This window comes from Artemia sp. Qi Xiang Cuo, chromosome 3 (genome assembly GCF_049724085.1).
Source record: "Artemia sp. Qi Xiang Cuo chromosome 3, ASM4972408v1, whole genome shotgun sequence".
NCBI classification, from domain to species: Eukaryota; Metazoa; Arthropoda; class Branchiopoda; order Anostraca; family Artemiidae; genus Artemia; species Artemia sp. Qi Xiang Cuo.
This window is the reverse complement of record NC_142796.1, coordinates 50,306,984-50,379,072: the sequence shown is the minus strand read 5'-3', so window position 1 is coordinate 50,379,072 and position 72,089 is coordinate 50,306,984. Positions and strand designations below refer to the sequence as shown.

At 34.5% G+C, this 72,089-nt stretch overlaps 2 protein-coding genes and 1 pseudogene across 5 annotated transcripts; 2 read left to right on the top strand and 1 right to left on the bottom strand.

Moving 5' to 3' along the window:
- Positions 1 to 12,206: 12,206 nt before the first annotated feature.
- On the bottom strand, positions 12,207 to 17,272 carry LOC148954235 (uncharacterized). Of its 2 annotated transcripts, none has more exons than XM_089086994.1 (2): positions 17,198 to 17,272; positions 12,207 to 12,972 (listed from the first exon to the last, which is right to left on the bottom strand). In XM_089086994.1, exon 2 carries the CDS (start codon positions 12,924 to 12,926, stop codon positions 12,294 to 12,296), a length of 633 nt encoding a protein of 210 aa, XP_088943120.1. In that variant the 5' UTR covers positions 12,927 to 12,972; positions 17,198 to 17,272; the 3' UTR covers positions 12,207 to 12,293. The 2 variants fall into 2 exon arrangements, with proteins under 2 accessions (XP_088943120.1, XP_088943121.1); XM_089086995.1 differs by lacking the exon at positions 17,198 to 17,272 and adding an exon at positions 17,021 to 17,171.
- A 90-nt stretch (positions 17,273 to 17,362) lies between these two features.
- LOC148954233 (uncharacterized) lies at positions 17,363 to 68,692 on the top strand. 3 transcript variants are annotated; one of them, XM_089086085.1, is made up of 13 exons: positions 17,363 to 17,387; positions 26,039 to 26,286; positions 31,506 to 31,658; positions 35,302 to 35,507; positions 37,806 to 38,000; positions 39,352 to 39,481; positions 44,518 to 44,678; positions 52,387 to 52,605; positions 54,656 to 54,904; positions 59,354 to 59,573; positions 60,986 to 61,140; positions 64,602 to 64,709; positions 68,477 to 68,692. In XM_089086085.1, the coding sequence occupies exons 2-13, from the start codon at positions 26,046 to 26,048 to the stop codon at positions 68,597 to 68,599; spliced, it is 2,160 nt and encodes a 719-aa protein (XP_088942211.1). In that variant the 5' UTR covers positions 17,363 to 17,387; positions 26,039 to 26,045; the 3' UTR covers positions 68,600 to 68,692. The 3 variants fall into 3 exon arrangements, with proteins under 3 accessions (XP_088942211.1, XP_088942213.1, XP_088942212.1); XM_089086087.1 differs by lacking the exon at positions 17,363 to 17,387 and adding an exon at positions 17,405 to 17,425; XM_089086086.1 differs by lacking the exon at positions 17,363 to 17,387 and adding an exon at positions 17,737 to 17,753.
- On the top strand, positions 55,662 to 56,716 carry LOC148954234 (uncharacterized; annotated as a pseudogene).
- Positions 68,693 to 72,089: the final 3,397 nt, after the last annotated feature.

The following is a 72,089-nucleotide window of genomic DNA, read 5'->3' as shown; positions in this document are numbered from 1 at the left end:
TACCTACGCATGGGGGGGGGGGGTATAAGGACTTCAGACAAACTAAGACGACAAAAGCATGTCACAGAAGTGCAAAACCTACCCGTTAGGAATATGGTTTTCAATGGTACCTGCATTTTGGGGTTTGAAGCACTATAAATAAGCAAGAAATAATTTTTTTTATGCTTGGAAAATTTTTAATGTTTTTAAGAAAAATCAGCTTTTTTTATTTAAACTTCCATCCTACTAGAAATATTTTTTAAATCCCCCTTCCCATGAAAAATATACTGGTGCCTTGCAGCTGTTCCAAGCTGACATCTTTTCTATTTACAAGAAAAATAACGTCTTCAGTTTTCGCTCTGATTGATCAACGACAAAATTTAAGTTATTTTTTATAGCCCAACTTACCAACTTTAACCGTATCTTTATTATGTTTTTTTCAGACGAGGTTGTACGCGGTTTTGAATTTTTTCTGGTAGCTCCCACTTTCGATTGGTACCGTTTAATGCTAAATAAGGCGCATTTGAAGTAGTTTTTTTTTCGGGAAAAGCCAAATCCAGTGAAGGAAAAGCTGTGCACTTGACCAATTTGGCCTGGAAAAGCAAGAATGAAGATTGTAATTTACACACGTGGTATATTATTGGCGCTGCAGTCGCCGAGATTTATATTTATCATCAAGTATGACTATTGTGCAGCTCACGGACTAGGAAGATTAAATGAAGTAGCCACAAATTAGTGGAATAATGGACTCTTTGAGAGTTAATTTAGCAATAAAGCTCGTCCCACAGAACTAGAGAATAAGGCTAAACTGAAGAAATTTCAAATTAATGCTGGTAAATTGCAACAAAAACCACATTGCCAGCAGGGGTTGAGCTAAGGGGGAGGGTAGCGAGGGGGAGAATTTGGTCCTAGGTCAGGCAGAAAATGTAGAAGGGGGCGAAGTCTTTTTTCAATTTCCTTAAATGAATATACCCAAAAAAATATTTTAAATCTAGAGCAGGTTTTTTATTTATTTTTTCCATTTTTAAAATACTAAAAGATGCTTTTCGAAATCTTGGAAAAAATGCCCCTTCCGCCCTGCTGCAGGAGCAGTATCCATTAGGGTAATACTTAACACATTATACATAACATATAATAATAAATGGTACACTCACTTACACTGTTAAAAGAAGGGGGGCTGACGCTATCTCCGGGTGCTGACAAACGTGCCTAGACCTCTTGCTGCCAGTCCGTCATGGCCTAAGTGAATCCTAAGCAGATGTTTCGCCGGTCACATATTCAACAGTCGTCATCAGCGAAGAATAATATTAAAAAAAAACTAAGAATAACCAACACTCAAAAATTCATTTTAGAGGTAAAGTTCAGCCCAAAATAAAAACTAGCATAAGGCCATAAGTCTTATTCCACATTTCTTCGTTTTGCCCTAGTAGCCTACTATTACTACTACGGTACATGGAATGAAAAACCCCCTCCCGCTCAAGTTGTTCATTCATTGTTTGAATGAACAACTTGAGCGGTAGCGGAACCGTTTTTGTTGTTTTTTTTCGTTAGTTTCTTTCAGCTTAGCGTGAGACGAGACAAAAAGAAGTGACAGAATAGATGGAAAATATGTAATTTGGGTTATATATTCGCACATTAGGGGGGGGGGGGTAAAGCATTTGGGTTCATAGGCGTTTACCCTCCCCCCCCCCTCCCGAGGAAATTAAGGCTTTATAAATTTGAGGATTTTATTTCAGATTTGTTTTTTTATTTTCCGTAGGGGGAAGGAATTTGGTAATTGTGTATTATTCACCCCTCACTCCAGTTTACGTTGTGTAATACTCGAGAACAAACCTGTTTATTCAGTCTTTTCTTTCAGGTTAGCGCAAGACAAGTGACAGAATAGATGGAAAATATATATAATTTAGGTTATATATTTGCACATAAGGGGGGGGGGGGGTAAAGTATTTGGAGTTTGAACTCAGAAAACAAGTCTTACTTCATAGAATAATTGTACCTAACCCATTTTGCATGCAGACCCGCTATACTTTACCTTCCACAAGACCTTGCTCTTTACGCTAAAGTTTTGACTTTTCGTCGTAATTCTTTAATAACGATTCCTGAAACAATGCGTAAAGAGCAAGGTCTTGTGAAGGTTTGATGTTGCTCATTACTTTCAGTTGAAAAACTTGCTGTTTTTTATTTAATTAGATAGTATTTGTTAATGGGATACGGAACGAGTTTTTTAAAGAAAAGTAAAGAGCCTCATTAAAGAAAAATGAGCAGAAATAAAGTCAAATAATCTTCAAAGTAAAAACTATGAAGTCTAATAGAAAACAAAAGATATGAAATGTTTTTTTCTTTAAAAAAGACAATGTCAATAAAAAATGAACAGAAATTAATTAAAAAAAGAATCCACAAAACAAGTTTGTCAAAGAATAGTAGAGCCCCATTAAGCCAAAAAGGAATAGAAATAAATTCAAATAATTTTCCAAGCGTAAAACTACCACAAATCACCATCAGTAAATGAATAAAAACTAAAACAAACAGAAATTACAATAACTAACCGATTCAAACTCCAAACGAGCAAAAATCAACATGAAAGTTTTATAGAAAAAAAAAAAAAACAGCGCAAAGAGCGAGGTCTTGAGAAGGAGGAAACCCCTTTCATATACGTAATAATTTCTGTTCGTTTTAAGGTTTAAGTTTGCTCCTTACTTTCAGTTGAAATACTCTTATAGCGGGTCTGCATGCAAAATGGGTTAGGTACAATTATTCTATGATATGAAGTAAGACTTTTTTTTCTGACTTCAAACTCCAAATACTTTACCCCCCCCCCCTCTCCCCCTTATGTGCAAATATATAGCCTAAATTATATATTTCCCATCTATTCTATCACTTGTTTTGTCTCGCGCTTGGCTGAAAGAAACGACCGAAGAAACCGGTTTGTTCACGAGTATTACGCAGCGTAAATTGGAATGAGTAGCATATAACACACAAGCACCAAAACTCCTTCTCCCTATGGAAAATAAAAAAAACAAAACTCAAATGAAATTCCCAAATTTATAAAGCCTTATTTTCTACGAGGGGGGGGGGTATTTTCCGGAGAGGTTTTCCACGGGGGAAATTAACTCCCCTAATGTGCAAATATATAGCCCAAATTTGTTTCTCAAGTATTATATTTTATCTTACTTTGGTATATTTCATTAGGATTGAGCGTCAGAGAAACATATTAGAAGAATATTAGGTAGCGGGTATATCATACAAGTACCATTTAACGTTATTAATTTACTTAAATTTAACTAAATTAATTTTATTTACATAATTTTACGGTTCAACGTGGCAACACTGACGAAAACAGGTAACTGTCCTACAAGAACTACTCCTTCACATTTTATGGAACATATTTTTGAAAAACTCTTTCAAGTGAACTGGCTGGTGACATTTCTCTATATTTTTAGAATTCCAAAAAATAGTGCTTTACTGGAAACTAAGATGGCTTGAGTTTTTAAGAGAAGCAAAAACGTGAAGCATAATTTATAGATTTAATGGCCAGTCAAAGACTATTAAAAGCTTTTAAAATCAGTCTTTTATTTTCTGGAGCCCACTTAAGGATTTTTTCTGTTTCTAATCCTGTTTTGTCGCGTCAGTTTTGTGTTTTCAGTCAAGCGCTAGTTTTTCAGAATTCTACAAATATAAGTAAATAGTACGAGCCAAATTATTTGAAGCTGTTTTTCAAAAACAAGTTGCATAAACTGCGAAGCAGTAATTTCTGTTCGTTTTAAATTTCAACTTCACTCTTTACTTTCAGCAGAAGGATCTCTCTTTTTTTATTTAGTCTCATTTTAGATTAAATAAAAAAAAACAAGTTTTTTAACTGAAAGTAAGGAACGACGTTAAAACTTAAAACGAACAGAAATTATTCCGTAAATGAAAGGGGCTGTCCCCTCCTCAACGCCGCTCTTTACGCTGAAGTTTTTTATTGTTTTAAAAAAATAGAGTTGTGAGAAAGTCAAACTTTAGCGTAAAGAGCGAGGCGTTGAGGAGGGGACAGCCCCTTTCATATACGGAATAATTTCTGTTCGTTATAACGTCCTTCCTTACTTTCAGTTAAAAAAACTCGTTTTTTATTTAATTTTTGAACATTTTTGCATTAATGCAGGCTTTGATTTTGGTGCATCGTACATGAATAATTAAAACAAAATTTGCATATTAATTTTACTTTTATTTGGTTAAATGGCTTTCTTGAAACTTGTTTAATTTTATTTACGAACATTTTTATTAGTAATAAATATACGTAACTTACGAATTAACTTACGTAACGAACTTCTATATTCGTATATTTTTAATACGTCTATTAGGGGGTTCACCTCCTAGTCAATACCTCGCTCTTTACGCTAAAGTTCGAATTTTGTTCCAATTCTTCCAAAATGACCCCTTAATCACAAAGGCATTTTAAAAGTAATTTTACTTTTATTTGGTTAAATGGCTTTCTCAAAACTTGTTTAATTTTATTTACGAACGTTTTTATTAGTAATAAATATACTTAACTTACGAATTAACTTACGTAACAACCTTCTATATTCATATATTTTTAATAAGTATATTATGGAGTTCACCCCCTATTCAATACATCGCTCTTTACGCTAAAGTTCGAATTTTGTTCCAATTCTTTAAAAATGACCCCTTAATCAGAAATGCCGTTAATTAGAACAAATAGCTCTTATGAAAGTACTAACAAATCTTTGGCTTAAATAGCGAGGTATTGACTAGGTGGTGAACCCAAACATATACGTAATATTTTCTGTTCGTTTTAAGTTTTGATGTTGCTCCTTAATTTCAGTTGAAAAACTTGTTTTTTTTTATATAATTTCTGATCTTTTTTTAAATAATGCTGGGAAATCCGGCGCCCCTTCATAGCAATGTCCCTTCCCCCAGGAAAACTTCCTTCATGGAAAGCTCCTCCCACATAACCTCCGAACCACCCACACCCCCACTACCAGAAAAAATCCCCCCCTGAAAACGTCTGTATACTTCCCAATAACCAATACTATATGTTAACATTGGGTAAAGTTCATAACTTTAAGCCCTCCCTCCCGGGACGTCGGGGGATTAAGTCATCCTAAAAGACATAGTTATCGTATTTTCGACCATGCTGAACAAAATCGCTATCTCAAATTTTGATCGGGTGACTTTGGGAAAAAAATGAGCGTGGGAGGGGGACTAGTTGCCCTCCATTTTTTTGGTCACTGAAAAAGAGCAGTAGAAATTTTAATTTCCATTCCAATGAACCCTCCCGCGATATTCTAGGACCACTGGGTCGATACGATCACCCCTGGGAAAAATAAAAAAATAAACACGTTCAAATAAACAGGTTCTATAACTTTTAGGGGGTCTTTCCCCTTTTTTTCAAAAATCTGCCAAATTTTCTCAGGCGCGTAACTTTTGATGGGTAGAACTAACCTTGATGAAACTGATATGTTTAAAATCAGCATTAAAATATTATTCTTTTGATGTATCTATTGGTATCAAAATCCCGTTTTCTAGAGTTTCGGTTACCATTGAGCCGGGTTGCTCCTTACTTACAGTTCGTTACCACGAACTGTTTGATCATGTTTGCTGCATATAAAAGTCTTGTTGCGCTCAGTTGTATCCAAATTGATTCTTTTGGGGCATGTATTTTAACTTTCATCTATATTAGAAACGTATATGGAATCTGATTTCAGAGAAATTAAACTTAGAATGGAGGCGGGGGACAAAAAAGCAGGTGAATTATAGGAAAACTTTTAGGGTGTAGTATTTCTTATATTTAGGCGGGTATTTCTTATATTTTTCTTATATATGAGGCCCAAGACAATGTATGCACTTTCTTGATCAGGTATGAGAGGAGAAAGATTCTCAGGGATGCAACATTTTTTTTTAGGGTGGTGGATACAACTATGATTAAAACGAGAAATAGGCGAGTTATTTTGGAAAATATAATAAGAAAAGCAAAAAACACGAGATTTGTGGAGAAATAAATTCACAGTATATACGAATAAATGTTGCAAAAAGTTGACAATACCTAACAAAAGTTTGGCCTCTCTCGATCCAAGGTGAAATTTGAAATCACTAAGTTTTGTAATGAAAACCCGTTAAAAAAAAGACCATCAATGAAATACATGGATTATCAGTTAGGCCTACTTATACTCAGGTACGTAAACAGGAATTGGCTGCGGGGGAGACTGAACAAAGGATGAATTATGTTGAAAAAATAATACATTATCTGGACCATGTTCCGGAAGGGATCTGGACCCCCTGATTGAGTACCTACCTGTTTAGACGAGAAACAAATTACTCCTATTTCGAATTTACTTTACAGTACTTGATTATGGATTATACATAATTTTACTTGGTGACAAAATTAAAATGTTAATGATTAAAAAATAATGTAAAAAATCAAGAGCTGGAGGCTCTTTAGTGTCAAATCATAGATCACGTAAAGATAAATCGTATTTTACCCCTTTTGGGCCATGTCACAAAAACATCTTGTGGCATCAATTTTTGCCAACGCTCTCATTATTAAATAAATATTTTAAAACTACTATGTGCAACATGCATGTGTTGAGGAATTTGTTCTAGAGGGCTTACATTTGGAAAAAGGTGGCTGAAACGATAAAGAGACTGACTTTACAGAAGAAAAAATCGAAATTCTTAGGAATTGTGGTATTTAAAAGTCAAGAGATTCAGTTTGGACGGCGGACTCAAGGTTTGCTCTAGCTGAATAACTGGCTGGACCATTTCTGTGTTAATTGCTCAAATTTTATTTCTAATATTAGTGTACTTTTCTTTTTAATATAACTTAGTGTGCAATTTAATAATTTGTGCAGCTCTGGCTGGCAATTCCCAGTCTTCTTGATTTTGGTGCAGTTTTACTTATTTTCACTAGTATGTTAAGAATTTCTTAGAATATAATCTCCAGTCATCAACAGCATTGCTAATTCTTTGCAAAACCGAGACGAAAAAAAAAATAATAAGTCGTATCTTCGAATCCAGTTTTGATGTTCTGAAAATGTAAAAGTTCATTACATCAGTCTATGAATTTTCAATCTCGACAGTCTTAAGAGTTCAGAATAGCATGAAGCAAACACCCTAGCCCTAAAAGTCCATTCTTGGTTCGCACATCAAGACAAAGAAGAAGAATTTGTTTAAATTGAACAAGTTGCCGTCTTTTCAAATAGCTTGGTTCTTGGGTAACTTGAGTTCTGGATTCCAGCTATATGTTTGCTTTAAACAGGTTTATATCAACATAATTACTTATTTTGGTGCTACGGCGGCTAGGAAGCACGGCCAGCTGGAACACCTCTTTCTGTCTTTCAGTACCGAATCCCTGCCTTCTCAAATTCCTTCAGCCAATCATAGGTAGAAGTCTTCAACACAACCAAAAAATTCTTTAATTTGGCCTTACCAATACGGCGTAAAGAACGATGCGACCAGGCCCCTCTAGGTTGACTCAGGCTCGCACAATCCCATGTAGAGGTAAACATAAAATGTTTTCCTGAGATGGAAGCTGCGACTCCTTAGAATCTAATTTTAAACAATTGATAAAATGTGGGTATTTATTAATTGGACATCTGATGTACAGTAGTGAGTCTTCAGTAAAGAACAAGAAACCAATTGAACGTTATAAGTCGGAGGTTGGAGTGGGGGGGGGGGGCAAAATACTTTTCACGTTCAGGTAGTTTTTAGATATTTTAAATCCAAACACCACCCTAATTTTATTTGAAAAAGCTTATTCTTTTTTATTCAATTTCTTTTTAGTTTTTCATGTAAACAGGACTTTTCTTCACACGTTAAAGCGAGGGCAATTTTTTTTAACTAGGGCAATTTTTTAGTGCTAATTTGTCATTTCTGTTATGTCACAAATATCCAGCCCCTCTGGATCTGCCTCTCCCACAGGCCTTTTAAAATTCCTGAATCTAAATCCTTTATTTAGGCTACTCCTGCTCTGATGACTGTTTTAGAATTTTTGCATGATAGACTACTGCCCCTAGTCAGACTAACATATTTATTTTCAAGCACAAAATAAACAAACCAATCAATGTCACTAAAACCAAAAATTGCTGTTTGAACGGGCTGTCTCACAGTACTGACGAATATTTCGAAGAAGTCACCTCTGAAAAGACAGATCTCAAGTTCGTTGAATTTGATACTGTGCTTTTCATCAATATTGTACCTATTTTTTTTGCTAAAACGACACAGCATTATCTATGCTTATCTGTAAAAACCCCTTTGTGTAGCTGGTTTTGTAATTTCCCTTAGTTTATAGTATATAATATTATATTAGTTACGGTTGCTTCATGATTTTTTTTTATCTCAGTTATTACTGGTCTCTACAACCGCCTATGAAGGAACTATACCTCTACAGATGCACCAGTGTATAAAACCATAAAAGAATGTTCGCTAAGTTTCTAAGACTTGTCTACCAAAAAGCCAGAAGGGCTAGACAAACGTTGCGTCTTATTCACACATTTTAAGAGCGCACTCGTGTGAACAATAAGCTAGCTGGCTTTTTCGCAGAAACGGTAACGTACTCTTGGCAGGATATTTTAGATTCTTAAACCATGCTCACTCAGCAAAGACAATTGGCTTGGCTAAGTCATCAAGTACCATATAAAGTGAGCTAGTGGGTCACCACAGAAATCTCAAATTGAAAATATTCGAACACAGCAAGGAAATCTTTCCAAATAAAAGTCAGCCTAAAAAAACGTTCAGAATTAGAGCTAAACTAAAAAAAAAATCTTAATCCAAAAGCTAGCAAATAAATACGCCCATATTCAATCTATACAGCCTTTTTTAGCATGAAAAACGCTTTTTCTAGTCCTTGAGATATGCACTTTCGTTTTGGGCTTTGCAATATGCTGAAACTGAACAGTCAAGAGACTATAAGAAGCTGATAAGAGAAAATTTTTTAGTACATAGTTTTAACAGGAACAAAAAAAAACTACTAGTACTACTCAAAGTGAAGAACTAGACACCCGAATAATAAAAAAATGATCAAGATCTCTCTTAAATCTCTTAAAATTTGGGTCATGGTCAAACAGTTCGTGGTAACAAACTGTAAGTAAGGAGCAACCTGGCTCAATGGTAACCGACTCTAGAAAACGGTATTTTGATACAAATAGATGCATCAAAAGAATCAGATTTTAATGCTGATTTCAAATATATAAGTTTCATCAAGTTTAATCCAACCAATCAAAAGTTACGCGCCTGAGAAAATTTGGCTGATTTTCTAAAAAAAGGGGAAAGACCCCCTAAAAGTTATAGAACCTTAATGAAAATCACACCATCATATTCCGCGTATCAGAGAACCCTACTGTAGAGGTTTCAAGCTCCTATCTACAAAAACGTGGAATTTTGCATTTTTTGCCAGAAGAAAGATCACGGGTGCGTGTTTATTTGTTTTTTTCCCAGGGGTGATCGTATCGACTCAGTGGTCCTAGAATGTCATGGGAGGGCTCATTGGACTGGAAATTGAAAGTTCTACTGCACTATTTAAGTGCCCAAAAAAATGGAAGGCAACTAGACCCCCTCTCACGCTCATTTTTTTCCCAAAGTAACCCGATAAAAATTTGGAGATAACAATTTTGTTCAGCATGTTCCAAAATATTATATGTATGTCCTTCAGGATGAATAAATCCCCCAAATTCCCCGGGGGGGGGGGGCTGAAAGTTATGAACCTTACCCAATGTTAACATATAGTATTGGTTATTGGGAAGTATACAGACGTTTTCAGGGGAGATTTTTCCTGGTAGTGGGGGGGGGGTGGTCTGTTGTTATGTGAGAGGAGCTTTCCATGTAGGAAGCTTTCATGGGGGAAGGGACATTGCTATGAAGGGGACGCCGGACTTCCCAGGGTTATTTAAAAAAAGATCAGAAATTAAATATAAAAAAAGAAGTTTTTCAGCTGCAACAGCCGCAACAACAAAACTATAAACGAACAGAAAATATTACATATATGATTGGGTTCACCCCCTAGTCAATACCTCGCTCTTTAAGCCAAAGATGTTTTAGTAATTTCATAAGAGCTATTTATTCTAATTAACGGCCTTTGTGATTAAGCGGTCATTTTTACAGAATTGGAACAAAATTCAAACTTTCACTTAAAGAGCAAGGTATTGACTAGGGGGCGAACCCGCTAATATACGTATTAAAAATATATGAATATAGAAGTTCGTTACGTAAGTTAATTCGTAAGTTAGTACTAATAAAAATGTTCGTAAATAAAATTGAACAAGTTTCGAGAAAGCCATTTAACCAAATAAAAGTAAATTAATATGAAAATTTTGTTTTAATTATTCATGTACGGTGAGCCAAGATCAAAACCTGCATTTATTCAAAAACGTTCAAAAATTAAATAAAAAAAGCAAGTTTTTTTAACTGAAAGTAAGGAGTAACATCAAAACTTAAAACAAACAAAAATTTTTCCGTATATGAAAGAGGCTGTCCCCTCCTCAACGCCTCTCTTTATATGCTAAAGTTTTTTATTGTTTTCAAAAATAAAGTTGTGAGAAAGAGTCAAACTTTAGCGTAAAGAGCGAGGCGTTGAGGAGGGGACAGTCCCTTTCATATACGGAATAATTTCTGTTCGTTTTAAGTTTTAATGTTGCTCCTTACTTTCAGTTAAAAAAACTTATTTTTTTAAGTTAATTTACAATTAAAGGTTTAAGCTTATTTGGGTCCAACCTAAGATTTTCTGACAGCACACGTGTTCTTTCGTATTTAAACTATTTTGTGACTCTGAAATAGGCAAGGCTATTATGTAAAACATTTAAGAAAAACTGGTTCTTCTATCTTTGACAAAATGTACAACATAAACAAACAAAAAAACTAAAATGTTTCTATTCAGGTTTTAATAATTGACATTATAATTTTGCTGGACAACACTACATATTGTTTGGTGTTTTTTTTTTCTCAGACATGAGCTTATATTCGCTCTTATCAGGTTCCCTTACTCTTTTAAACAGCTTTCGAAAGGTTAAGGCATATATACACTTTTGTTATTCCAAAAAATCATCACTTGAAGCTTACATCAGTTTCAGATGATTTGTGGCTTGGATCAGGCAGTGAAATTTGACACTTGGTGATTAATCTAATAAACTTTCAAATACTCTAGCTATATTTTTCATTCTTAATACTGAATATGAATAATCCAAGATTTTAACTGAAGAACAATAGAATGAGGTTAATTATAGAAGAAGAAATAGAGCATATTTCAAACCAATTTTCGTGGTCTGTCCTAAACTATGAAAACTGAAGGTGAAAAAAAAGCAAGAGCAACAACATAGACAACAAAGATCAAAAACACACAAAGCTTAAAAAAAAACAAAAAAAAAAACGCAGACACAAAAGTCAATCAGAAAAAAAAATGATAGCTTACAAATACCCAATTTCACAATTGAGGTTATATATAAACATTCCACATCCTCAAAATATTAAATTCTAAAACTAAACAACATCCATTTTTTGGTAGGCCCCCAACTGAACTTTGTTTTGCTTAGGCCAGAGGTTCTGAAACTTATTTAGACACTTTATCCCTTTTATCCACAAACATTTTAGGTACCCCTTCTCAGTTACTGGTACTACGTAAATTATAGCTAAAATATAAACAAAATGGCTAGTCTAGAGTTAAAGAATTGTTTTAATTTTTTGTTGGCCGGCCGCGTACCCCCTAAAAATTTAAACATACCCTGAGATAAAATCCCCCCTGATTGTTTAGTCAAATAAGCTGCCAAATTCCCACCCCCAAACTAAAAGTGTTCTAGCTAACCATTGCACCCTTTTTTTTTAGAAATTGATATTATAGTAATTACAATAAGTCTCAAATGAAAATCGCCCCCCCTCCAGATTATGAAAAAAAAATTCTGGTATTTTTACGGAAATATTGACCCGTCTCCATCCCCTAGGTTTTAAAATATATCTTTAAGCTTAAGTTTACAAAATTGAAAAATCTGAGCCCCCTCCCAAGATTCATGTGAATTGGAGCCCCAGCCTACTCCTCTATCAGCCCACCTCAAAATATCATCCATTATATATTTAAAGCTGAATTAAAGCTGAAATCTACAGCATCTTTACTTTTTTTTTCTAATGCAGTTTGGTATTTGGTGCCAATATTGCCTTCCCCTGACTAGGCCAATGGACTAGATAGCAGTTTTTAGAGTCTTTTCTATTAGATAAATTCCTAATTTAATAAAATAGAGGTTTATACATAGGGATAAGTATATTGTTTTAATCTTTATAATTTCTGAATCTCTGCACATTTAAAAAAAATGAAACTATGCAATTTCACTTCTGGTTCATTTGCTAGTTCTACTCTTTTCAGGAACTGTGTCATAATCAGTCAGTGAATAAAAGGTATATACCACAACAGCTATAAAGATAAATTTGGCTAAATAACGCATATCACTAGCATCATTTTTTACTGCACTATATTCTTGTTCTTTTGTCCACCTTGCCTTTGCTTTTTCACGTCTAATGAATGTTTCACCATAATGACTTTTTGACCATGCATCAAAATCATATATGGCAGTCCGTCCAGCCATTGGTGTTTTATGTACTTTATCTCTAGACTTGTAGAATTTTGACTGCCTTTTTAATTCATCCTCTTGTTCTCTAGGTGTAAAACCTCCTAATTTTGAGCTAATAACTCCTTTGTCATACATTTTTCTTGATTGTATATTTCCTAAAATTTCATAAGCTTCTGTAATTTCACGAAAACGTGCAGCAGATTCTGAGGAGCTGTTTACATCAGGATGATAAATCTTTGAAAGTTTATAATAAGCAGCTTTAACTTGTCTCTGATGGGCTTTGGGAGAGACTTGGAGCACATCATAATAAGACTGAGCAGTTGACTTCAGTCTGATTATTTCAGTTTGGTAGCAAAAACAACTACAAACTTTTAATGTAGTTAGTTGTAGGTGTCTTTGCATACTGAAAACCCAAAAAACATACCATGTCCAGAGAAATTTTCTGAAGCTAAAAAGAAAAAGACATAAATATTCATGTTTATATTCAGTATTCATTCTTACGAACCTTAGCATAATAGATACATGTCCATAAACAGTAAATTCCAACAATGAGCACTTCAAAAAATTCATCTAACATACTCACTTATTTATGTGAGACCTACTTGGATGCCTCTTAGCTTTTATACCTACAGTTCAAGCTAGCAAGAAATAATTGTAATATAGTGGCATGAGCAAAACAATTGAGCTGAAATAAGGTTTTTCTTTGGTGAAGGTGTTTTCACCAGTCTTTTGTTGAACATTAAAATTTTTGGAAACAGTCTGTCCAAGTGCTGAACACAGTCCCAATGACAGAAGCTATTGAAGTTACAAACAAACCCCATTAGTGATCATTCAAATTTTTTCTTTATCCCAAATGCAATTATTATCAAATTAGCTCTCAGATATATATCTAACCCATCTACGTACAGAGAACAGAAATATGACTGGGAAAGTCCCTAAGAATGATCAGAAGGACCTCCTGCTCAAAAAAGGAACATGGATACATATTTTTTATACCTCCCCACAATGTATGCTGAATGCAGTAATTCAAAATGTATTAGGCAACACTTTTTGAAAAACTGACATTCACAGGCTACATGATTAAATGCAGCATACTCTATTGATTGGTGCAATTGCTTTTCCTCTATCTTCTTTGGTTCTAAAAATGATCAAGAAACTTCTTCTTTTTTTTCCAAAATGAGTTATATACTGTTTTTCAACTTATAAAAAATAGCAAGAAAAACTGACATTCACAGGCTACTTGATTAAAAGCAGCATACTCTACTGATTGGTTCAATTGCTTTTCCTCTATCTTCTTTAGTTCTAAAAATGATCAAGCAACTTCTTCTTTTTTTCCAAAATGAGTTATATACTGCTTTTCCCCTTATAGCAAGAAAATTGACCTTTACAATCAAAATAATTTTTTTAGTATCTTTAAATGTGTTTAAAACCTTCTTTGTAGAAATAATTGATAGTTAATAAGAGTCAGGAAACTCAAAACACATTATCAGAAGTTATTTTCCTCCTGCAAATTTATGTCTTCTAACACAATATACTTATTTATTCACAGCAAACATGTTATGTCTAATAACAGTTTAAATATGAACACATATAGACTAGTTAGCACACAAAATTGCTATTGGACCAGATAAGCTTTATGATCAATAGTAATAACAGGTTTACTTCCAAATATAGCCTACTAGTTACACTCTTTAATGGTTCTCCTGAATTTGCAATTTTTGTTTTTCACAGTGATATAGTGATTTTCTTGAGTTTTTTTTTTTTTTAGAATTTCCTCATTTATTAGGCAAATATTTTAATTAAAGGATAGTCATGCACTTGCTCATGCCCTTTTTTCCAAGTCAGACAAATTTTCTTAGGCTCATAGCTTTTGATAGGTAACTAATTATTATCAAAGTCCGTTTCTTAGAGTTTTGGTTACCACAGTCACCAATTGCTCTTTACCATTGTTTTTCCCTATGTTGATCAACTTCTAATTCCAGATCATGAAGATGCCTCAACAAAAGTTTCAGAACCAAGGAAATCTAAGCTGAAAGCAAATTAGATTTTATTAACTCTTGGACTCATATCTTTTTTTTTACAGCAAATCAAAAATATTCTTAATAAATGAGCACAAATTGGATCTATTTAAAAAAAAAATTAATATTCTTATAATGAAATGTTGATTGACATTTGTCTGTATTCAATGTTTAACATGACAGGGGTCAGTATGGCTTCAGCCCTACAGAGAGCCAAAAATCATGCATATTTTCAATCCATTTTGTTGAATAGTATACACCAGAAGTATGTAATAGTATATACTGGTAGGGGGAATACTATTCAACAAAATGAATTGTAAATATACATGCATTTTGGCTCTCTGTATGACTGAAGCCATACTGACCCCTATCATTTTACAACCTTGAATACAGACAAATATCAATCAACTATTTGATTATAAGAATATTATAGGTTACATTTCTTTGCTATCCTGGATATGACTTTGCTGGAGCCTGTAGTAATAATATGCTGTTTTTTTTTCAAGTTAAATCTACATCTTGGAAATATTTGAGGGAAGGGGATTCAATAAAGCTTCCAATAAAAGTGCCTCTGAAAATCTGATAGAAAAGCTGTTATATTTTGAGAATGTAATGAAGCAAGAATTCTGCTGTTACTATGTTTTTTTTAAGATTAGGATATAATCTAGACTTTGTCTCTACCATTTGTCTTATTTATTGGTAGCCTAAAAAGGTGCAGCTAAACATTAAGACATGTTTCCTCTTAATTTCAACTTGTTTAATGCTTGACATAATTGATAGATGATTGCCATGAATTTGTTTATTGATGACAGATTGACAGACATATGTCCAAAAATTATTTCAACAATAAAAGCAGATACATCATCATATACCCCATGTAAGGCTCCATTGCTGAGAATACTGAAAGAAGAAGAAAAACACACACTAAAAGAGGAAAATGACAGAGCCATCCAAGACAGGCTATCCACAAAATGCCAGAGTGCCATGTGAAATAACCAAATCAAATGCATATTTTGGTATTTACCTAGAGAAGGAAACATGTTAATAAGCAATTCATACTTCATAGTCTAACATGCAGAATAATTGTAGCTAACACATTTTGTATGCAGCCCTACTATACTTTTCCCCTAACCCCCTAATGTGAAAATATAAGCCTATAGCTAAAATTATGTTTTTCATTGATTCTCCTAATGCATCTTTCTTGTTTCCAGCAGGTAAATACATAAGTTAGCAGGTAATATACATAATTTAGGATCTTCAGAATCTAGTCAAACTAAAAAAAGGGTTATTGGCTGTTTGGTGAGTGCAACTTCCTAACAACCACAGATGTTTGATACCAGCTTGTAGTGCATTGAAAATTGCCTGTAATTTTGACCAAGTACCATGGTCCAGTCTTTCAAAAGTAGTTTAGCCTCTACAGATTTCTATACTGGGTCCTATCACAATCCATTTTGAGAATATTTTTACTTTTGTATTAGCTGATTTGTGACAGTATGACAGTTATTTTGTAGGCTTACTTTCAGGTAGGTTTCAATTATCAACAGATATATTTCAGTTAAGTTGGTATGCTATTGTATGTTTCAGTAATATTGTTTCCTATGTTTTCAGTTACTGTATGTTTTTGTTATGTCATTGACATTGTTATAGACTTTTTTATAGGCTAATTGTTTTGTGTGACAAGCTTGTTAAGCTTACCATATCTTGGTATTAATAAATAAATATTTTCCTTGATTATCAAAGACCAGTACCCTTTAGAGGAGGAAAGAATGGTAAATTTTTTGTTGTTCATATTATTAGGGCTGTCTTTTTAGCACTAAGATCTTACATTTAAGATCTTTCATCTTTCTGCAAAGATTATTGTCTTTTCAACTCATCTTTGTTCTAAGATCTTACAGCTCACTGATGTTAACAAAAAACATGAAAGATGCCATCTTTCTGCCATATAAAACAATGATGTTACTCATCATTGTTCTCAGACTGCTGATCAGAGCAGAATGATGAAAGACGTTTGTATAAAGACTACAAAAGATGTGAGATCTTTGTTCAAAGATTTCACTTTTAAGCATTTTCTGACAAAAAGGTGTAAGATCTTAGCACATTGATGAGTGAAAAAACAGCCCAAGACCTATTGACTTATGAATAACCACTCCATGCCTTTTTTTATGCTCTTTCCAAATATAATAATCATTTTTGTCAGAAATGAATTTTAACCACACCCCTATAGCCTATATATACCAATTCAGGGTATATATTTGAACATTAGGGGGGGAGTTTAAAATTACCTCTCATCAGTAATAAAATTTACCCCTACCCCCCTTAATATACAAATATATACCCTGAATTGGTATATATAGGGGTGGGGGTAAAATTCATTTCCAAACAAAAATTATTATTATATTTGAAAAGAGCATAAAAATGGTATTGAATGGTATGTTTACTTTATTCATAAGTCAATAATACGAGCAACGAAAATCTTACCAACAAATAGATACCAGGGCACCACTGAGGTGCTGGATCCATTCCTGGGTGTCATTCTTGTAACCCTATCTCCAAGATAGTTGAAAACCACTCTTAAGAAATTTTATAGGAAAATTTTAGGCATAGCTATACGCAAGGATTGATTTTTATATTATTTGCATTAAAACATGGCAATACCTTTAAAGTAGAAGCCAATTACATAAATAGCCTAAATAAAATTTTCCCAAATTGCAAATTTTGCCTACAATTTTCTACATGAATAGGTGACACGACCACTAGCATTAATCGATAGAGCGCAGAGTTATCTGAAAGCAGCCATATCGCAACCGTTTTCTTCGACTTTCCAAACACATATTTTAAAAGTGAAGTAAGCAGTTTTTTCCCTCCAATATTTTTTCATTGGATGTTTGTTGTCATTTCTTATATTTTTTGCCACTAAAACTCCTTAGAAATGAATGAAAGATTTAAATTTTTTCGTGAACTAAGACTTTGATTCATGTCCTTTGGTGTTATTAAAAATGTTGCCCTTCCTTTGTTAGACCCAGTAGGGGGAAGGTGCCCAATTGATATTCTTAAAAAAATTACATTCTGTAGAATGTAAAAGACTCTTACACCTTTACCTGCCTTGCTGAATATTTGACTGTATGCAATATACAGAATATCTACCTAGTTGGATAATAACATAGCCTAGTTTAGTGTTTTGGATATAGGCTATATCCAAATAGGCAGATAGGTAAGAAGGTTCTCTAAGCAGTTTGGGGTTAATATCCAACTAGCCAGATATATTGTTTTTCTTAGGCACTGAGAGAATATCTACATAGTTGGATAATAATCTAGCTTAGTGTTTCTGATATAGGCCTATATCCAACTAGGCAGATAAGCAGTTTGGGGTTAATATCCAACTAGCCAGACAATTCATTTCTCTTAGGCACAGCATGAACATCTAACTAGGTGGATAATAGCCTACCAAGTCTTAACACTTCTGATAGCCTATATGTCCAACTAGGAAGATAAATAAATTCCATTAGGCTATGCAGTTTTGGGATAATATCCAACTAGCCAGATAAATTGTTTCTCTTAGGCACAGCAAGAATATCTAACTAGGTGGATAATGCTGAGTCTTAAATCTTTTGATATATGTTTAACTAAGCAGGAAGTTACTTAACTACCTAGTTGGATTAATATCAGAAGGGCTAGGACAAAATGTTATCCTCCAAGTTAGATGTTCATGCTATGTTTAAGAGCAAAAATTGTCTGACTAGTGGGATATTATCATTAGTTTGCATGAAGAATTTACTTATCTGTCTAGTTAGATATATATGAGAAGCATTAAGTTAAAGTATTATCCACCTAGTTAGAGATACTAAGTTGGCTCTTATGCTTTATTGTATTTGGCTAGCAAGGTAAAACTGTCTTTCTTTTAAATTTTAATTATTGTCCTTGTTGGATAATTTCTTATTTGCTTAAAAGGATTTTTCAGATAGCTAACTAGTTGGATAATTTTGGCAATAACTAAGTATGGTTGGATATTATTTTTACATTCTATAGAATAGGCCTAGACATTTTTAGATATTATCCATTGGGTATACTCCCCCCAATAGGTTAGGCTATTTCATGGGTCTAATTACTTAGATAATTTTGGAGAACACGCTGCCTTTCCATGACAATAAATGAAATTTCAAATAGGGATAAAATCCTTTTAATAGACAGTGTTTCACCAACAGTGATAGAAATTCACATACAAATGTGATTAGCTCAAACGTTTCAACCATAGACAGCACTGATGGTTTCAAATATACTTTAACTAACAGTGGAGCCCAATCTTGGAAAATGCTGTTCAATCTTGGGCAATTATTAGACCTATATCTAAGTAGAATAGGCCTAGGCTGTAGTGATAAGTTTTGGGTATAATTAAAGGTTAAAAAAACTTGAGTTTTCTAGGATTAAAGGCAGTCAATGCCAATTACCCTTATCCTAATTATCTAAACATGTACATATCATTTCCAAGAATAGGAAGCTGTTATCCATATTTAAGGAAACTGTTATCCATATTTAAGGAAGTTACATTTTGTTTAGTATTTTGTCTGAGATTAGGCATGATCCAAGTGCTTGGGGTCTTACCCTATCCTGTAATGTAGTCTACTTGGGTGGGGGACAAGTTCAACCTAATTAGGTTATTACCTTAAATCACACTTGCCAGCAATAAGGACAAATCCTGTAGATGCCAGTCAATGATGATGGTGACTCAGCTCATTGGGTGCATCCCAAATAGGACAAAGTAATGCTGTTTTTTTATTTTCCTAGTATTCTCAAGGTCCAGTCTATGCCTAGGGGTGCTTTCACATTGCTACATAAGGCTTAAACCTTTTGTGCTATGTTTTACAACAAATTAATGTTGTTCTGTTCTTTTTTCCTAATAATAAGAAAGCCTAGGCATAATAATGTATCTTGTTGCTACATTAGGCCTAAAACCTTTCATGTGCCTTTCAGCTAGCCACCAAAATTGAAAACCAGTTTGGTAATGTTGAAAGCCAATTGAAAACCCCTGGAGAGTGTCCCTTGTTTGACAAGGATGCAGTTCAGAATTTGGCTGAGTCAGAGATTCAGGCATTGAAAAAAGATCTTGAGATGCAGCTTGAAACCAAAGCTAAACATATGGTTGCAGATGATAGAGACTGTCAGTGTTGAAAGCTAAATATCATTGTTTTTTATCCCCCCTCAGATGAGGGATGAACTTTACATAAAAAAAATACCTTGCAAGTGATTATGAGCTCCCAAACATAAGCGTCTCTAATGTCTGTTGTCTGAGCAGTCAGCAAAGTCAAGTTGCAACCACCAATGCCAAAAAATGCCTGTTCCCATATTATTCTCAGTCCTAGATTTCAAGACTAAGAAACATATTAATATATTAAGATTGATAAGAAATGATCTTACAAAAGAAAAGGGTTAAGTACAATTCAGTTCCAAAATGATGTCTTCAAGACTGCTCATGAGAAAAGAGCAAAGTTATATGAGGAGTTGCAGGTCAGGTGTGCATAGGGTAAAGCTGATTTGGCTATCTATGAGAACTCTAAAGTTCCAAAACAGTCAGATTTGTTCAGTCCATCTGGCTGCAATGGAACATTAAATGATATACCCTGCAATGTAACCAGTGTAAATAGACTGTTAGATGATATTGTTTTTCAAAGTAACATTAGGGACAAGCTGCCCCCTCAAGGCAGGAAATGGAAGAATAATCTTTCTGTGTTGTATACAAATGCAGACACACTTTCAAACAAACTTGATGAACTGTATTCTTTGGTAAATTTACGGAAAACTGATATAGTTATCATGACTGAGGTACTTCTAAAGTACTGCCTCAATCCCAAAGCACATTTCTGTCAACTGAATTTTAGTTCTAGAGAGGGCTTATTTGATTGGAAATTGAAAGTTCAAGCATAATTTTTAATAGTAAAAAAAAAATCCAAGGGCAGTTAGCCCCCCCCCATGGCTTCTTTTTCTAAACCCATTTGATGAAAATTTTGAGATAGACATTTTGTTAAAAATAGTTCAAAGGTTGGATAAGAAAAACTCTGGTGTCAATACAACCCCCCAGGGCCCAGGGGAAGGCGTTCTAAGTTATGCCCTAAGGGCATGTATGGTTCTTATGAAAGGGATGCTTATATAAACTTCATAGAGGGCTCATTTGATTGGAAATTGAAAGTTCTAGTTCACTTTTTAAGATTCAAAAGAGATCCAAGGGTAACTAGCCCCCCCTTCCCCACGCATACCCTTTTTTCCCCAAGCCCATCTAATAAAATTTTTATAATAGCCATTTCATTAAAAATAGTTCAAAGGTCAGATAAGAAAAATTCCTCTGTCAACGCAATCCCCAGGGCCCAGAGGCAGGCGTTTGAGTAATGCTCTAGGGGTATATATAGTTCTTATGAAAGGGATGCTCATATAAACTTTGGAAGGCTCATTTGATTGGAAATTGAAAGTTGTAATTCACTTTTTAAGAGTCAGAAGTGATTGGAGGGCAGCTAGCCTCCCCCCCACAGTCCATTTATTTTTTTTCACAGAGGCACTTCATACAGAAGGGGTCATTGTATAAACTTCAAAAGGGGCTCATTCAATTGGAAATTGAGAGTTCTAGTGCCCTTTTTAAGAGTCAAAAGTGATCAGAGGGCAGCTAGCCCCCCCCCCCCAACCCCTTTTTCCCAAATACATCTGATAAAAAATTTGAGGTAGCCATTTTGTTAAAAATAGTTCAAAGATCATATAGCAAAAAACTCTTTTATGTATGGCCATTTTGTTAAAAATAGTTTAAAGGTCAGATAAGAAAAACGCCTGTGTCAGCACAACCCCCCTGGGCCCAGTGCAGGCATTGTAAGTACTGCTTTGGGGGCATATATGGTTCTTATGGAAGGGATGCTCGTATAAACTTCGGAGAGGGCTCATATGATTGGAAATTGAAAGCTCTTGTTAAACTTTTAAGAGTCAAAAGAGATCAGAGGGCAACTAGCCCTCCCTCTCCACGCCCTATTTTCCTTCAACCCATCCGATAAGAACTTTGAGAGAGCCATTTTTTCAAAATAGTTCAAAGGTCAGATAACAAAACTCCAGTGTTGACACATCCACCTGGGGACTGGGGGGCAGGCATTGTAAGCTATGTCCTGGGGTTGTATGTGGTTCTTATGAAAGGGGTGCTCGTATAAAATTCAGAGAGTGTTCATTTGAATGGAAATTCAAAGTTGTAGTTCATTTGCTCAGAGCGAAAAAAGATTGGAGGGCAATTAGCCCCTCCCACCCTCCACAGCTTTGGGTTATTGGATGGACAAACCCATCTGATAAAAATTTGAGATGACCTTTTTGTTAAAAAAAAGTTCAACCATCAGATATTAAAACTCCAGGGTCCACACAACCCCCCAGGGCCCAGGGACTGGCATTGTAAGTTATACTCTGGAGATATAAATGGTTCTTATAGAAGGGATGCTTGTATAAACTTCAGAGAGGGCTCATTTGATTGAAAATAGAAAGTTCTAGTTCATTTTTAAAGATTCAAAAGAGACAGAAGGCTAATTACCCCCCCCCCCCCACGCCCTTTTCCCCCAAACCAATCCAATAAAAATTTTGAGATGACCATTTTCTTAAAAACAGTTCAAACATCAGATAATAAAAACTCCAAGGTTGACACAAACCCATTTTCTCACTTTGATACTTTGATGAACATTTGATTTTTTTTTTTTTTTGTGATTTTGAAATAAGGAATTTTTAAAAACTTGAAACTTTTTGTAATCAAATACAAACAAAAATTACTTAAAAAAAAACTTTCTGAAAAACATGTTTTTCAAAGAAAATTAAAGGCCATTTTAAACTTAAGCTCAGTAGATACAATTCAAAAATTCAAACTCAAAACGACCAGAAACTACTATCAAAGAATAAATGAACCCAAAACAAACAGAAATTAAATAAACAATCATAGCAAAAAACATACAACATTTAATAATATAAATGAATAAATAGATATTAAAGCAAGTAATGCTTAGATTGAATATGAAAATCAATCTTAAAAAAAAAAAAAAATCCTATTGAAGTATAAATGAAACTTAAAATAAACAGAATTTAAATAAACAATCAATGCAAACAAACATAGAATAGATATTAATGTAAATTAATGAATAAATATTAAAACGAGCGAAACTTAAATTGAATATGCAAATCAAGCTTGAAACAAACAAAAATCACTACAAACAAAAGTTTGAGTATCACCTCCTTCTCTCACTGTAAAAGTCTAAAACCTACTGCGTCATGTGTGCTTTACTGAAAACTATGTGTCTTGAACAGTCTTGGAAAGATAAACAACATCAAATTGAACATTTGAAGTATATTGACATTAATTCTTGAAAGATCCGTGAGTTCAAGAATTTATTTCACTCTAATTTTATTTTATTTTCAATGCTGTAAGAACTGGAAAAGAAAATATTTGTAATATAATTCGTTTTCAGTTAAGCACCAATGACGCAGTAGGCTTTTGGTTTTTATTTACAGTTAAGGAAGGAGACAGTATCCAAACACTTGTTTGTAGTGAAACTATATTTGTCTTGAACAACTTAAAAAAGAACTAATAAATTAAACTGAATATTTGATGTATAATAATATTAATTGCTGAAAGCTCATCAGTTCAAAATTTTACTATGATTTTAGTGTTTATTTTCGATATTAAGTACAAAAGAAAATATTTGTCATAAAATTGGTTTTCAGTAAAGCATCAATGACGCAGTAGGCTTTAGACTTTTACAGTAAGAGAAGGAGGTGATACCCAAACTCTTGTTTGTAGTGATTTTTGTTTGTTTCAAGCTTGATTTGCATATTCAATTTAAGTTTCACTCGTTTTAAGATTTATTTGTTAATTCACATTAATATCTATTGTATGTTTGTTTGCCTTGATCATTTATTTAATTTCTGTTTGTTTGAAGTTTCATTTATACTTCAATAGGAATTTTTTTTTTTTCAGCTTGATTTTCATATTCATTCTAAGCATTACTTGCTTTAAGATCTATTTATTCATTTATATTATTACTTGTTGTATGCTTTTTGCTATGATTGTTTATTCTGTTCGTTTTGGGTTTCATTTATTCTTTAATAGTTTTTTCTGGTCGTTTTGAGTTTTAATTTTAAAAGGTTTTTATATCTGCGGAGCTCAAGTTTAAAAGGGCCTTTACTTCTCTTCGAGAAACTTATTTTTTGGAGTTTTTTTTTTAATTAATTAAGATGAAACATTCAGGGATCTTTGATGGGAGTGTTGGACTAAATCATGGCATGCTATTTGTATGCAGGTTGTCAAAAGGGTGTATCAGCAATATCTTAGAAACACCTTAAAGTATTAAGTTAAAACTGTCAGCGGATATTGAACTAAATCAGGACATACTATGTACATGTGGATTATCAAAGGGGCAGACCAGCCATACCTTAGGATATTAAGCTAAAACTTGCAGGGCTACTTATATTCCTGCTTCTTTTGCTACTACTTTACTGCTTCTATTGAAACAAATCAAAATAGTTTAAGTGCATCCACAATGTCAAAGTGGCATAGGTGGGATATATTAGGACTAGAGTAGTCTATAAAATAGAAACTTACAGGGAAAGTTTATGTTGCTATAAAACTAAATCAAAAGGCACTATGTCCATGATGGTTGTCAGTAGGGTGTATCAGCAATATTTCAAGAACATCTGTGGGTATTAGAGGGCCCTGTCCTATGTAGGTTTGTAGGTCAGGATCAAAAACAAATCATTAAGAATATTTAAGATCACAGCATGACTGTGTGGTTCAGTTTAGTTAGTTCATTAAATAAAAAAAAACAAGTTTCTTTAACTGAAAGTAAGGAGCGACATTAAAACTTAAAACAAACAGAAATTATTCCATATATGAAAGGGGCTGTCCCCTCCTCAACTTCTCGCTCTTTACGCTAAATTTTTTATTGTTCTAAATAATAGAGTTGTGAGAAAGAGTCAAACTTTAGTGTAAAGGGCAAGGTGTTGAGGAGGGGACAGCTCCTTTCATATACAGAATAATTTCTGTTCGTTTTCAATTTTAATGTTGCTCCTTACTTTCAGTTAAAAAACTTTTTTTATTTAATTTCTGAAGGTTTTTAAATTAATGCAGGTTTTGATTATGGCTCAGCGTACATGAATCATTAAAACGAAATTTGCATATTAATTTTTTTTTTTTTGTTTGGCTAAATGGCTTTCTCGACAATTGTTTAATTTTATTTACGAACGTTTCTATTAGTAATAAATATACATAACTTACGAATTAACTTACGTAACGAATTCCTGTATCCGTATATTGTTGTTACAGATATTATGAGGGTTTGCCCCCCCCCTAGTCAATACTATGCTCTTTACTATAGGGTTCGATTTTTTTTTCAGTTTTTTAAAGATGAATCCTTAATCGCGAATACCGTTAATTAGAATAGATTTCTCTTCTGAAAGTAAAAAAAACTTTAGTGTAAACAGCGAGGTATTGACTAGGGGGCGAATTCAATCATATACGTAATAGTTACTGTTCACTTTAAGTTTTGATGTTTAAAAGTTCTCAGTTGAAAATTTTTTCAGTTGAAAACTTGTTTTTTTTTTATCTAATTTCTGATCGTTTTTTTAAATAATGCTGGGAAATCTGGCACCCCCTTCACAGCAATGTCCCTTCCCCCATGGAAAGATCCTCCCACGTAACCCCTCCCCCCTCACTACCAGAAAAAATTCCCCCTGAAAAATATAGTATTGGTTCTCAATAACCAATACTATATGTAAACAATGGGCAAAGTTCATAACTTGCAGCCCTTCCCCCGGGGACTGTGGGGGATTAAATCATCCTCAGACATAGTTATTACATTTTTCAACCATGCTGAACAAAATGGCTATCTCAAAATTTTGATCAGGTGACTTTGGGAAAAAAGGAGTGTGGGAGGGGGCCTAGTTGCCCTTTATATTTTTATTTACTTAAAAGGGGCACTAGAACTTTTAATTTCCGTTTGAATGAGCTTTCTTGCGATATTCTAGGACCACTGGGTCAAAATGATCACCCCTGAAAAAAAAACAAATAAACACACATCCATGATCTTTCTTCTGGCAAAAATACAAAATTCCACATTCTTGCAGATAGGAGCTTGATACCTCTACAGTAGGGCTCTCTGATATATTGAATCTGATGGTGTGATTTTCATCAAAGTTTTATGACTTTTAGGGGGTGTTTTCCCCTTTTTTCGTAAATAAGGCAAATTTTCTCAGGCGCAAAACTTTTGATGGGTAAGACTAAACTTGATGAAACTTATATATTTGAAATCAGCATAAAAATCTGATTCTTTTGATGTATCTATTGGTATCAAAATTATATTTTTTAGAGTTTTGTTTACTATTGAGCTGGGTTGCTCCTTACTTACAGTTCATTACCACAAACTGTTTGATCAATAATGATGACTGCTAAATACGTAGAATACTTGTTTAGTAATTATGCACTAATAACAAAATTTATTTCAGTCTAGTAATGGCAGATTCAGATCAACCTGTGATGTATATGTGTAGCAAATGCTCACAACTATACTCAGATCTTGAAGAGTTCAAATCACATCAATGCTTAACTGGTGAGGAAGAAGTGTATCTGCCAGAAGGTGAAGGAGTTGATAGTGGTCTGGTTGACCAACAACACTATGATGAGTCTCAACAGTACCAAACTGATATGGGTGAACTTAGTCAAGCCCCAGAAGAACTAATGGGTCAAATGCAAGGTGAGGTTTTTGTTAGTCTTGGAAAGGGATTTGGGTTTTAACCAACTCGGAGGGGGGGGAGGGAGGGGTAGTAAGAATTCTGATTAGTGATGAGAAGATAAAGAGAATTGCTTGATAGTTGTTGCTGGTTTAGGGTCACAAATTTTAGTAATTACTAAATTTACTATTTTGTGTTGTATATTAAAGGATGAATACATTCCTTATAAAAGAATTTGAAGGCAAAATATGTAGTACCAAAGGAAAAGAAGGTACTTCTGTATCCCATATTGTTACTGCAGCAACAACATTCTATGTTCAGTACATTCATTGGATTGTCAAAGTCACTTCCAGTTTAACTGCATCCTAGCCTATCAACGCTTTTGCCTTGATCTTAATTTATATACAAGTTTTATCTCAAATTGACTTTTTTTTTTTTTTTTTTTTTTTTTTTTTTTTTTTTTTGCATTGTAAGCCAACTGTGACAAGAAATAAGTAAAACATGCAAATCAACAAAATCAGCAAACTACGTATTTAGCCTAATGGCATATCCAGCCCAGAGGGGGTGGCAGTGAAACTGCATATTGTATTGAGTCTTTATAGTATTAATTAAGAAAACTTTCCACAAAATAAGTTTTTCAAAGAAAAGTAAAGAACTCCATTAAACAAAAAATGAATAAAAATAAAATAAAAAATCTACCAAGCGTGAAACTACCACAAATCAGCATCGATAAATAAATGAAACCAAAAACGAACAGAAATTACTATAAAAAACTGAGTCAAACTCAAAACGAGCAGAAGTTAACATAAGTTGGGCTCAAAACCCCTATGCCTTCCCAAGGGCAGAACAAAATTTGCACTTTACTGAAAAAAATACAAATGTTTTTACTTTTATAACTTGAGATAAATCAAATAATATTAACATTTTGATTACTAAATATAAGTATATGTATATTAGATTGACATTGCACATTAATTTGTATTTTTTTCAGTAAAGTTCAAATTATGTTCTGGCCTTGGCAAGGCATAGGGGTTTTGAGCCCAATTTATGTTAATTCCTGCTCGTTTTGAGTTTAACTCGGTTATTTATTAACCCTTGCTATATAAATTACAACCCTTACCCTAAGGGCTGTGAGGGTAGTTTTCATCCTCTGAGAAATAATTTCCAGAACTTTCAACTCTGTTAAACAAAATAGCTATCTCAAAATTTTGATTGGATTTTTGATTGTTAGTTGCTCTCCAATACCTTTTAACTATTAAACAAGGTCTTTTTAATTTCCAATTGAATGAGCCCTTTTGAAGTTTCCACGACAACACTGTCTGTAAAACCTTATATGCTCCCAGGGCACAACTTACAGCCCTTACCATGAGGATTGGGAGGGGGGGATGTCATCCTCAAAGACCTAATTTCCAGAACTGTCTACTACGTTGAACAAAATGGCTATCTGAAAATTTCGATTGGATATGTTTGGGGGAATGGTGGGCGTGAGAGGGTGGTTACTTACCCTCCAATCACTTTCGACTATTAAAAAGGGCAATAGCTCTTTCAATTTCCAATTGAATGAGCCCTTTTTGAAGTTTTTATGACAACTCTATCTATAAAAACCTTATATGTCCCCAGGTTATAACTTACAACCTTTGCCCTAGGGGCTCTGAGGGGTTTGTCATCCTTAAATACATAATTTCCAGAACTTTCAACTAAGTTGAACAAAATAGCTATCTCTAAGCTTTGATTGAATGTGTTTGGGGAAATGATGGGCGTGAGAGGGGGGTCAATTACTCTCCACTCACTTTCGACTATTCAAAAGTGCAATTTCGATCTCCAAACAAATGAGCCTTTTTTGAAAATCCTACAACAATTTTCTATATAAACCTTGTATGCCCCCAGGGCATAACTTACAACCCTTGCACTGAGGGCTATGAGGGGTTTATCATCCTAAAAGACCTAATTTCCAGAACTTTCGACTCAGTTGAACAAAATGGATATCTCAAAATTTTGATTGGATGTGTTTGGGGAAATGGTGGGCGTGATAGGGAGGTTAGTTACCTTTCAGTCATTTTCGACTATTAAAGGGCACTAGCCCTTTCAATTTCCAATTGAATGAGTCCTTTTGATGTTTTTACGGCATCGCTTTCTATAAAAACCTTACATGCCCCCAGGGCATAACTTACAACCCTTGCCCTGTGGGCTGTTGGAGGGAGGGGTTGTCATCCTTAAAGACCTAATTTCCAAAACTTTCCACTAAGTTGAATAAAATGGCTATCTAAAAATTTTGATTAGATGTGTTTGGGTAAATGGTGGGTGTGAGAGGGGGGTTAGTTGCCCTCAAATCACTTTCGACTATTAAAAATGGCACTAGCCCTTTTAATTTCCAATCGAATGAGCCCCTTTTCAAGTTTCTACAACAAAATTTCAGCAAAAACCTTATATGGCCCCAGGGCATAACTTATAACCCTTGCCTTGAAAACTGTGGGGGGAGTGTCCCTCTCAAAGGTATAATTTCCTGAACTTTAAACTGCGTGAAACAAAATGGCTATCTCAAAATTTTGATTCGATGTGTTTGGGGAAATGATGGGCGTGGAAGGGGTGTTAGTTGCCTTCCAAACAATTTCGACTATTAAAAAGGGCTCTAGCCCTTTCAATTTCAAATCGAATGAGCCTTTTTTGAAGTTTCTACAACAATACGTTCTATAAAAACCTTATATGCCCCCAGTACATAACTTACAACCCTTTCCCTGAGGGCTGTGAGGGGGTATCATCCTCAAAGACCTAATTTCCAGATCTTTTGACTACGTTGTACAAAATGGATATCTCAAAATTTTGATTGGATGTGTTTGGAGAAAATGTGGGTGTCAGAGAGGGGTTAGTTGCCCTCCAATCACTTTCGACTATTAAAAAGGGCACTAGCCCTTTGCATGTCCAATCGAACGAGCCTTTTTTGAAGTTTTTACGACAACGCTTTCTATAAAAACCTTATATGCCCCCAGGGCATTACTTACAACCCTTGCCCTGAGGACTGTGGGGGAGTGTCCTCCTCAAAAACATAATTTCTATCTGGAAATCAACTACGCTGAACAAAACGGCTATCTAAAAATTTTGATTGGATGTGTTTGAGGAAAAGGTGAGATTGTGAGGGGCGTTAGTTGCCCTCAAATCACTTTCGACTATTAAAAAGGGCAATAGACCTTTGAATTTCCAATCCAATGAGCACTTTTTCAAGTTTCTTCAACAAAGATTTCAATAAAAACTTATATGCCCCGAGGGCATAACTTATAACCCTTACCCTGAAGACTGGGTGGAGTGTCCTGATAGAAGGTTTAATTTCCTGAACTTTAAACTGCTTGGTACAAAATGGCAATCTAAAAATTTTAATTGGATGTTTTTGGGGAAATGGTGGTCGTGGAAGGGGTGTTAGTTGCCTTCCAATCACTTTCGACTATTAAAAAAAGCACAAGTCCTTTAGAATACTAATCAAATGAGGCTGTCTTCAAGTTTTCACGAAAGCACGTCCAATAAAAAAAAACCTTATATGCCCCCAGGGCATAGCTTACACTACCTGCCCTGAGGGCTATGTGGGGAGTGTCATCCTCAAAAACATATTTTCTATTTGGAAATCAACTACGCTGAACAAAATGGCTATCCCAAATTTTGATTGGATGTGTTTCGGGAAATGGTGCGCGTGGAAGGGGTGTTAGTCGCCTTCCAATCACTTTCGACTAGTAAAGAGGGCACAAGCCACTCCAATTTCCAATTGAATGAGCCCTTTTCGAAGTTTCTACAGCTTCTTCGATACGAAATGCCCTGGTCTAAAGGAAAAAAATAATAAATAATACATTGTGCCAACATCGTTCGTATATGCCCCAGGGCATAACTTAGAAGCCTTGCCCTTAGGGCTGTGGGGGAATGTCCTCCTCAAAAACATCATTTCTATCTGGAAATCAACTGTGCTAAACAAAATGGCTATCTCAAAATCTTGATCGGATGTGTTTGAGGAAATGGTGGGCGTGGAAGGGTGTTAGCTACCTTCCAATCACTTTCGACTATTAAAAAGGGCACTAGGCGTTCCAATTTACAATCAAATAAAACCCTTTCAAAGTTTCTACGAAAAATCCTACGATACGAAGTGCCCTGGCCCCGAAAAAAAAATACATTGTGCCAACATCGTTCTTTACTTAGGCAGCGCGATTGCGCTGCCTATGATTGAGTGGATTTAAATGTTGTTTCTCATATGCTATATTACAAAACTGTGGGACTTACTCTGCAGTTGAAGCAAATTATGCTATGTGTAGTGTTTTTATGATAAATGTATCTGTACTATGTATTTGCACCTGCATTTATAATAAGCTAATTTAATACTGAATCCTCTCACATTTTTCTTATGAAAAAATCTGTTTTGAAACAGAATATAAGAATTGCAGCATCAAGATATAACAAAAGATTTAGATTTATTTATAACAGAATGTCTGAATGGAATTATATCTGTGGTTTGAATTTAGCCTCTTTGTCTCTGTTCTTCATATAAAAGATGACTCTTTTAATTTCTAATCTTTTAATATTTTTTGAGGTGTTTCTCCACCCTATTTTTCTATAATCTGTTATAAATATAACTATAATATAACTATAAATATAACTATAATCTATTCAAGGTTTTAGTTTCTATTTGTTTGTAATTTTTTCCTTTTATTAAAAATCTCCAAAATATTGACATTGTTATTCAAATATTTGTTGACTGGCGGAAAGTATTTCTTTGGATTTGCACCAGTGTGATTTTATGTTAGTATTTTTACCCTAAAGATACTGTAATGCTTCCTTTTTATTGGGTCAAGGCCAAGAAGAAAGAGAAATGTAAGAAGAAGATTTTTTTTTTCATGAAGCCCAAGAGAATATGGATTCCTAAATTATATTTGACTTTAATGTTTGTTTTCGGGCTTAAGTTTTGGCCCAATAAGGACCGCAGTTGAAAACCTTTAAAGTCTAAAAATGGTCTTGGACTATTTTTAGGGCAGAAAGCTTTCTGGCCTTGGGTCATTAAATTGTTCGCTTCAATGAACGCAATTATGTATTCCTTTCTTTAAAGAAAATTAACTTAAATTTTGACAAGAAAAAATTAAATCTCAACTCATGTGTTGTGAAATAGGAATTCCAATGTTTTTTTTTTTTTTTTTTAATAAACATGACAGTCCCTATAATTTATAAGTTGGCTCTTAGTATCAGCTAACTGACAACTCTTCATTTTTTTTAGAACAAGGTCAAGAAGAGGGCCAAATGCAAGTGGAACACGATGCAGGTGCTCATAGAGGAGAAGCCCAAGAGCGAATGGAAACTCAAGGTGATATTTGGACCCATGAAGTTATCAGTATTCTTTTGGAGTCTGTTAAAAAGCACCTCCAAACAGGTATGTACTTTTTCTGCATATTATTGTGTTGATGAATAGATTCTCTCACAAAATGGGATGTTTGACAAGGGTCTCATTTTCATTTAAAGGAGCATTTTTAGTAATTACTAAGTGGGTTAACCCTTGAGGCAAAGTCCCAAGAAACTGACATGGTTTTGGGTCATGTTGCCTTTAGATGTCTTTGTGTTTTGATGAGTTCTTAGTACTAGTTTTAGTCATAGTCAGGGGTGGGGGAGGCTCAGGAACTTGATCTGTTGGGCTGCCTTTAAATTTTGAAGATTGATAAAGCTGACTAATTTTCAGAAGGAGGGTATGGAAAGCATGGGCGTGAGAAACATAGCTCAACTTAGTTCATTTTCTTGAATATAAAAGTTAATTGTTCCTATTTTTTAAAAAGAAGATGTTACTACTTACTACTCCTAATAATAATTCAATGCAGCACCAAGCCGCCTGAGACCAACATAGCTGTAGAGGCTCCCTCTCCTCCCCAATGCATTCAAAGCTTCAATTTTAACCCTCCCGCTAGGTCCAGTTTCCATTAAATTTAACCTTTTCCTATTCGTTTTTGGGACAACCTCCTTTTTTTTGGTCCAAGACGAATGGCTTAAAAAATTTGCTTTTTGTTTAGCCTCAGACGAATGGCTAAAAACCTCCTTTTTGTTTGGTCCCAGACGAATGGCTAAAGAACCTCCTTTTTTGGCCCCAGACAAATGGCTAAAAAACTTCCTTTTTGTTTGGTCCCAGGCGAATGGCTAAAAAACTCATTTCTGTTTGGTCCCACATGAATGGCTTAAAAAACCTCCTTTTTGTTTGGCCTCAGGCGAATGGCTAAAAACTTCCTTTTTGTTTGGTCCCAGACGAATGGCTAAAAACCTCCTTTTTGTTTGTCTTTAGATGAATGGCTAAAAAACCTCCTTTTTTGGCCCCCGGCAAATGGCTAAAAAAACTTCCTTTTTGTTTGATCTCAGACGAATGGCTAAAATCCTCCTTTTTGTTTGGTCCCAGACGAATGGCTAAAGAACCTCCTTTTTTGGTCCCAGACAAATGGCTAAAAAACTTCCTTTTTGTTTGGTCCCAGGCGAATGGCTAAAAAACTCATTTCTGTTTGGTCCCACATGAATGGCTTAAAAAACCTCCTTTTTGTTTGGCCTCAGGCGAATGGCTAAAAACTTCCTTTTTGTTTGGTCCCAGACGAATGGCTAAAAACCTCCTTTTTGTTTGTCTTTAGACGAATGGCTAAAAAACCTCCTTTTTTGGCCCCCGGCAAATGGCTAAAAAAACTTCCTTTTTGTTTGATCTCAGACGAATGGCTAAAATCCTCCTTTTTGTTTGGTCCCAGACGAATGGCTAAAGAACCTCCTTTTTTGGTCCCAGACAAATGGCTAAAAAACTTCCTTTTTGTTTGGTCCCAGGCGAATGGCTAAAAAACTCATTTCTGTTTGGTCCCACATGAATGGCTTAAAAAACCTCCTTTTTGTTTGGCCTCAGGCGAATGGCTAAAAACTTCCTTTTTGTTTGGTCCCAGACGAATGGCTAAAAACTTCCTTTTTGTTTGTCTTTAGACGAATGGCTAAAAAACCTCCTTTTTTGGCCCCCGGCAAATGGCTAAAAAAACTTCCTTTTTGTTTGATCTCAGACGAATGGCTAAAATCCTCCTTTTTGTTTGGTCCCAGACGAATGGCTAAAAAACCTCCTTTTTGTTTAGCATCAAACGAATGGCTTAAAGAACTCCTTTTTGTTTGGCCCCAGACGAATGGTAAAAAACTTTTTTTTCGTTTGGCCCCAGACAAATGGCTAAAAAACCCCTTTTTGTTTGGTCCCAGACGAATGGTTAAAAACCCTTTTTTATTTGGCCCCAGACGAATGGCTAAAAACCTCCTTTTTGTATGGTCCCAGAAGAATGGCTAAAAAACTTCCTTTTTTGGCCCCAGACAAATGGCTAAAAACTTCCTTTTTGTTTGGTCCCAGACGAATGGCTAAAAACCTCCTTTTTGTTTGGCCTCAGACGAATGGCCAAAAACTTCCTTTTTGTTTGGTTCCAGACGAATGGCCAAAAACCTCCTTTTTGTTTGGCCTTAGAGGAATGGCTAAAAAACCTCCTTTTTTGGCCCTCAGACGAATGGATAAAAAACTTCCTTTGTGTTTGGTCCCAGACGAATGGCTAAGAACCTCCTTTTTTGTTTGGTCCCAGACGAATGGCTAAATAACCTCCTTTTTGTTTGGTCCGGGACGAATGGCTAAAAAACCTTCTTTTTTTGGCCCCAGACAAATGGCTAAAAACCTCCTCTTTGTTTGGCATCATACGAATGGCTTAAAGAATTATCCTTTTTGTTTGGCCCCAGACGAATGGCTAAAAAAACTCCTTTTTGTTTGGCACCAGACAAATGGCTAAAAAACCTCCTTTTTGTTTGGTCCCAGACGAATGACTAAAAAAACCTCCTTTGTGTTTGGCCCGAGACAAATGGCTAAAAAACTTCCTTTTTTGTTTGGCCCCAGACGAATGGCTAAAAAACCTCCTATTTTGGCCCCAGACGAATAGCTAAAAAGCCTCTTTTTTGTTTGGCTCCAGACAAATGGATAAAAAACCTCCTCTTTGTTTTGCCCGAGACGAGTGGCTCAAAAACCTCCTTTTTGTTTTTGGCCCCAGACGGATGGCTAAAAATTCTTTTTTTTTTGTTTGGCCCCAAGCGAATGGTTAAAAAACTTCCTTTTTGCCTGACCCCAGATACATGGCTAAAGAACCCCTTTTTCAACATAGCTATAAAAATGGATCGAACTCCATTATGTTAAAATATTTATTTATTTGTGTTGAATTTAGGATATTTTGGTTTACAAAACTAATATAATGTAATACAAAGAGTCTATAATATAAAATTCGATGTTGCAATAACGTTGCCCTTTCCTTGGACGAAGTTGAAGTAAGTGATAAACAAGATAGGGTAATTAAATTAACTAAGAAACCGCTTAATTAGTTTTTAATTTAGTTTAATTTTATAATGTTTTTTATTAGAAAAATCCCTAAAAATAGATTTTTAATATATCATTATGACCTCTCCTTGAACGATCTTTTTTTCTGTATCACCTCCCCCCCAAAAAAGTTTCTGGTGAATTTGTAGTAACTGCATCATTTTCATTAAAAGGTGGCTTTAATGGCCGTATTGTAAGCCTAGTGTAGGTGTGTACACAATAATTAAACAAAAAAATAAAGTAAGTTGTGTAAAAAATGTAGAATATTTTGTGGAAACTGTTAAGATCTTCCGATATCGGAGGAAAGGGGTGAACTCAAAGCCCCCTCCTTATTCTTATATTCCAGGCTTACAATATAGAATCCAAAGTATAGACAGGACATTTTTTTCTTCAATGAGCTATTTAACGATACTTGCATATACGTAAATACGTATCTTCGGATTCATATTTAAATGTACAGAAATTACATTGTATTTATATTATTATACTTATTATATAATATAATTATAATTTTATATATTATAATTATAATAGATATATTGTAGCTCAGCAAGTAAAGTGGAATCAAAACTTATAATCTGCTAAATTTACAGGCTGAGATTATCTTCATTATTATAAGAATTTAAGTATTGTAAAATCGTCAGTCATTTCCGTTGATGTAGTCTTGTCTTTACAGGAAAATTTGGGGACAAATTGTGGACAAATGTGAGCATCGACGTTGTATCGGCTGCATCAATTCCCACGGATGTAGCAACCGCAGCTGGTGTCAGAGAAAAATGGGTTGAGCTGATGAAGAACTATGTCGAGAGTCGTGCAAGGAACCAAACAAACCTTTCACCATTTGTTAACGAGCTGGAGTACTTCTATGATAACTTTAGACAAGTAAGTTTGAGTTTAACGTCTGAGTTATCCTAATAGAGACACTATTACCGAAAAACCTGGGGGAATACGGGTGATTACAGATACTATGGTCTGAAGACCATCTGTTTCTTCAAAAATTTAACCGTTTTTATAGTTAAAATAAGTGATTTGTTAAAAATGATATTTCTTTGAATAGAAATGAACTTCTGTTGTGAATTGATATATTGACAAGCAAGTTTATGATTGACTTCTGCATACTACCAAGAAAGATGCTAATTCTGAAAAATCGTGGGAGAGGGGGGTTAAGGCACAGATTCGGTGACCTACAGATCTTCTGTATCCTGTCCAGCTGATGTTTAATGTATTTATAAAATATTAATATTAAAAAGAGGGTCTTACAGTGTTTACAACCTGCTAAGTAGGACATAGAGATAGAAAGAAAGAAGGACAATCAAACATACAAACAAAACAAACATACAAAATACAAAACTGGTATAAAACGTTGTTATTTACATAAGTAAAATGAGTGACTATACATCGTCTATTTGACGATTCCAACATTGTAAATGGAAAGACAATAACTGAAAACGCCCTTAAACATTGCATTATGTCAAGAGAAGAATAGTAGCCTAAATTCATAAAGATCCGTCGGTTTGTAAATTTCTAACACCTTTAAAGATTTTTGAGGTTTAGAATAAGCTATATTTCCCTTATTTTTGGAACTTAAAAACCTAATTTAGCAATAATTTTAGCAATATGTAGCATCAAAAATTGTCATTTCCCTCAGACTATTTATTTTCTCTAATATTGGCATAAATTTGGAAATATCCGTTTTAGAAGGGAGTAATCAAGGTTTCGAAGGCTGCCAGAAAAAAGGAAAAATTATTTTAAACTAAAAAAATATACAAGAATATAGCTTAAAGAGGTGAAAAAAGCGCTTTACTAAAGAAGAAAAACTAAAGAAATCATATATGAAAAATTATATTCATTGTTTTGTAAAACTTCTTGACAACTCCAATGCGGTGACAAACGCTATACAAATCGAACCAAACTGGGACATAATAACGTCCAGATCCAAAAGTTTAAGCATTGTCTTCTGATATGAGGGTATAACAAAATTAAATTCTACTAATACTACCGCTAACAACTCACCGTAGCACCAAGCCGCCTGAGGCCAACATAGCTGCTTACGCTCCTTCTCCATCCCAATCCATTCATGGCCTCCATCTTTACACCCTCCCAGGAAGTTTCCATTTCCCTTAAATCCTTCCTTAAAACTTCCTTCTACCCCAAACGAGGACGACCTGCTTTCCGTTTAGACCTAGACGGTTGACCGAAAAGGACAATCTTTGGCAATCTGTCATCCGCAGACCGTGCCTGAGCGAGAACGGTACCTAAAACAATCTGTAGGCAATTTCTCTGGAAAACATCTAACAAATCTTCTTCCGTTTTTTTTTTTTTTTTTTTGGAGTGCCCCAGCTTCAGACCAGTATTTGACCACTGTCATCACTGTATCTTCCAATATTCTAATCTTGGTTTGCAGACTTATATTCTTATTCTTCCAAGCATTTTTCAACTGTGAAAAAAACACCTTGGGCCTTGGTTATTCTACTTTTAACATCTTAACTGCACCTACCGTCTTTACTAATAATACTACCAAGGTAAGTGAAGCTGTCCACTTAATCGATCTTTTCGTTACTTTTCCTAGTCTGGTGGAAACTTTTCCTAGTCTGGTGGTTGACTTCTCAAATGACTATTAATATTCCACGAGTTTATTTGGCTTACGACTACTGCCAAATTTTGAAAGGTATCCTGTTTTAAATCTCTAAGGTCATCGGGAAATAGATTTATTGCCCGAAGATCATAAATCGTCTTGGAATAAAGTAAAATTTACTCAGAGAATGCTCTTTAATCAGGAAATAGGTGCAGCAACCAGCAATGTTAGCATTGCGGTTTTTTTTATGAATGCAAAAAGGGGATTGATCTGAAAAATTACCTGGTGTGTGTAATAAAGAGAAATTATAAACTAAAAGTTGTAAAATGATGTTCTTCAAGTTTTTCTTCTTTTTTCGGTAGAGAGGGAGGTTCGATTTATCCGAAAAGTTTGCGTTTAATCCAAAATACTTATGGGCATTTCGAAGTGCAACTCATCTCTCAGGCTTAAACGGAAGTCTGTTTGATGTTATTTTACGCAGAATTAAATTCTTAGTGCATATTTAAATAATATTTAAACCAAATTTAAGCCAACAAATAATGTTGACTCTAGTTTTGTCTAACCAACTTTTCATCGAGAGGTTTTAAAATTGTAAGTATTTTCAGGTTTATGTTGACACCGAAAAAGGGAAGAGTGGACCAAGTCCGTTTTGGACTGAAGCTAAAGCGTTGGATTTGGTTCGAATAATGTCGCGAGAAAAATCCAGATTTGACAACGATGTACAAGGCAAGAAGGCTCTTTATACCCAAGTGGCTACCATATTGAGCAAGCAGCATGGATCCCCTGTAACACCTGGCCAGGTAAGATATACTATTTTTGTCTCTGTCCATCCATTGAATCAACTTTAAGGAATAGTAAATATTAATTCCTACAGAATTCAAATTTCTTAGACGAGCATGAATTGGTTAATCGACCCGACTATTCGACGATTTGTATGCAAAAATTTATGGAAATATTTGGAGGCGATTGAGAAGAGGCTTGCTGTACTTACCTCTTAATTTTAGCATGCCACCTTCTAAAAGTTTGTAAGCAGTACGAATTTTGCTTTTGAGATTATTCGATCCGAATTTTGTTTGTACTCCTTTGGTAGACTCTTAGTGCTGCTGGGCTTAGTTTAAATAAATAAATAACCTATTTTTGTCTTCCGGGAGGGATTAAGACCTTATATTTCTATATCAATGTATAGTTAGCCAACAAGGTGGTAAGGGATAGGCGGTAAGGTGGCCCAGATATGACTGAAAGGATTTTTTTTATTTTAATGAATTCAAATCTTCAGTTTTTTTTTGGTGATTATGTGCTCCATAATAAAGAAATAGTCCTTAGATCTCATAAATATTTTGTAACATGGTGTAGGAAATGCCGAGTACCGCAAATTTGGCTGGAATGAGATTTTGAAAATGATTTACGTGTTCAGGTATTTTTTGGGGGAGCATGCCTTCTACGATAGAGAAAGACCCTATCCCTCGAATTAAGTAAAAAAGTAACTTGTATATTGTTCAGTCAACCAAGTATTTGGCATAAAATAAAAAGTGACTGAAGCACAGGCGGTCATACAGAGAAGGAAGGTGAACCCACTCCCCATACACACTCACCCTAAAAAGTATCAGAGGACTATTCCCCTCAATCCAATAGAAACGCGTAAGACTCCATAAAAACCAGGATATCTCTACAGGATTGAGCTTCTATTTGTATCAGACCTTCTACCCAAAAATCGTTTGACTCTAAGCCTCCTACCATGCATCGTTTTAGATTCTTTATATCTATAGCTCAATCTTAGCCGAAATTGAGTTAAAGTCTCTGCTGTGAACCTGGATCATTGGGCGTGTTGACATAAGCTTTTTACCAAATTTTAACACTATATTAAAAAAAAAAACTGAGCTTCTTAAATACACTTGGATTATCTTCTAAGCAAACTTTGATTATTTTTTTTCTCAATTTATAATTTCGTTATTTTTGGATAAGTTAAGAAAATTTAAGGCTCTGCTCAAGCTTCTTATTGAATTTTTTTCCTAGGAAATGTTTATTTCTTTACACTTTCTTTGTTGATTTTATTTTTGAAATGGGTTACCATAGACAATATTGAAACTTGAGGCTTTCTTTTCCAAGAATATAGATTTGGTTGTCATTATCCAGAGGTTGTTTTTATTATAGGTAAAGGGAAAATACAACCGGCTGCTCCAAACTTATCAAAAGATTACTGGTGCCACAAATCTATCTGAAGATGCCGGTTTCTTTGATAACTTGCTCTCTTTCATAGTTGAAGAAGGGGGACTGGAAGATGGTAAGTGCAATCGTTGTCTATTTCTTCAAATACAATAAATGTAAGCCGTTAGCTTGTCACGATTTACAATAAAACCAAGAAAAATATTTTAGAATTAAAAGAAGAAAGAAATGTTGACACAACCGATCGTGGCTGGTCAAGTGCTGAGCCTATTACCTTAAAATGAAAAATCGTTCAAAATTTTGATTCTAGTACTTTCCCATTTGGGATATGGTCATTGGAAAGGTCACCTATAGACTATAATTGCTTGTTAGACAGAAATTGTTGCCGCAAAAGTGGGATATACTTTTCGAACGTTACAACATTTAAAATATTTACAGAAATATGCTAAATGTTGTCACATTCGTAAAGCAAATCATGCTTTTCTGGCAGCAGTTTTTTTCTAACCCGAGTAATTTTAATCTTTAGGTGCTTCACCTCATTGATTGTAGTGTCAATATGTATTGACAATCAGTTTGTTAGAGACCAGAAATACAATTAAACCTTTCATAGTCACAATTAAATTCATATGCAAGAAGCAACGCTAACACCTACTTGTTTAATTCGGAATCTCTGAAGATAGTTTTTCTCCGTCGCAACCATGCCTCATATCTTTTGTTAGGTCACCTTACATTAAGCCAATGGTCTTGGGAACATAATACTGTAACTGTGTGCCACATTAATTGGAGGGCCTAACACTAGGCAGCACGAACGTGTCACTCGCTTCATATTTTTGAGGCAAAAACCTGAAAAAGAAATTCCAGTTTTTTGCTATTAATATTTGGTTTCTCTTCGTGTCTTTTATAGTGTTGTTTCACAATGATTGAGAAATATTGTCTTATTTTACTATTTTTTTTCCGTCTTTTTCTCTGTTTCCTGATCATCGAGTCTTGGGGGGCTTTGCTCTTTTATATTTGCTGTTATGGCTAATATTTCATAGATTATTTGATAATCTAAAAGCGCTATCAAAGAAGGGTAGAACCCTTCCGTCCAATACTTGGAAAAAGCCCATTAAACTTGCATATTTGGAAATGTAAATTTCATGTAGCACTTCATAATTTGGATTTCTCCGGAAGTCACGGAAGGGTTATCCAGACAAATTTTACTGCGCAACACCTTGGCCAGGTCTTGCTAGTCTTAAAATAACAGAATAATTTACTATGTAAGTGTATAAATCATAGATTTATATATATTTTCCCTTCTAAGGACCGTTTGAGAACACCTACTCCTGCTCAGAAATGATACAAAAAATGTCTGGATTTTAGGCAGGACAATGTTTGAGTACCTTAAGTCCTTTTCATACGTGTCCCTAGCTAGATACTAATTTCTAGCCAGTATCATTTTGGACCAAGCTTGTAAAAGAAAAAGAAATTTTGATTGGTAGATATTCTTAGTTCCTGTTTCTTGTTGTTTTTTTACAGTACTATAGCTAAACGACTTGCAGGTAAAGATCGTGCATTGACTACATGATTTGGAACCAGTTGTTCATATGTTTTTCCTTTCTTCGTTTTTTTGAAATATGAGACTTTTCACACTAAGCTTGTATGGAGCCTTAAAATCAAATAATAGTTACATCTTCCTCTTGGAGGCCAATCAGAACTTTCCTTATAACGTTTCAGCCAATCAGAAAATTCTATAAAAAAATTTGACTGGCTCTAATTAGCGCTATCCAAATCTCGGGCAATAGTAAAATTTCAGTGTGAATACTCCTTTATTATTTATGTTACTTATTAATTAATTTAAATATTAAAATTTGCTATCCTAGATGACTCAGGTAAGTTTATATTATTAATAATTTGTGCATGGTAGGACTGTAGTTGCATGGCTTATTTGGGTTTTTGGTTTGAAAACGATCAAAGTGTATTTCTCAATGGATCAGTAGAAACAAATTCGGTCTATTCACTGATCTCTTGTATCTGCCGTTATAGTTCAATTTGGTCAACTAAAAATTTCAGTAAAACCCTAGTTTAGGGGCTTTTTGCTATCTTGAAAAGTTGTTGAGCTCGGTGAAGGATTCTTTAGGAAGTGGATTTCAGTCGAATTTAGGGCCGGGAAACTGTCTTCAAATATCCACCTCCACCTCTTTTCTCCCTCGTGATCACTGAATTTTCAAAACCTTTGTGGTAGATTAAAGCTCCGGAAATAGATTATAACCAAATATGGGTCTATAAAGGTGTTTTCGTCCTCATATCTTGATTTTTTTTTTTTTTTTTGCATATAAGGTCTGAAAGAGCCTATGAAAATGGCTCTTGCTTTAAAATTTTGCTTACAATCCATATAAAATACTGGGAACTTCCTTGTCCAGTCACTGTCTGAATATTATGTTTCTATTTCTGTCAGATTGTTATTCCACCGAGCAACCTTAAAGCTAAGAGTGTAAGCACTGCGTGTCAAACCTAGCAAATTCAAAAATGCTTTACACAAAGTTAGATTTCTTTCATATAATTGTCGCAGGCAAATCTTATTTAAAGCTTAAAACTGCTTTTGACACAGCCTCTTTGGTGCCTGAAAGTTGACTAGCTTTGAAGTTTTCTCACTCTAAACATACACATGCCGGCGTATACCGTTGCAGATCGACAGGCAGAACTGATGCAAATTGAAGAAAAAAATTGCTCGAATCCATTAGTGTCTTCCTTCCTCAATACGTGACGCCTAAAATTTCCTAACTAATATCTGAAAATATCCAATAAATATGAGGCAATCAAGCCAGTAGCCCTGTAGCCCACAGAGCGAAGCAAAAGGAAAAGGGCTAAATAGTACTACTGAAAAGCCTACCTGCTGTTAAATAGAAGAAGAAGAAGAAGAACTAATGCAACCTAAAGTTTTACTGCCGTTCTGCTGATTTTTACTGTGGTATCGATCTGTAACGGTAATCTCAGGTAATCAGTAACCCTCGGACCCTAAAAGCAATTTTTGCGAGAAAACTAACCTCAAATTTAAAGAAGATCCAAGTTCTTGCTCGTAGAATAAGATAATATTAATATGAAAGCTTAGAAAATGTCACTTGTAGAGATGATGGTATGATGCCATGACACAGTAATAGCATGATAATAGCATAGAGATAGTCCTTGCAAATTACAGAGTTTGAATATAATTTCATCGTAAACAATTGCTTTGATAAATCAAAGCAACTCTTAATTAGATATTTACCGAAAAATAAACTTCACTATTATATTATTCACTATTTACATACTTCACTATTATATTCCCTCATTGAAATGCTTTGAAATAATATATATATATATATATATATATATATATATATATATATATATATATAAATTTTTATATAAGTTTTTGTAAATACTAGCAAAAGAGACGCCTTTGACGGATTTCTGTCGCCTCCCTCCGCTTGGCCGGGGCTTTTGCCTTAACAAGTATAACCTGATTGCACCTCTCTTCTCTCGCTCAGGTTTTCGACCCTTTCCCCGCTTACTATGTCGGATTTCCTTTTTTTCTTTTTTTTTGAAATTTTTGTTCGGCCCGACTGACTGAAGGGGTTTCGATAAGAACCTGACGAAATATTATGTTTTCTTTGCAACGATGAATAATATTATTAATTTGACATAGCTAGTTGCCGCAGAATAATTGTTATGATTCATCCTTTTAAGAATGCATGATCGAATCGAAACAAAGAGACGTTACTGCTAACAACCCTTGTCAGTTTTTACGGAAAGACAGGTAAAAAAAACCTTTGGCTTTTTCTTAGCCATGATATTTCTTGAAGATATCGTCTTTACAAATGTAACATAAATTTGTTGCTTCGCAGCTACATTACTTCTTCAAATTAAAAGTCCAAACATTCCACTATACTCCTTCATATACCCCAAATATTCATTAAAAAAAAATTAATTAAAACTCATAGTTAGAATACATTTTTTCCTTGACAGTACAGAAATCAAACCGAAAAAAATGCAGTTTTGTCAATAATTCTGTTTTATTATAATGGTAACAAGATGATTTATAAAAACAAACAAACATTGAGATATGCTTTTAAATGTGCCGTTAGCAATGTCTCTACAACTTTGTGGTAGCTTGCTGGCTTTGTTGAAAAACCAAAAATGGAAACATATCACTGGTACCTATTCAAAAAAAAAAAAAACGATCATTCTTGTTTTTCAAGACAACGTAGGGGTCTCAAAACATGCAGTACAATGTTTTCGACCATAGTGATTCCAGTTGTGTGCTTCTCATTTCGATTTTTCTAATTTTGATCTTTTACAGCAAATCTGTCAAAAGTTTAGCTTACCCAGGTTACGGGAAAACCCGGGACTAAAGGAGTCTTTATTGCCACAGATTTTTCTGAATTCGATCTTCCATTAGCGTGAGCATTACAACCATTGTGTTACAACAGCTGCTTGTCTTAAATTAATAATAATGCTAACCGTTATTAAGAAAACATGATATGTTGCTGATGTAGGAGAGAGAGAATGAGGCTAAGAAAATTATGCAGAAATCTGAATTGGCAAAAAAAAAAAAATCAAAAGTCGAGGTGAATAATTTGTATTTAATTTTGGTATACGCGACATAAAATTGTATGAAGTAATTGAAAATATTTAATTTTATCAGATAGCGTTTGAACAATACGATCGCAGTTTTTACGGATTATTCGAACTCTCTGGGTCTGACCTTCTTCTGTTCATGATTTTTTTAAGTTTCACAGCCATTACAACCTAAAATTCTACTTGATATTGTTTTTTTTTTTTTTTTTTTTTTTTTTTTACCATAACATATGATCTAGTTCGGTAAGTCAGTCTCGGTAAAAGAGAAAATCCTATCGGTGCAATCTGTATTTATTTTTTATTCTGTCAATATGTTTCCATATCTTCGTGCTCAAAACCGAAGTACTTATCTAACATTTACTCAATTTTACTGGGGAGTGAATATGACCCTTTGAGGTCTTTTTTAGGCAGAAATTTTACAAAATTGAAGAAAAAAAAAGATTTCTAAAAATTATAGTATTTCGGATTTTTTTTGTATGTGTTCTTTGGTCTTGGAACGATGGTATGTTTTGCTTCTAAGAGACAATGTCGTTTAAACGATGCTATTATTTATAGATATTGAAGAGGAAGAACCTCTGGAGGAAGAGAAGGTGTCAGAAACCGAAACTGGTGGAGAGGAGGAGGCCACGCCTAAAAGACCTGTGAATGCCCTTAGACCTGTAACTAAAACTATTCCGAAAGCACCAGTTACTCCAGCAACACCTGCTAAAAAAGCGGTATTTATTACTTAACGTTTGGATATAGCTTTAATTTTATTAATGATCAGAGCAGATACCAGCAAGTAATCAAATTTACTATACCCTCAACTGCAAAATGTTGAAATAAAGTCAATTTTTTGTCTAGTGAACACTTTACGAAGGATACGGGCTTGGGGTACTCTGGGGTCTAGCAAAACCCTGTTGAGATTGACTCTAGTTTGTTATTTGAGAGTGACGTGGGAGGTATAATGTAAGTCGTAGTCAACATCGACAGTAATGAAATACCATTGCTTTCGTGATCGCTTCACTTTCTCAGTGAAAGGAAGGTAGTATCCTTCGGAGAAGTGTTTTGTTGTCATAAGACTGCTTACAGTGGCACTTTGGGACTGGATATCAAAGAAAGAGCGATCTATGATTGGTCGAAAATGATTATGTCTGGACATTGATGTCTATTTAAGTGCATTTTCGCATATTTTTTTTTAATAAACTACTATAAAAATCTATTTTGAAATTAAGAAAGTGTCTGGTAATTTGGCCCAAATATGGAAAGTTATTAGAATTATAATCAGAAAATCAACTCTATTCGACCCCTTTACTCTGTCAAAGCAATCTGCCACTAATGTCACAGAACTTTAAATAAATGTACTTGGTAGTAATTACTTTGCAAGCTCAAGCCATATCCAGGCTCATCGTGGTATCCAGAAGAGGAGAACATGCTTCTTTCCAAAGATTTTGTTCGAGAGCAGGAGGCTTCATGTGTCCAAGCCAGTGCTGCTCATTGATGAGTGAGTGAATAAATCTATTGAAAACATGTCAAATTACACAGACAGGAGAAGCCAAAAAAAGATTAAACTTCATGAGCTATACACGAATTTCGTAACAGAAAAAAACATACTATACAAATAACTTTAAAAGGGGGGGGGGGTTGTTTCACACAATGGCCCCCAATCTTATATAAGAACCCTCAAACACAAGCATTATTGTTCTAATATAAGGTGCCGTTGATGAAAAAACGATTTATATCATTTCTTTCGCTCATCATTTACTGGAAAAGGGTGAGTGACACTTGAATTGACCCTTGATGACGCATCTTCAAGGATCAATGTAACAGGTGTTTTACCTACACTCAGCTGCACAAGTCAATTCTTGCATGGGACAAGATATGTTTCCTGATTGAATGAAAGTTAATAGAATCATCTCTATTTTTAGAGTTGGGGACAGGATTGATTTCGGGAATTCTCATCCTACCGGTTTTGCCTGTTATTTCCCATTCTGTTGGAGCATTGTAGTAATTTTAGAATGATTCTTTGCAGCAACATAGAATCGTTTTTTCCAAATCAATTCACCCTTAGAGATGGTAGGCCTACTGAGATGGCACTTTTGTATGTAAATTTGATCTATGCTACAGAGTGCCATGTTTGCTTGCCATGCGTTTCCCAAACAAATGGACCGATTAGACGTAAATTTTGCGCGTGAGCCTGTGGTGGGTGAATACGGGGAGGTCGTTTGGAGTTTCTTCAGCAAGAGAAACATATATGTTTAACTCGGATCTGAAACAGAAGCCAACTGCATATTATGTGCATGCAGACATGACATTTTTTGTTCATCGGGCGAAATGAAATCCAGCTACTCGAAAGAAATTCCAGTTCTATCGGGACCTAGCTATAACAAGACTCAAATGTACTCTCCCTTTATTGAATTGATTTTTCCTTTTTTAGGATTTGCAAGGCTGCTTTTCTCACAATAGTTTTCTTTATTAAATGCAAATTTTCAATTAATAATCTTGAGCCTTTCTATCTTGAGCTAAAATGATGAAGTTACCTCTAAGTATTCGCAGGACCTTTAATTTGCAACTACCAGGTTAGCTCTACTGATGTGTTCAAGCCTTTGCAAGGGTCAAAGGGTAGTCGAGGTTGAATAGCTACGTGCCCTACATATAAGAATATCCGTCAATATTGAGAAAGTACTAAAGGAACAATAAAAACGTTTTTTAGTCTTAAGATAAAGTTTTAGAGAATTCTCAGTTTTCATTTTATATATATCCTTAACATCAAATTTAATAGGGCTCAACTCTTTGTTGGCTCAGTGATTCAGGCTTTTATTATGGTCACGGAAAATACTAAAAATACATGGAACTTGTGATTTTTTTTCTCAAGAAAGGGTAGTGTCACCTACCGCGTCATGGAGAAACTAATATGCTAAAACTAGGCTGTAGTTTTAAGTTGGGATAGTGAATTGTATCAAGTTAAGCAGGTATAGCAGATACAACAAAGTCAAAATCCAATCGATTTGTTTAACACCAAAAAGCAAAACTTAAAAAAAAATGAAATGATTTTATTTCTTTGTTATACGAGAAAACAGGATAGCTTCTCAAGAATAAATTATTTCTTTCTGAAACTTTGCATTGCCTATTAGGGAAGAATGCACGAATTTTTTTACGTATATACCAGTCTATGGTAAGGACAAAGAGTATGGTTAAGTTATAACAGTTGAAATTGGCACTAGTTTCTGCAAAAAAACCATCAGGGCCATCTAGTGTTTGGTGACACTTAGCTATTTTTGAAGCTTTGTAATTGTTTTTCTGTTCAAGTGTCTCCAAACGCTAGATGGTGTTGAGATTTTGTCGACGCTAGCGCCAGTTCCCAATCTTATAAGTGACTTATACTCTTTGGGTTAGTCCCTATAGATGTTTTTTGTGCCAACCTGATTTTCGCCTTAATGCAACATTTAATGTTTTGCCTTTCTTCATCAATATACTTTTTAAAAGTGAGAACTGGATTTGCTTAGACAGTTTCTATAGAGAAATAGTTCAAAAGTTTATTAGTTCAAATTACTTTTGAGTTTTTTTTTTTCGAAAGAACGCGTAATATACAGATGATGATGACTGACATAAAATTGGTTTTTCATACGAATTCTCTACTATGTTAACCTAGTGTTTGCCTGGTCTGTTTTGTGAAAAGGCTTTGTACCTGCGATATCGAATCGAACAGGTTCAGTATCACAGGTTCTTATTAGTCTACTTTTCCTTTCCATCTTCTGCAGATGTATGACTGCTAGAGAAGACGTCATATTTTATGATTTAATAACATGTAATAGATATAATAGAAATTACAATAGATAGCCCAGTCAAGCTCAAAACGATAAAAAAGTAAAATGAGTAGGCTGACAACACCCATGTCTTATTCAGACCAGAAAAAAACTTGCACTTTACTGTAAAAAATGGTAGTTTTACACTTGAAAGATAAGAAAAACAAACTCGTAGAATTTGACAGCGGTTTTGTCCGTAAAACAACAAAAGCGTAATATACAGCTGATGATGACTGACATATAATTTGTCAGTCATCATCGACTGACATTATTTTTATGACATTATTATGATTTAATTTAAAAAAAATTTTCCACAAAATAAGTTTATTAAAGAAAAGTAAAGAACTCCATTAAACAAAAAATGAGTAAAAATAAAATCAAATAATCTACTAAGCGTGAAACTACCACAAGTCAGCATCAATAAATAAATGTAACCCAAAACGAACAGAGATTACAATAAATTACCGAGTCAAACTCAAAACGAGCAGAAAATAACATAAGTTCGGCTCAAAACCCCCTATGCCTTCCCAAGGCCAGAACAAAATTTGCACTTTACTGAAAAAAATAGAAATGTTTTTACTTTTATAACTTTGATAAATCAAATAATATTAACTTTTTGATTACTAAATATCAGTATATGTATATTAAACTGACAATGTACATTCATTTGTATTTTTTTTCAGTAAAATGCAAATTTTGTTCTAGCCTTGGGAAGGCATAGGGTTTTTTAGCCCAACTTATGTTAATTTCTGCTCGTTTTGAGTTTGACTCGGTTATTTATTGTAATTTCTGTTCGTTCTGGGTTTCATTTATTTATTGATGCTGTTTTGTGCTAGTTTACGCTTGGTAGATTATCTGATTCTAGTTTTGTTCATTTTTAGTTCAATGGAGTTCTTTACTGTTCTTTGAAAAACTGATTTTGAGGAAAATTTTTTTTTTAATTAATTTCTGTTTGTTTTATAGTGTCATAGCGATTTCAGGGGAAAAGAAAATAATGCTTTAAATCTTTTCTTTTTTAAGACTATAGTTTGGGCTATAATTTGTATGCTGGAGAAAAAATTTCAACCATTTTTAATAACATACACCCGTTTAAAAATCTGGACACAAATAGTACTGTTTAATTTAGTTTCATACCTCCTCTAGTTGACCTGAAATGGAAAACTTGATACCATTCACAAAAAATCTGTTTACTTTCTTTGATAGCTTGGATACACTTACGCTATTTTGATTTGGTTAAATTTTAAGAGCAGAAGTAGCCCCGAAAGTCTGAACTTAATGCCATCAGTCGTTCTTGGGATACTGCTGATATGCCTTATTGGGAATTAGCATTAACACAGTGCATTTTGATTTAATCTTAAGGCAACATTTAGTTTTTAAGCATAATGGGCAAATGGGAGGATTGGCGTGGGAGGGGGATTAGTTTCCCTCCAATCACTTTTGACTATTAAAAAGGGCATCAGTCCTTTCTATTTTCAATAGAAAGAGTCCTTTTCGAAGTTCTCACGACAACTCCCTCTATACGTAGTGCCCTGGTCTAAACAACAACAACAACAAAAATAATACATTATACCCACATCGATCTTTACTATAAAAATGTCAAGCTTTCCAATCACTTTCGACTATTAAAAAGGGCACTAGGCCTTTCGATTTCCAATCGAATGAGCCCTTTTTGAAACGACAACGCTTTCTATCAACAGCTTATATGCCCACAGGGCATAAATTAAAACCCTTACCCTAAGGGCTGTTAGGGTGGTTGTCATCCTCTAAGACCTAATTTCAAGAACTTTCAACTACGTTAAACAAAATGGCTATCTCAAAATTTGATTGGATGTGTGTGGGGAAATGGTGGGCGTGAGAGGGGCAGTAGTCGCTCTCCGATCACTTTCAACTATTAAAAATAGCACTAGCCCTTTCAATTTCCAATAAAATGAGCCCTTTTGAAGTTTCTACGGAAACACTTTCAATAAAAATCTTATATGCCCCCCAGGGCATAACTTACAACCCTTGCGCAGAAAGCTGCGGGGGGTGTCAATCATTCTCAAAGACCTAATTTCCAGAACTTTCTACTACGTTGAAGAAAATGGCTATCTGAAAATTTTGATTGGATGTGTTTCGAGGAATGGTGGGCGTGAGAGGGTGGTTAGTTACCATCCAATCGCTTTCGATTATTAAAAAGCACACTAGCCCTCTGAATTTCCAATTGAATGAGCCCCTTTTGAAGTTTTACGACAACTCCATCTATAAAAAACTTATATGCCCCCAGGGCATAACTTACAACCTTTGCCCTTGGGGCTCTGGGGGGTTTGTCATCCTTAAAGACATAATTTCCAGAACTTTCAACTAAGTTGAACAAAATGGCTATCTCTAAACTTTGATTGAATGTTTTTGAGGAAATGGTGGGCGTGAGAGGGGGTTAATTACTCTCCACTCACTTTTGACTATTCAATTTCCAATCAAATGAGCCCTTTTTGAAATTTCTACAAAAACTTTCTATTTAAACTTTATATGCCCCCAGGGCTTAACCTACAATCCTTGCATTGAGGGCTCTGAGGGGGTTATCATCCTAAAAGACATAACTTCATGAACTTTGAACTACGTTGAACAAAATGGATATCTCAAAATTTTGATTGGGTGGGTTTGGGAAAATGGTGGGCGTGAGAGAGGCGTTACTCGCTCTCCAATCAATTTCAAATGTTAAAAAAGGCTTATATGCCCCCAGGGCATTACTTACAACCCTTGCCCTAGGGGCTGTGGGGGGGTTGCCATCCTTAAAGACATAATTCCTAAAACTTTCAACTACTTTGAACAAAATGTCTATCTAAAATTTTTGATTAGATGGGTTTGGGGAAAAGGTGGGCGTGAGGGGGGGTCAATTATTCTCCACTCACTTTCGACTCTTAAAAAAGGTAATTTCAACTTCCATTCAAATGCGTCCTTTTTTGAAATTTTTACAACAACTTTATATGTAAACCTTATATGCCCCCATGACTTAGCTTACAACCCTTGCCCTGAGGGCTCTGAGGGGGCTATCATCCTAAAAGACCTAATTTCCAGAACTTTCGACTACGTTGAACAAAATGCATATCTTAAAATTTTGATTGGAAGTGTTTGGGGAAAGGTGGGCGTGAGAGGGGGATTATTTGCCCTCCAATCACTTTCGACTATTAAACGGGCACTATCCCTTTCAATTTTCAATTGAATGAACCCTTTTTGATGTTTTTACAACATCGCTTTCTATAAAAACCTTACATGCTCCCAGGGCAGAACTTACAATCCTTGCCCTGTGGGTTGTGGGGGGGGATGGGTTGTCCTTAAAGACCTAATTTCCAAAACTTTCAACTACGTTGAACAACAGGACTATCTCAAACTGTTGAGCCGATTTGTTTTGAGAAAAGGTGGCTATTAGAGGGGGGTTAGTTACCCTCAGATCACTTTCGACTATTAGAAAAAAGGCACTAGCTAATTTTATTTCAAGTCTAATTAGCCCTTTTTCAATTTCTCATAAAGAAGATTTCAATAAGAACTTTGTACGCTATCTAGGCAAATAGAACAGCCCTTGCCCTCAAGACTGTGGGGGGAGTGTACAGCTCAAAAGTATAATTTCCTGAACTTTAAACTGCGTGGAACAAAATGGCTATCTCAAAATTTTGATTGGATATGTTTAGGGAAATACTTGGCGTGGAAGGGGTGGTAGTTGCTTTCCAATCACTTTCGACTATTAAAAAGGGCACTAGCCATTTCAATTTCCAATCGAATGAGCCATTTTTGAAGTTTTTACGACAACGTGTTCTATAAAAACCTAATATGCCCCCAGGGCATAACTCACAACCCTTGCCCTGAGGGCTGTGTGGGAGTATCCTCCTCAAAGACAGAATTTCTATCTGGAAATCAACAACGTTGAACAAAATGGCTATCTAAAAATTTTGATTGGACGTGTTTAGGGGAAAGGTGGGCGAGAGAGGGGGGTTAGTTGCCCTCAAATCATGTTATAACCCTTGCCCTGAAGACTCTGGGGGGAGTGTCCTGCTCAACGGTATAATTTCCTTAACTTTAAACTGGGTGGAACAACATGGCTATCTCAAAATTTTGATTGGATGTGTTTGGGGGACTGATGGGTGTGGGTGGGCTCGTTGCCCTCCAATCACTTTAGACTATTAAAAAGGGCACTAGCCACTCCAATTTCCATTCTAATGAGCCCTTTTCGAAGTTTCTACGACAACTCCTTCGATACGAAGTGTCCGGGTATGGAAAAAAAAAAAAAATACTTTGTACCAACATCGTTCTTTACTTAGGCAGCGCTATTGTGCTGCCTATGATCAATAATAGTTACCTATCGGATTTGCTGAATGCAAAATCTACGTAGATTATTCTTAATATTTGCCCTGTTTACTTGACAGCACAGTGGGTAAAACCGCACATAAAATTTTGGGACTACGGTTCATATGTGTCTGTCTTCAGGAATTGATGAAATATAGACAAGAAACTGAATCATCTTTTCAGTTTGGTAGCCTTAATGGCTTTGAACGGCAAAGCATTTTTTCCTTCTTTCCTTCTTTTTACGAGTTAGCCCAAACCCGTTTGAATTGTCTTTGACGAAAAAAAAAACTTTTATCATCTTGTCATTGGTTTTCTTTTGTAGACAAAAACAAAATGGTCATTGGAGTTAGCCAAGGTCCTAATTACGATTGTGAAGGATCATCATAAACTGTTAGAAACTGGTGCCACCTCTGAGTCTCAGTTTTTCGAACATTGTTCCAAATGGCTAAAGGATAAATCCGGTGCAGAGCTCGATGGCTCTACTTTACAAGCCAAATACAATAGAATGAGATCCGAATTTGACACATATTTATCAAGACAGGTGAGTTTTCAACTTTTTTGCTTTACTGATTCAGTTGTTGAGGATACTGGTGTTATGCGTAAAGAAAACACCTAAATTCAGACGTTTTTAAGCGATTCTGTTTTGCATCTCCCCTTTCTCTCTCTCTCTCTCTCTCTCTCTCTCTCTCTCTCTCTCTCTCTCTCTCTCTCTCTCTCTCTCTCTCTCTCTATCTCTCTCTCTCTCTCTCTTTCTCTCTTTAACAAAATCCTTTCAATCTTAGAATGGGATTTTTATAATGCCAACGAAAATACTGGATAAAATAAGACGAATAGTTTGGGGGGGGGGGGGGACAAGCGCTCCCCTTCTTCTTTCAAAAAACCTAACGCCAAAACCGAGCCACGACTAACAAAGAAGGATGTTCCAATTAGATACTTGACGAGTGACTATAAAGGGGAAGATCTATTGAAACGAAACTAATAAAACAAACTAAGAAACCCTACGTCACGTTTCGTTTAATTTTAATCAATGCTTCTTTTGCACTTATAATTTTGGCTGTGACAATTAAAAGGGCGACATATGCTCTTTTGGTCGAAAATGGGTTATGTATGTGTTGTGAGTAAACCCAGCACGAGGAATCGAATGGTGCAGTCATAATTGTGCTATCTAGTACCATTATTATGATAAAAAAAAAGAGAAATACGCCACTTTTGGACGTGGAATGCAGGGCCAAAAAGGAGATACGTGCAGAGCATATGTCTCCTTTTTGATCCTGTTCTTTCGGACTTTGACATTTAGCCTATATCTTTTTTTGGCTGAAGAATCAACCAAATTTCAGTATGAGACCACAATCGACAAACATATTTTTGTTTTTTTGGCTTCTGAAAAGTTACAAAAATGGTGTATGTCACCCTTTTAATTATCACCGCCGATTTGGGTCTGGGGATTGGGACTTCGTTTCATTTTGTGAACTTGAAAGTGACATAGGGTTTATTTTAAGAATAAATAAATTATCAGCTTCTCGTCTAAGGAAATTGAAATAAGAGTCACTTGTTTAAAGTCACCTTGTTTTAAAATCACCTGTATTTAAATGTTGACATTTGTATATTTCAAACTCATCTTTATGTTGCTGCGCCACACCCTTGTCATGTTGAATCAAACTGGCCTGGTCAAATAAGATGTTATAGCGTGGAACAGCTGATTCAAAATGTTCATGTTTTTTCCCCTTTTAGAAGGCATTGTCAATTAAAAACATAATGCTGAGGTCTTCTCTCCCTAAGGCGTCGTTCTGCTCTTTCGATGTACCACAAACTACAGGAATTCTGTAGACACCGGAATTATTAAACTGAGGGACGGGATCTTTTCCCTAATACATTTGTGATCTAATACTTTTAATGGGTTTATAACAACTAAAAATATAATTTTCTTGCAGATTTCTGTCAATTTGGTCTGAAACCCCTTTAAGAGAAAGAAGACTGAGATAAACATATTTTTCTTTTTGATTTGAGTAATCTCCGTTTATTTTTGTACACTCTAATGGCTTTTCAGAATTTATTGGAGAGATCGGGTAGCCATTCCCAAAAAAGACATCTCTGAGTTAAGACAGCTCTGAGTCAAGAGAATGTGGTGTAACGCTTCCTCTGTTTTTCTCTGTTCTCTTTTTCTCTCTCCTTTCTACATAGATTTGCCTGTTCTTTATTTTATATATTTTGATTTTTTGTTTGCTTTGTATTATTTTACAATCTGTCTTAATTTTGACCCATTGTTGTTTCACGGTTTTTTTTTTCATACTCAAATGTGAGTTTGACTCTCTTATAAGTTCTGATACTCTGTTTTAAATAAATGTTATATCAAATCTTGAGTCTGTACAATTATGTTGATGACATAATATGCCTCAGATATAATTCCGAAAATTTTATTCTTTCAATAGGACGGAGAAATTCTCTCCCCTCCCCACCCCCTCTCGATAATATTTTTTAATATATCATTTTCTTTTCACGAAAATATTATGAACCCTTCCCTCAAAAGTTTTGAACTTTAGCAGGCATGTACAAATTTGCAAGTGTTGTGACCGTTTCACTTCAAATTTTAGGGTGAAAGGCCTAAAGAAATGCCGATGAGCCAGTACCTAGCGAAAATGGAAGCCAAATTGAAAGAGCATGTTGACACTTCGCGAAGCAAAGCTGCTGCCCCTTCGACCCCTGCTCCTCCTCCTGCTGCCCCTTCTGTTGAAAATGCATTCCAGTGGAATGACAAGGCCACACGAATGTTCCTCAGAATATTGCGCCATTTTACCAAAGCAGTTGAAGCGAATGATATCACTGTTGACCAAGTTTGCAAGGTATGTTCTTATTCAGGTAGGGTAGGTCTTGAAGTTTGGATCAAGGCTATACCTATGGTGTCTTCTGATTACCCTCCCCATCTCTCCCCCCTGAAGTGTAAAACTTTATACAGAGATGCCCAATTTTCTATTGTGGCTATTAAAACTGACAATAAACTTTCAATGATCTGTTGTTGAAATTCCTCCTCTTAAGTAAAAATCGTGGGTACGGCTCTGGTTTTGCTTTACCTAAGATTAGACACGTGGAAATGCTATAAAAGGATGTAAGGTAGCCCATACGCTAGCAATATAGTTACCAAGATTAACCTGATAATAAGGTTGTCAATATTTTAGTTTGTGCTCCTGATCGGGTAAATAATTGTCAGCATTTCAGTTGATATATATATATATATATATATATATATATATATATATATATATATATATATATATATATATATATATATATTATTAATATATATATATATATATATATATATATATATATATATATATATATATATATATATATATCAAACAAACACAACTTAAAAACAATAGGGAAATTTTTTCCAAGACAGTGCAATTTAAATCGGTGAATATTTCGGCCCTATGTCCAAGGGCCGTCTTCAGCACAACATTAAAGAAAAAATATATATATATAAACAACTTACATTAAAATACGAATTTAAAACTAAAAATGGTTTTAAATCACCGATTTAAATTGCACTGTCTTGGAAAAAATTTCCCTATTGTTTTTAAGTTGTGTTTGTTTGATATGGAAAGGCAGTTTAGTCTCCGTCAATATTTGCGTCTAGCTTATGGGGAGCAGTTGACTTACGATATTTTTTATTTTATTAGTTTAGGTAAAAAACATGCAAATATTATTAATCAACAAAAATATTTAGAATCCTGCAGAAATGAAAATCTTATTCCAAAGTCTTTAAGATATAAACTACATCTAAATACCCGGAAAGAAGGGCGATTTGCTCATACACTACAATTAAAAACATTAGTCCATATTATTAAGGACAAAAAGCAAAAAAGACATATCATTTCCTCAGAAAGAAAATCTCTCGAAAATTTTTTGTTTGAAAACCTGTCCACTGTTGATTTTTCTCAAGTTGTTAGATTAGAAAGGAATTTGTTTCGCCATGATTGTTGCTTGTCAAAGGAACGACTTTATACAAAATTGGAAAAATTGAGAGAGGAATCTTCGATGAGAAACCGTATTTATTCTCCAAGATTCACTCCTGGACCCGCTCTTGTTAACCTCTCTTCTAGAACAATTGAAACCCAGGAAATCGAAACACTGGAAAAAGGTCCAAAATTCTCTTTTCTGCCGAAACAGGTTCCCATGGCGGATATAGTCTCCTCTTTAGGGTCCGCTTTGCATAAATACTACCCATCTGTTTCAAACCCTAATGAAGTTAGGTCTTGTCTCATAAACACCCTTTATAATAGCCAAAAAAAAGGCTAAGTCTCCTAACACTTTCACACAAAAAAATTTGCACGACATAAAAATATTATCTAACCTCCGCAAAGACCCATCTATTATAATAACCAAAGCAGACAAAAGCAACTCACTCGTTGTCATGGATGCGACAGACTATGACAACAAAATCTTTTCACTTTTAAAAGACACAAGTACATATAAACCGATCACCCATGATCCTACTGATCAATTTACTAATAATATTATAAATGAATTAAAACAGCTAAAACAGAATGGTAAAATCACACCAAAATTATACAACAAATTTTACCCCCATGGTAGTTTCTATCCAAAATTTTACAGCTTACCAAAACTGCATTAGCAAGGCATTCCCCTAAGACCTATTGTAGCATGTATTAAAGCCACCGCGTCCAATATTGGAAAATGGGTTTGCACAGCTTTCAAACTTTACTGTATTCACAAAATTCCTATATTAGTAATTCGGCAGAATTAGTTGAAAAACTTAATAACAAATGTAATTCAGAAAACACAATAGCTAGTAGTTTTGACATTGTTTCCATGTATATGAATATAGATCTGGCTACTTCTGAGCAATTATTAAAAACCAAAATAGAAGAAAATTATCATTTAATCGAAGACTCAGCGACAGGGATTGATGGTGAAGTTTTATTTAATCCTGTTAAAATCTGTAATAAGTTTTCAATGTATTTTCAGTTTCGTGATTCTTTTTATCAACAAAGAAATGGGTTACCAATGGGAGCAGCTCTATCCGGCCTACTGGCTAATATTTATGTCGAGAACCTTGAAAATTGGGCATTAAATTCTTATTTTTTAAAACGTGTATACTTGGGTCGTTACTTGGACGACGTAATGTTACTTCGGAATTATTGGGAAATTGAACTTCGAGGTTTCGTATATTATCTTAATACTTATGATAGAAATTTGTAGTTTACCATAAAAACTGAATTTGAAAATAAACTACCTTTTTTAGATGTGCTAATTATCCGTAATACTAATAATTTTGACTTCAATATCTATAGAGAACCAACACAAAACAATAGATATCTTCATCTTAATTCAAATTACACCCCACAAGTTAAAAGAGCAGTTGTAACTTCTCTCATTGACCGTGCCCTGAACATTTGCTCCGATTCATACATAAAAGCAGAAATAAATTTGATCAGAGATATTCTTTTTGGCAAAGGATACCCCATTCCTTTTGTCAATAATACGATTAACCATAGACTAAAAAGACATTTTCGTAAAATCAACGATATTTCACAATGTGAGGCTCCAGAAAAACCCTCTAATATAATCTATCTTCCGTACATCCCAAGAATCACCACAAAAATAAAAAATATTTGCACAAAAAATAATCTGTATTTAGTTTTCACTAATAATTTTAAAATCACAAATTTCTTAAACTCCGGTAAAGATAAAACCCCAGTTACTCGCCAAATCAAATACCATGCGATTGTGGCAATTACTACGTTGGCAGAACTCATCAGAATCTAGAAAAACGGATACACCATCATAAAGAAGACATAGACAAGGCCTTAATTGCTAATAGTTCTAATAATTCCTTTGATTCTGCTTTAGCTAGCCATACATTTAATAATCCCAGCCACACAATACTTTTTGAAAAATCTTCTCTCATTAGTAGTGATTTGGGGATAAAACAGGTGGTCCGGGAATCAATCGAAATTAGGCTAAAAATAAATAAAAATATTTCCTTAAATAGGGACTTAGGAGAATATTCACTTAATTCTTTATACTCAAATTTAATTAAAAATGATCAAACAAAATATTTTATTAAACCAATTGACAATAGTATTGAACCCGTTACAAAAAGGCCTTTAAGACTAGCTGCTAAAAAAGCAAGATTGGCTTTGAAAACTTGCAGTTAATAATTTCATTTTATTTCGTTTGAATGAATTCATCCTCTCTCGTCATTTTATTTATCAGTCCTGGTTGAACTTCGTTGAAGTAAGAATACTGGGACTGTTTTAAAGGTTTTTTAAAGCATTTTTAGTTTCAAACTTCGTATTTTAATCTAAGTTGTTTATATATATATTTTTTCTTTAATGTTGTGCTGAAGACGGCCCTTGGACATAGGGCCGAAATATTCACCGATTTAAATTGCACTGTCTTGGAAAAAAAAGCAAAAAAAAAATTCCCTATTGTTTTTAAGTTGTGTTTGTTTGATATATATACATATATATATATATATATATATATATATATATATATATATATATATATATATATATATATATATATATATATATATATTTGAAAACCATGAAATTTTCGACAAAGGTCTTCAAAAATAGGCTAAGCTAAATTAACTAACCCTCTAAAGTGTGTCTTTTTCAAATAATCTGTTATTTATCCAGGACGTGGAACTTCTAAGTGTCTCGATAGCTCTTTGGGGTCTGCAGGCTATATCTTTGAAACGCCTGATATAGCTTGTATGCTTATTTTTTCCTTTAGTATGCTGTTGATATAATTAGAATTGGATCACTAGCTGATTTTGGTCCAATTCCTATGAAATTTCGAAGCTTTAAACTCCCATGATCTTCCATGATCTTCAAGAAATCCTTCGGTTTCCATATTTTGTTTTCGTTTAGTTAAAATTCTGGCACATAAGAATCTAAAAAATTACAAGGGTCTGAAATTCCAAGAAAAAATAAATTTTCAAATCATAATTTGCCAATTCTTTAAGACGGTAGGTTTTTTGCCAATTTTGATCCTTCAGTAGTGCTCTTTCCCCCTCCTCCCTCTCCCTGTAGTGAAGCTTAGGAATTTAATCTTCAATTTTGTGTTCAAAATTATCCAGTTTTAATTGGGGAGGTTGCCTCTTTCGCCACAATTCTTAACGCTATGTCTGAGTATACTCCTTGGATAATCCTCCCTTCTATCAGTTTGATATGTAGTATTGTGGAAAGCTGAAATTCTGTACTTAAAAATTAACTTTAGAGACTTGTTTATTGCTTGACTGTGTTTTCCTTTAGGATGCTGCTGATATTCTTCAGAGCTATGTGAAATTGAATGTGACTGGAGAGCAATGTCGCCGTCGATGGATGGAGCTGACTGCCCGTCATACGGCTATTGGGAAGCCCGGCACCAAACCAAGTTTCGCCAAATCTCTTTCAATTCTAGAAAAGACCTTTGGTATTGAAAAAATGGAGGAGGGGGATAAAGCGGAAGCTAGCTCTGAAGAAGGAAAAGAAGGTATTTTATGTTCATCTATAAACTTTTCGAACATTTCTTAATCATTATAGTTTACTCTCTCTTTCTTAATCTCTCTTTTTTGTTTTCTCTCACTCCTCCTTCTTATTCCTCGATCTACTTAAAAATAAAAGGAGGGTTCTATTATTAAAGTCAGAGAGTCAAAAAAGAAGGGAAGAGAACTATGGAAAACTTTGTTTAGAAGTTAAATATCGTAACTGACACGTATCCTCTTTATGACTTAGTATGGGCTTTGAAAACTTTGAAATGATTTTTCGGTTAAAGCATTTGCTCTTATCCATCCTTGTTTTCATGACCCTCCCCCCTCCCTAAAGTAGGTCAAAAATAAATAAAGTTAGCTCATGGACCCCTTATGACAAGTTGTAATTTAAGTCCAAATTTCTGTTGGACTTATTAGTTGAATTTAATCATCTTATCAACTATCGATGGATCGTTTCAGTATTTTCCTCATTTGGTTAGGGATTTGGCATTCATTCAGCTTTTGTATTTTCTATTAAAACAAAATGCTATATGTTCCGTTTGATATAGGACATCAACAGTATCTTCAACAGATATAACAATATTATAATAAATTTCAACAATATATTAATGGTAGATGTCGGTCGCTAGAAATATAAATCGGGTTTTAAGCACTTCGGCATCTCAGCAATTTAGATTTTATTCAAAAATAGGGAAAAAAATAATACAAAATGCTCTGTTTGATTTAGTATATCAACACCACCATCAAACTTGTATTACGTTTACTTGTTTTTGTTTGCATTTACGTTTGTTCACGTATATTATGTATTTGTTTTATATTATTACATTTTTTGATTAATAAATGAAATCTGCTTTTTTACATAAAAGCTCAGGTTTTTAGACTGGCTGACACCTCCCGTCTAAAGAATAATGATCCTTGGGTTGAGAGACAGTGATTCAAACAGTACTACCGATACCTTGTGGTGATTTAGTGCAGTATTGTTATTTCAGTTCAATGGTCTTTTCTTGTTATATCATCTCGAATGTGCAGTTTTTTCGTTTTTACTTTTCTTGTTTTTTTGTTGTTTTTTTTAATTTTTTTTTCTTACTGCATGGCGTTCGGCTTTTAAATTGGTTTTATTTGCTTGTTTATGTATTAGGATCCTATTACGAAAAAATCTGATCAACTGCAAAAAATTGATGAGCCTTATACGCTAACCGCAATAGTACCAGCTACAATTAGTGTAGTAATTAGATTATGTAATACTTTTTGCATGTCAGTTAATCTAATAGCAAAACGGCATAGTTTTTTCGAAACTTTTTGTTTTGTGAAATATCTGGGCTTTTTCCAATTTCTCACCAAGTTCCTTTTTTTGCGTAGCTATTTTGGATTAAAATCCTGGTATTTTTTCACAGTTTTTTTTCTTGTTCTGTAGAAGGAGGAACGACAGAAATCTTAAAAAATCGACCAGGAATTACGCTCTCAAAAGTAGCTCTTCCAAAAGATTCGTCAGTTGCTGGTGGTACTGCTAATGGTCTGACTTGTGGTAGCTGTGGCAAATTTGACAAAGTGCTTTCAACGCTGCTGAGGGTAATTATAAATTGTATTTTCTTTCTTTTATATTCAGAAATATTATCATTAGCAGCATAAACTGCTGCTTATTTTATCTGATGTAAATTTTATAAAGAAGGATAATAGTAAACTAAAAAAGTTGTTTGGGAACTCGTGCAACTGCTTTTTCATTAAAAAAAAAAAACAGTTCCCTAAGTTAACAATAATCCTAAACGCTTGAAAATAAATTTAAATTCCCCAAAATTTTTCTATTGAATGCCAATATTTTAAGAAATCAATTTGACCAATTCTTTACCAAAATGTACTTTTAACGCATTTTCACGCAAATACACACCCAAATAAAAACTGTTTTTGAGACATGGATGCAGTTTTCTTTGACAAGTAATGCATTTCTATTGGTCATTGGCATGTGTTGGATTTAGGTTTGTATCTGGTCGTACGAAAAACCTTCTAAGTCTGTCCTTTTCTACGTTTATAGTTTATGTTGTTTTGAAAAAAAAAATAATCCCCTCCCCCCAGGAAAATTTTTTGGCTTATGTGCCTTTGTCAGGTGCACAGAAATTACCTATATACCCAACAAAAAACAGTCTATACAGTACCGAGAAAATAAATGTAGAACTATTTGAGTTTTTTAATTGAATTAGTTGACCAAATTCTGATTGAAATAAATGAATGATCATATCCTTTTTCATTAAGGAGGAAATTATGATCATTTCGGCTGTCTATTTAGTCTCTCTTATTTAATTCGGCTCACGTTGTGGCAGGGATGCCACAAAAACTTTAAGGTCAAGAGAAGGTCCTTATTTGTTCCTAAAATTGAATTTAGTTTCCAGAAGTCTTAATTTTTTCTGCGGTTGAAAGGTTTAGACTTCTCTATATTTTGTTTCTAATTTAGATTTTTTGGAATTCCTTTTTGGAGCTATTATTTTAGGCTACAGTATCAATGCCTGTACGAAGAAGACAGGCTAGCAGTAAAATGGAGTGACTCCCTTTACCTCTGGAGTCAATTGGCTTGTAGGTGGTATGGTTCATTCAATTTTTACTTAAGTTACTCTTTGCGGCCTTTGTCTGAAACTCTTCGTTGTATATAAACAGACTAGAAAAGTATCATGCAAGTAGATTTACAATCAAGATAATGGCTTGGAAGAAAAGTGCAAGATAGTAAAGACACCATAAATAGTTTCTTGCCTCATGCCACTTAAACCTGGTGCTATTGTTTCCAAATTACTATAGGTATGTAGAGAAAAACATAATCTTCTGGTTGGCCCTTAATCAACTTTCTATGACTATCTAGTAAACCCACTAGCTCTGGCAAGAAAAAAAGGGACTGGTCAGAGCTACCCATGCTAAAATAGGGTTTTCTTTGGTTTTTGTAATTGGGGACTGTAAAACTGTAAATACGGGATGTAATAAAATACCTGAAAACGGTATTTATTGGTCTTGCCACAGCAGATGACAAAGTCGGAAATAGTCGGTGCAGTCAATGACAGTGGATTGTCAATTTCTAAACTACTTAATTTAAGTTGTAATGGCCCGAATATTAACAAAAACTTTTTCGGTTGATCAATAGCAAAAAACATAAATTAACGAATGCCATGAAATCTGTGCTTTCAAGATACATTTGGTTCATAAAGCTTTTGGGAAGGCTTGCGGGGAAATGGCGCTAATTTGGGCAATTGAATTATCAAAGTGTACTATATAGCTAGACTGGAAGATTATTGAAAGATTCAGGATAGAATTAGTATCCCCAAGGCAAGCTTTGTGAAACACGTGCCTACTAGATGGTTGTCGATAGATCCTGCTGCTACAAGGATGGTGGAACAGGGGTCAACTCTTTTCAAGTACTTCGCTGCTTATATACCAAAGGAAAACCTTAGTCTTATAAAATCAGATGCATACAAAGAGATCATCTGATCGATCCAACACCCCATCATGATAGCAGATTGCAGTTGGATGTTGACAATTCCAGTCTTTTCACACGTTTCACTGCCAAGTTTCAACGTGAAGAGCCCCTTGTGCACGAAATCTATACAAAGTTTGACTTTAGTTTTAATATTGGCTGGGCGAGTGTTAAAATCAGAAGGGACCGAAAAGCTGAGGGACGAACTAAAGCTTCAGTCATTTGAATATAAGAACAATCTTTTGCCATTATTGCAGACGTTCGGGAGTGAAATGGTTCTTGACTGTCTCCTATCAGCAGACGAGTAAAGCAAACGCTCATTTATGTTGTTTATTCAGAAGCAAAACTATGCCGCAGCTAGATGCGTTCTGACCAAGGTTCTCAGTGGAGGAGCTTTGCAGTCGTTAGATTATATAACTTTTGTACATCCCAATGGGATTTCTATGCAGGTTTCTGCTCAGTGCGCATTGTAAGTTGCCAGAGAGCTATCAATTGTAACAGAAAAAGATCTATTAGTAGACGAATTCAAGCTAGTCCAGTTATTCAGATTTTCACCAGAGCCATGAGGAAGTGACGATAGGTGGAACAAATTGATAGAACGAGGAAAGCATCCAAGTGTTGAGCGTGGATTTTCCCTCTCCCTGAGTGAAGATAGAACTTTTGCGAAGGAGCAAACTTTGACTACAAAGCTATTTGTAATGGAGGGGTTAAGTAGATTTGTAGAGTGTGCGCAAGGTATTCCTATCGGTGAAGATCTGAACAAACGGTTAAGTCTGCCATAAAGAGTTACAATTGGTACTTCTGGCGACAAAGAGCTTTTAATGGAAAAAATGAAAAAGATAGACAGGATTTGTAGACATAAGAGCGGTTGAAGGAGGAGTAGCTCGCAGAAACTTGTTTGAAAAGACGGACAGTAGAGACTGTATACAGATCTCTAAAAGAAAAAAGTAGCTTTCGATTCCAAGGAATTGGCTGTCGTCGAATTGCCGAAGGAAGCCCAGAATTGACTGAAGAATGGTATTATAAAGATGGACATGGTCCAGCTACAGCTGGTACAGGTTATGATAGATGGGACCCTGACAATACGTACTGAGCTAAAAAGCAGGTAGTAGCCACTCTTGTAACGGCTCAAAAGCATATAGAGTCAAAGAAACAGCTGCTGATGACATCTCTGTTCCAGTGGATGGCAGCACAAAATGAAAAGAAGTAGGCTGTGTCGGTAGTTTTTGTTAATATTTTGATATTATTTTTGTATTTGTTATTGTATATTCGAAAGCGAATAGCTGTGAAAGCGCTTTCTTCCCATGACATAATGACTCTCAAGTGGTCTTTTTCTTGATTATCATGGGACTGGTCATGGAGGGATATGTGCAAATCAACATTCCAATTATTTTTTACTTTGTCCTGATATTGATATACATCAGTGAAAATTTTTCTCAATTGATTTTTTACTCTTTAGGCAAGTGTCACTTTCGGCTCTTAGACTAATAACGTGGGAATTCCCCTCTCTCTGTGTGCAGGTGCATTCATAGTTTTTTTTTCTTTGATAAATGTTTGCTAAACGCTCATTTTCTTCCAGGATGAGCGAGATATGAGAAGAAAAGAGCACGAAGCTATGGTAAGAGTCATGAAAGACCAAGCTGATGCTATTTTGACACTCAAGAACGCAGTACAAGCATTGACAAAGGTAAACAGTGGTATTAGTTTAAATTTAACCTAAATTACAGTTTTTTAGGTTTAACCTTAACTACAGGCTAGTAATAAAACAGAAGAAATTATAGTGGTGGCGATTATTTTCCAAGATATTTCGTAATTTGAAGGAATGTGGAGTGAACTTCGAATCTGGAAAAAAGAGAAATTGAAGATTTCACTGAAGTTAAATTTAAGCTATTAGAACTGAGCTCTGTCAACTCGCTTCAGCGATTTTTTGGTTGCATTAATAATATGTGAAAGCACAAACAAATGACGGAACTTTACTGCTTTAAAAAAAATCAAGTTTTGGGTTAAACTCTTCGAAAAAGAAAGGATGGAAGAGTTAAAGTTTCTTTTTGATCAGAAATTGTCGAGGAATCTGTCGCTTTTTTTGATTATCGAGGAGTTTTTTTTTCAGAAATAACGCTCTTTTTTGTAAGCTGTCGGCCGTTTCATCAAGCTGTCAATAGTTGTCAAGCTTCGATTTTTGGACGTTTGTTCGCCCTTTCGTTTTGAAAATGTATTTTTGTATTATTGAATTTTGATATACCAAGAAACTTGTCGTTTTCTTTAGTTTTCCTATTACCGAAAAATTATGATTTCTGAGACAATTGAAGTTATTTTTAATCATAGAAGAGTCTGTCCTGTAAGCGGCCTGTCATATGTTATCAAGCTTGTATATTTGAACTTTCATTTGCCGGAGAATTTGTCAATTTTTTAGTTTTGTCTATTATTACCTAGGAATTTTTATCTTCTCGAGAAACTGTTTTTTTATTATTATTATTATTATGGAAGTCTAATTGTGTAAATTGATGTCAACCTAACATTTTTGAGCTTTTATTCAACTATAAAAAAACATTTGCTTTATTGTAAAATAACAAAAAGTGATATTCTACTTCAGTTAGATAAAAGATATTCTACTTAAGATATTTAGATGAATACTGATATACCCTATTTCTGATGTTTGGAAGTGTTTTTTGGAATAGAAACTAAAGCAATACTACTGTTAACATCTCACTGCAGTACCAAGCTGTCCAAGGCTATACACGGCTGTGCACGTTCCTCCTCTGCTTTAATCTATTCAAAGGTTCACCCTGTGCTCCCTCTCATGGAGTTCCTATTGGCTCCCAAGGAACAAATCGTAGTAACCATAACAGATTATTGGATATGACGCTTTCATGATTTCGATGAGAGTGAGAATAAGGTTTCTAGGCTTCTTATGGGAATAGTTTTGTTGGAAGTTTTCGTAACATAAAAAAAAACGTAAAAGTCTCAATATGAAGTTAAACAATGTGGCTTTCTTTTTAATATACAATGCTGTTTTTTTTTAGAAATGAATTTTGCTGAGATTTTGTCGATTTTTTTTTACCTGAAAATTAAAAAGAAACCTCGGTCTCTAATTAAGTATAGAAAATCGAGTTGGCTTGGATTAAGGGAAATAATCTAATCTTTTAACTTTTAACCAACTCGGAAAAATGCTCCTAATCTCTATGAATTTGAACTGCCTGAGAGATTCGGTCAATTTTATTTGGTCTTTTGAAAGGATTTGTAAATTTACGATTTTTTTTTTTCAGTTGATTTCACTTCATTTTAATTCGTTGAGACTACTATGTTTTCGTTGTCGTTAATTTTGTGTTCTAAATAACTCTGTCTGGCTGTCTAAGCTGGAGATGCTGATGTATTTTTGTCCTTCACTTCTACCTCCTAGGTAGTGCGATTGTAGATAATTTAAAAATTTAGAAGTGCAATCAGTAGATAAAGTTTCATTAGAGAACCACTTCTCAGTTTGTAATTCCTTTTCAAAAAAAGATGTCAGGTATATCATTTCGTTCTTTATACAGTTTCTTCCCATAACTAACCACTATTCTACAAATCCAATTAAATAATATTTATTACTGGTTGAAGGGTTGCAAAGATAGTCGCACTGCTTACAATGCTACCAGTTGATAAAAATTATGCCCTTCCGTTTAAGAAACCGCTTATTCTCGAAAATTGTTACAACAGGGAAAAAGCTTATTCACTCTGAAGGAAAACCGAAAGAAATGCATGGTTGTGTATCGACTGAGGAAGAGATGAACCCTGATTAGTTAACTAATTACTATAATTAATTGTTGGATCATTAATTACTTCAATTAATTATCCGAAAGGGTGTAATTTTAACGAAGGATGGCAACACCGCCCTTATTTGTGTTAATCTATGTTTTTATTCAGTTTTGCTTCATTGTTCATTGTAATTCTTGTTCCTATTAGGTTTTTCTTCTTGTTTCCTATTGATTCCTGCTCGTTTAAATCTCAATTTCACTCTTCGCTATCCATGGAAAAACTTTTTTTTTTTTTTTTACTTTAGTTTCTGTTCCCTTTTTTTACGTCTAGGTTGCAAAGCACATTGCAAAGGGTCAAGGCCGTACCCAGAGGGGGGCTAGGGGGGTTTGAACCCCCCCCCCCGACATGTTTGTCTGACTCGTAAAAACTTAACAAAAGTAGATATAAACAAATTTTGTATGCGTTTTTTTAGGTTTTTGTGTTCTCCCCCCCCCTCCGAATTTTTTTTTTCTTTAGTAAAAACCCCTCCGAAAAAAAATACTGGGTACGGCCTTGCAAAGGGTAACAGACATTTTAAGCTGTAACGCCGTGAAAGGGTGATCTAGAAGGAACAAAGACAATAGCTTTTCAGTAGTTACAAAAGAAAATTTGGAAAGCGTTTCTTTACAATTAAAACAAATAGATGGAACAACTTTAGATCTTTGTATATGCCTTTTGGGACATATGAGCTAGGGTATCTGCTCCAAAATCCCTCTTGGTCTCAAGGTTTTAGAAACAAATGTTCCTTCCAGAGGCAAGTCTGATCAAGTCTATAAAATAAATGTCCAGGAAATTTGGGTGTCACTTATCGTCTGCTTAGTACTATTTTGGCGTATCTGTAGCCAAAGGCTTCGAGAATAAACAAACTAAAATAGAGATCTGTTAACGATGTCAACGACAACGATTTTTTTCGTTTTTCCAGTATCCGCTACAATGAATAGACAAAAGCCCCGCTTTTACAGCTATACGACACTGAAAAGAGAATATGGCAAATTGCCCTAAGCACGCAAATGCCGGGTTACGAAGACGACATAAAGTCAATTTAGTGTTTATGGTCTAAGCTTGATACTAGTTATTCGCTAGCAGACTAGTTGTTCGAACTAGCAAGTGCTCAGTTAGTCGCACTTCATAAAATCACTGGATAGCCCTTTCTGCCCATGAGTTTCTCTTGCAACCAAAACTACTATTAGTTCCTAGAGAGAAGACAAGGGAATGAAACGACCGTACTATAGCCGTGTCAAAATTGGAATATTTTCACGTTAGTAAATTGCACGAGGTTCTACTCCAAGGTTTTGCTGCTACTTAAAAAGTCAGAGAATTCCTCTTCTATCATTTGGGAGCCGAGAAAAGGACTTTTTGTTCTCAACTTCGTGAACTTTATTACAAAGTTCAAGGCTGGACAAGGTTCTTTCTCTCTTTCTTTCTCTCTCTTTCTCTCTCTCTCTCTCTCTCTATCTCTCTCTCTTTCTCTCTCTGTCTCTCTTTCTTTCTCTCTCTCTCTCTCTCTCTCTCTCTCTCTCTTTCTCTGTATTTATTTGTCTTTTTCTATCTATATCTATCTCTATCTCTCTCTCTCTATCTCTCTATCTCTCTATCTCTGAGGAATAAAAAAACAAAAGCTTATCTTCTCACTCTTGAAAATATCTTGTTTAGTCACTTTACGATTTTTTAAATTTATAGGTATGTCAGCATATATCCAGTGCGCAAGAGAATATCAATAAACAACTGCCGAAGTTGGCTGGAGCTCGTCGACTACGTGAGGATGAAGGCAATATGGCTAAGAAGCGCAGGACTGGTGATTAGGAAACACGTTGAAAATATGGAATAACTGGAAAAAAGAATTGATTTGTGAATTTTTTTTTGTAAAATTTTTTAATTAAGCTGCCTAAAATTTTACATTTTCTTCAGATATAGCTGGTTCCAGATATAGCTGATTAATGAGATTTTCGTCTGAATTCTCGCCATCCATATTATGTTATTCATGGTCAAATCTTTTATTTTTCTTTTTTTTTTTATCTGGTCATGTTTTAGTTCAATTTTTTATAATGAATGAAACAAAATCACTTTTTCATTTAGCAGATCCTTTTGCATCTGACTTTAAACAGACTCGAAATTTTGAAGAGAGTCTAGCCTACAATGTGATGAAGATATTCATTGAAAATACAGAATAACTATTAAAAAAGAAAAGATTTTCCGTTTTTTGCAAACTTTTAAATTTAAGTCTTGGTGTAAATTTTCCGTAATCTAGGTGTATCTGATTAATAAGATCTTCGTCTTCATTCCATTGACGAAGATAAATCATTTCAGGCAGAATTTTTGTTTCTTTTCTTTTTTTAAATCTAATTATATTTTGATTTTTTTGCTTTAGTTCAGTTTTTATTAATATATGACAAAATACTTTTTTCTGAACAGATTCGTTTGTATCTAATTTTGATTAGATTCTTACATTTGGAGGAAGAAGAAGCCAAGGGGTCAAATTGACAGTTGTTGGCTGTTGTTATTGCAAAAAATAGATTTTGGTGCTGAAAACAGACAACTATTACTTACTTTTACTTGAATTAACATTAACATCCTGTTTTTACTATCTGTATGCTTATATATATATATATATATATATATATATATATATATATATATATATATATATATATATATATATATATATATATATATATATATATATATATATATATATATATATATATATATATATATATATATATATATATGTATATATATATACATATATATATAGAAAACATATATATAGAAATCAAAGAATAGATTTGCCTAGAAAGCCTCGAACCGATAAACAGGATATCATCTGCATTGCAAATCAAACTAAAATCACATAGGTCACTATAAATTTCACCATTTATTGTCCTAGATACAGTGGTCGTAAGAATGTTAAACATAGTAGGACTTAAAATAGAACCTTGCCTGAGTTTTGTCTAATTTAGTTTTATTAATAAAAAAAATAGAACTTGACAAAATGTATATATATATATATATATATATATATATATATATATATATATATATATATATATATATATATATATATATATATATATATATATACATCCTCTAATAAGACGAATAGGCTCAGTTAAAAAATATTTTTCAAGTTTAACGCTAACATAACTATGGCTATACCAATATGAAAGCAACGCAACAATATGGGGCGTAACTCCGAAATCAAAAATATTTTTGATTGGACTACAGAATCGAATGCTGCTTACATATCCAAGCTACACAAATATACATGATTTCCCAAATTCTCCGCATTACTATAGGTACAATTCAGTAGGTGATGAGCAAACGCACAATTCGGATGCTTACGAAAATCGAACTGTCTATAATGTAGCACGCATTTACGTATCATTTCAGGCAGGATAAGACTTTCTAGAACCTTGCTTAAAACACTAGAAACAGTAATAGGGCGGTAACTATTACAAAAAGTAGCATTTTTTCTTTTTCTTTTTTAAAGATTCGTTATTGCGCCAGAACCAAATAAATTAGGTACTTGACCTGTATCAATACACATTTGAAATAAAAGTATCAGATGCTCAATCAGTAATACACTTACGTTTTGAGGTGGTGGGGTGTGATACTGTCTAAACCGGGAGCTCTACGACGTCTCAAAAGCTGGATTACACGCACAACGTCACTTTTAGGAACAAGGAACATGTCATGTTTATGCAATAGAGGGCAAACTCTACTTTTTAATAAGACATCACTTCCAGCTTCTAAATTCGAATCCCGGGAGCCAAATACAGCAGAATAATGGCAAAACCATTGCTCTTCAGGAATACCGACACTCGCTTTACTACGACCGCTCTGAATATTTCTATACTTTTTCCACATCAAGTTTGGATTTTTAAGAGGCTCAGCAGAGGCACGCTCTGCTTCCCTAGCTTTAAGACAGTGGTTTCCAAACTTTATTTTACCACTGCTCCCATAAAACTGTTTGATCATACGGTGCCTCTCCTCCATTTTGTAAAATAATACAGACTCGAAAATTTTTATTAGTACAAAATTTATTAAGACAAACTCTTACAAACAGAGAAAACTAATAACAATTTTATATTGTTGTCTTCTTAATAAGATGGATGTGCTTGCCTATAATTAGCACAAATTTTGTCAACGATCGGTGTCAATGATGAGATGACTGCACGAAGCTCCTTTTCTACAGGCAAACAAACGCGATATTTCGACTATATTTCAGCTAATACAAAAAGTCCTGTTTCGTATAAATGAGATTTTGCGAACGGCATCAATACTTTTAAAGCTTTTTTTGACAAAACACTATATTTACTCATAATATCAAGTCAAACTTGAATTAGAGCTTCATTCTGAAAATTTTGTTTTAAAGAATTGTCACAAGCAAACCCAATCAACTTTTCTTTCTCATTACTTGTTAATTTAAATTTATCATCTTCATCGTCTATAAACGGATTTTGTAGTCATGCGTATTGTGGAAAACCGAGATCTCATGAATTTCATATGAATGCTTTCACACTCCGAAGAGAAGATGAGATTCCTCTCCCACAATTCCATGCTTATAGCTGATATTTAGTTTACGTGCGTGACGTACTTTCGTGAGCCAATCTGCTTATTCCTAAGTTTTGGAGCGGCAAACAACCCCCACCTTTAAAGAACCTGATTGGTTTTGAAACCTTCAGTGTAAACTTTCAAGCCAGCAACAAAAATGAGAACATCAATTCAACCTGATTAGCTCTTCTGTGTGAAAATTTAAACCAGTAAAAAGAACGAGCATTTTTGAGTCATAAGATATTTTACAAGTGTTACCACTTTTTGTCTATGTTTTGACTATGGCATTATTCCTTTCTCATTAAAAAATTGTCAATTATATTAAAAATTTCACAGGATATGCCTTTGCCAAAAAATACACCTTCAGCAATATTGCTCTCTTCAATTCATGGAATATATCCAATTAAGTATCCGGTTTTAAATGTCAGTTCCTTCTACTTACAAGGCGAATTTTGTAGTGCGTATCTGAGAAACTAATTGATCGCAAAGATCATCCTTAAAATTTGTCAGATTGATCGTCCCTGCACGGAGTATCCAACTGCATGTATAAAATCTTGCTAGTTTTACCTTGAAATGGTGAACCTAGCTTTCGTTCAGCCTGGGCCTCTAAATCCCTTCAGTTACGAAAGGGTTAAGATATTTTGGTGTGAATTTCATTCGATTTTCTGTCAATCCTAGCCAATATTCGCGCCTTCCCTTAGACTAGTCCTTGCCTCCCTAGGGATCCGTACCTCCCAGT

Bases quoted from the DNA above. Each gene is read 5' to 3' on its own strand.
- LOC148954235 (XM_089086994.1), bottom strand. From the start codon at position 12,926: ATGCAAAGACACCTACAACTAACTACATTAAAAGTTTGTAGTTGTTTT.
- LOC148954233 (XM_089086085.1), top strand. From the start codon at position 26,046: ATGGCAGATTCAGATCAACCTGTGATGTATATGTGTAGCAAATGCTCA. The intron at 44,679-52,386 runs GTATTTATTACT...TTTCTTTTGTAG, and splicing joins CAACACCTGCTAAAAAAGCG to ACAAAAACAAAATGGTCATT. The intron at 59,574-60,985 runs GTATTTTATGTT...CTTGTTCTGTAG, and splicing joins CTCTGAAGAAGGAAAAGAAG to AAGGAGGAACGACAGAAATC.